This window comes from Stegastes partitus, unplaced genomic scaffold, assembly GCF_000690725.1.
Source record: "Stegastes partitus isolate 25-593 unplaced genomic scaffold, Stegastes_partitus-1.0.2 Scaffold255, whole genome shotgun sequence".
Taxonomy (NCBI): Eukaryota; Metazoa; Chordata; class Actinopteri; family Pomacentridae; genus Stegastes; species Stegastes partitus.
The window spans coordinates 12662-83585 of NW_007577986.1; the positions used below are offsets into that span (position 1 = coordinate 12662).

Genomic DNA, 70924 nt, shown 5'->3' on the forward strand with positions numbered 1-70924 from the left:
CTTTAGAGGGAGCCGCACAAAATTAGATGAATTGTCTTAAGTGAAAATGAATTAGAGTTCCTGAAATTCTTTGAGGAAGAGTACACTGGTGTGTAACAGTCTTAACCCCTTCTTACCTGGACATGCCAAGACTAAGCTGCATCTGCTATTAAAATGTACCATTGTTTTGAAGGTTGCTGTAATTTGCAGCCATCCAAACCATGAATGTTGATAGCCCCAGTAACCACCTCAACTCATATTGCACACACAAAAACACGAGAGCAACACATAGTTCATCATTTCAGACAACCCATTCCTAATCTATCTAGCCAAAGTCTATTTGTAGCGCGTGCATTTTGCAAACTTTTGCATGTTCAGGATTGTTTTAAGTTGTGCTAATCTTTTCTTTGTTTTACCAGTGCTGAGGGTATCTGGTCTTCTGCTGCTGTGGTCATGTGGCTGAATTCAGGCAAATGATGGCCTCAAGGAAGCACCAGGCTTTTATGAACAGCTGCCAATCAGACCATACCAAGTGCCTGCCACTTTGAGGGGTGGACCAGGTTTATTTGTTTTAAATATGACTTTATTTATTTGATTTCCATTGGATAATTATATATATTTTGGGTTTATCTATTATTATTCTTGGGTTAAGTAGATCAATTTCACTGTTTTGTGCTTTTTGTTGTTACTTTAGGTGTATGTGTTCTATGTTTCCCCTATTGTGTGTAACCGGTCTGATCAGCCCCCTTTGTTCAGTAGTTTTCAGGTGTGGTAAGTGTTTGTTTGATCATTTGGTTTGTGCTGTTCTTTTGATTCTTACACAGCTAAGTTTTGCTCTTTTAATCTCTTTTATGGACCTGAATTTAGTTTTGATTTTTTTTTTTTCTAACTTTGTCATTTTTTGAAGTGACAGTAAAAATTTACTTGCAAGTCCTCATGCTTTGTAGCTCGGTCCCTCACAGTTGCTTCGTGTTGCACATTCACTGAAGAGGCTGCACATTTGGGGACATTTTTTTCGAGTGGAAATATAAAGCTACAGGATGTAGGATTATAGAAAACCCCAAGGGTAAAGAAGATTTTAAAGCCATACAACCTAGGAACCTGACAAACTCCCTTTAGGTCTCCTTTCAAAGCCACTCATCCAAGGAGGTAGGTAGAGGAGTGTAAAGAACACAAAGAACACCGGAAGACGCACACATGCAAATGGGTGTGATCGTGTAGCATGTTGTCGAAACCCTGTCTCCTAAACAGTATGTGTTCCTACACAACTAAACTGTATTTTCAGTTACATTTTGAGGATTACGCTGGTTTGTAATGTATCACAAACGTTTCTAATCAACATAGCAGATTTTTTCTTTTTATCATAAGAGCACTTAATTCATTGATTGTTACTGGAATGTAAAGAGACTTTTAGCAAATATAACAAAAAATGCCTCTGGAATGTATTTCTTATTCTAGCTTCAAAAAGATAGCCTCGGGCTTAGCTTCCTGGTAGTCATTTCAATGGTCTAATTCCAAAAGGAGAAGCAATAGCAACAAGGTTTGGGTAATATTGCCAAAAAGGTTGTTGTTCAGGTTGCATGAGAACAGGACATACGGACTAATAGAGGAGCTCGAAACTAATTTGTTGCATTTGGGATGGCGAGATACACAGGTGACAACATTTCTGGGGGTCTAGAGTTAAAGATATTTATAGATTAACAGATCTTTGCAGCACATTCTTCATCTCTGCTTGATGCCATTGCACAGCACATTAGCCACTAGGACAACATAGATGAATCCAAAACCGAACCATCAGAGGTCAGATTACTTTGTGGGTAACACAGGCAACGGGCCTTGACAGGAAAGACAAATGCATTGAATAAAAAAGTCAATATTTCTGGTTCTTGCTGCTTCCATTCTGATACATTTTCCTTTATTGTCAATCATGAGTCTGACGATATTATAGAAGAGCAACGGTGAATCTGGCCAGTGTTTTTTCAAGAAACCCAAATAACAACACAGTTTAAGCAGACTGCCTTTTACATCACTCAGAACGACTGGTGTCTGTAAGAATGAACGAGAAAACCTGTTTGCACAATTGTGCATATGAAACAAACTGCTCTGCTTCAGGCTGCGAGGACTATTTTCCATCTCACTACCACCAACTAACCGAGTGCATTAAACCCGGAGTCTGAAGCACAGTGAGAGTGTGTCTGTGAGGTCAATCCCATAAAAGTGCACCAGCAGGTGCCTGCTACAGTACATCACACAGAATTACGCATTCAGTCATACACACACAGACACACACACATGCACGGATGAGCGGATACATCAAGACGCCTGACTCCAGAGCTCATGGCTTCTGAGTGCTGCTTATTTCCTCAAATCACCTACAAGGGAGAAAGACAAAGAGACAGCGAGATTTAACTCTTATTTCCCTCCTTGCTCCCTTGAGTGTGATAATTCAGACCAAATAAGGTGCCGTGTTAGTCATTAGGGCCAACATAACAGATATTTACACCATTCATAAAACCACAGAGGTAGTACAGATGCATGTTGGAGCAGATTCTCTCGTTGCAGATGTCCATCTGATTAAGATGATACACTGTTATGTTGCTTGGTTCTGCCAGGGGCGTCTGGTGAAGACTCTCCTGCAAGCCCCCTGACTGGCTGGCCTCTGGATGACCTGGAGCTGCTGTGAGTCTTGATGTGATTCTGAGGAGATCTCCACGTGGAGTACCGTGATGCTCTGAAGTTACAGGAACAGCGTTTGTACTGGTGCACTTACAAGCAAAAAAAAAAAGAAAAGTGGGTCAAGAGCCTGTGCCATTGTTGGAGGAGAGTGTGCCGTTCTGAGCATGGCCGCTTGTGTGACAAATGTGTATGTGCAGCTTTTATGTCATCATTGTGCTTCTGGGTGGATCAGCGCTGGTTTTTACACCGAATGAGTATCCCTTAGCTGCTCTAAAATGCTTCCCCTCTGCTCTTCAGTTTGCTTTCGAAGTCAGTTGGAAGTCGTGCTCACAGCAGTCCAGCGTAACCTCACCTGCATTTAAAACACGTATACCGCTGATCGAACCATTTATCAGACATCTTCAACAAACTGCAACAGCTGGTGCCCCAACGGTGTCTCTGACTGGTTTATTTCGAATGCTGACACGAAACATTCAAGCTCCTCAGAGGAGGCAGACAACAGCAGTAAATAAGACTAATATCTGACAATGCACACACAGACACACGTCAAATAAGAGGAGGGGGCAGTGAATAATGTCAATCTGTCATTACAGACAACATCATTATGACAGCAGCTGAAGAAGAGTGATGTGATGTGTGTGGGAGTGCCTGAGCGATGGCCTCCATCATGTGGCTGTCTGTCAGAACAAGGAAGAAGGACCTTCATATGCATGTAACCAGTTCAGTCCTGCAGGAAAAGAGAGCGACTAGATGTAATGATGTAACTGATCCAATATACATAAGCAATAACGGATGGTTCAGATGCAATATTTAAACCTCATTCCCAGCCCTGAGGGAATGAAACTCATTCTTAGGATCTATAAATGTAATAAATGTTAATTTTAGGTCCATAATTTACAGCGCAATTTAGTTGCGCGAATCGGGCTTTAGGGAACAAGGGAGTAACTGGGCATTTTAGAGAAAACAAATTATAATCCAATATTTTTTGTAAATACTGAGTACCTGTGGGGTACAGTCCCTGGTAACAGAATTGAAAATGGCAGGTTTGTTTTCTATTGCAGCGAGCGCATTCCTGCAGTGCTGGAAAAACATACCAGAGAAAGGAACAAATTTTAGAATATGTTCGCACCGGTCAGCCACAATAATAAAACAACAAGCAGATGGGGCGAATAGCATTAATTGTCTCATAACGCTGGCACCTTTCAAGAGGTGAGGTATATTAGGCAGCAAATGAAGAGTTAGTTGCTGAAGATGATGTGTTGGAAGCAGAAAAAATGGGCAGCATAAGGATCTTCAAGACTCTAAAAATGGTCAAATTGCGATGACTCGATTAGAGCATCTCCAAAAGGTTTGATGGGATCTTCTTGGTATGCAGCAGTTAGTTTCGACCAAAAGTGCCCCAAGGAAGGACAACCAGTGAACTTGAACAATTCCCACAGAAACGCGACTGCAGCACGCTGGCCATGTTACAAGGTTTCAAAACACACAGTGCATCACAGTTTGCTGTGTAGACCCATGTACGCCGTCTAAAATGCCTACAATGGAGCAAAAGAAGAAGGTGGCCTGGTCCAATGAATTATGTTTTTTTTTTACATCATATAGACAGCAGGGTGTGTCATTTATCTGGGGAAGAAATGGCAGCAGGATGGACTGTGGGAAAAAAGCAAGCCAGCAGAGGCAATGTTACATTGAACGTGTTGGCATTCATGTGGATGTTACTTTGCCATGTAGCACCCACCTAAACATTGTGGCAGACCACGTACACCCATTCATAGCGACTGTATTCTCTGACGACAGCAGCCACCTTCAGCAGAATGCTGAAAAAATGTTGCCAAAATTGTTCAAAAATTCTTTGAGGAGCACAACAAATAGTTGAACATGCTGACTTGGCCTCCAAATGCCCCAGATCTCTATCAGCTCGAGTATCTGTGGATGTGCTGAAAATACAAGTGTAAGCCCTTAGAAGACTTAAAGTATCTAATATTAATGCTAATGTTAATGTCTACCAGGCATGTTCAGAGACTGAGTCCATACGTCGGCTGGTCAGAGCTGCTTTGATGGTACAACAGGAACCTACAAAATACTAGACAGGTGGTTTTAATGTTGTGGTTATTTGGTGTATACAGTATCAATTTCCCAAGTTCTCTTTATTTTAAGTAATAGAATAAAGTAGAAGACATAAACATGGTATAAATAAATCCCTTTAACATGTATTTTGCATGTCGCTGTAGGAACACGGTATGTGGTTGTACAATATTTACAATGTTTTTTTTTTTCCTTCCCTTTCTTCCTCTTCACAGTAACCAAAAGGTTGCCAAAACAACTTTCCCAACTTGTACATAGCGAGTATTTTACAAAAACACTACAGAATTTATTTTCTCTTCAACATCCAGTTGATACTTCTTTGTTCGCGACAGTCTTGTTTTCTTCTACTTCTTACATTTAAGTAACAGCAGGAAACTGATGCTGCAACAAATCTACACCGGAGTCAACCTGAGCGTCATGCTGTTTGGGGCTGCTGTCCTCAAAAAGTTTGTCGAAACAACAAAAGATACGACGAGTTATTCTGTCAGAAGGAACAGCGGTTTTTCTTTCGTTTGTGTTTTTTGTTAATGAATAAAGGGTAACCTGTGAGTGTGTTTAGCACAGAAATGCAAAGAAAATCAGAAGCTAAAAGGAAATGAAATAGTTGCAGCATTGTTGATGACACAATTTATTAATTCCCTTAAAGTACACAACGTAAACTGCAAAAATCCCTCATCATTAAACAAAACATCGACTGCCACTTTCAAGCTCAGTCATGCATTTGCTTACTACTGTGCTTCTACTACTAATGCAGTAAACACTGATGCAGAAACCACAGCATCGTGCATGACGGCGATTTCGACAAAGCTGAAAATAATTCTGAGATTTCTGGCATGTTGATGAAGCATAAAATCATTCAAACTGCTCGTTTCCACCTACATACAGGTATCTCTCTATCTTTGCACCTGTCTGTCCACCTGAGCATCCGTCTGACCGTCTGAATACCATTCCTCCACGCATGCATTCACGTAAACACGCATAGAATCGGTCCATTCATCCAGGCAGTGAGCTGCTCTCCCCTGGGAGAGGCTCAGCTGCCTCCTGCAGCCTTAAGACATGTTTTAATGGTGAGCCTGAACTTTGGGCTCCCCAGGTTCTCCTGAGATGCACACACACACACATCATACACACACATCAGTGCATAAAATTGCATATAGATCAGCAGTGGTGACCTCACCAATGCCTTTGCCTCATTTCTATTCCCCTCCTGTCCCTTACTCCCCATTTATTAATAAAAAAAAAAAAACTTGCTTCTTCCACATGAAGCCTCTCATCTCACTCCCTGTAAATACCGACTATTTTCTCTCCACATCATTCTGTTGGCCTTGTTCTTTCTTTTGTCCCTTATCACTCTGCCCCCGACGCTGTCCCTTCTACTTATTTTTTAGCATTTTCTCATTTCACTTGGTAATGTCACGCTGCCCTGTGGAAAATGTCTTTTCTGTAAATGTGCGAGGACAGGATGTGTGCAGCAGAGACAGAGTGAGGGAAAAAGTTAACTGTGTTCGGCACAGATGGAAGGACACCTGCTCTGTAATGATGTTTTGCTCCCTCTGTCTCTTTCATGCCCTCATACAAGCGCTCAAACACACACACACACTTCAGAGAGGCAAACCTGGGCACAACATGAAGGGACATCCTCCTCCTCCCATGGTGCAATAGAGGCAGAGTGACTGATGGGATGAGGAGGAATGGGAGTCAGATAAAAGGACAATATGTGGCAATGGAGGCAGGTCCAAAGGGGGAGGAAGAGGGAAGAGATGGACAGAGACAAAGGGGGACAGACAGGGAGTGGTTCACACATTTGGCAAGTGAAACTAGCTGTGATAAATCCAGCACTGGCCTTATCTGTGTTCAGTTGCGTGCTTGCCTGTGGTGAGTGTCGTCCTGCGAGGCTGGGGGTGCAGATCTGTAAAGCTGCGGGGCAGACGGGATGTGAATGTAGGCCAAGAGGCACTCACTCACCGTCCACTTCAGGGGCTGGACCTGAAGCTGAGCTGGGTTCAGGTTGTTGTGATGCTGAGTCTGAGGCATATATTTAAATAATAGTCACATAAAATACTAGATGAAAGGTGTCAGGCATTGATTTGAGCCTTGGAATGAATAAAATCCCATCTGAAAAAAATGAAGAAAAAAAAAAAATCCCATTTGACAGACTTTGTAGTTGGACCCAGCACATGCTGGAGGGTGATGCTCTTCATCCAGCCCTAACACACATCCAAGTGTGTGATTAGCTGTTTTGTAGAGATAATACCCTGGGCACGGTGAGGGCTTGCACTATTTTTACCTTGAAACATCACACGTAAAACAAAGTTGATCTCTTCTAAAGGTAATTAACAGAAACAGGATTAGTTGTACTTTTTGGGAAATGAGCTTTTTCACTTTCTTGCCAAGAGTCAGATTAGAACATTTTCATATGTGTCTCTTCAATACGAAGCTGAAGTCATTAGCAAGTTAGTTTAGCTTAACCGTCATACTGGTAACAATGGCAAACCCCTAGCCTGGCTTAAATCTGCTTACCAGCAGCTCCAAAACTCACAAAGTGACACGTCATATCTTGTTTTTTAAATCCACAACTATTTATTTGAGTCACTCCTGGTTGTCTGGCAACCTCACAGCGATGGCAGGAGTCCAGCACACAACACTACTGGAGCTACAGTCTGTTGTGTATCAATTTAACAAGATATACTGTAGTAATTAGCAAACTTTGGAGGAGCTGGTAGGGAGTGGTGGAAAGTACATTAAGTTAAATACTCAAGTAGAAGTTTGTGGTACTTTACATAAGTATTTCTGTTTTGTGCGACTTCATACTTCCACTTCACTGCATTTCAGAGGGAAAAATAACACTTTCTACTCCATTACATTTTAAACGGAAGATTTTACAAGTGTTAAAGTACAACATACTGTTAAATATTAAACCAGTGGTTTCCAACATTTTTGACATCTGACATCTTTAAAAGAGTAGTCAGGGTCACATTTCTATGTCTATGAGTTGTTCTATCAAATAGTGATTTTTTCCCTTCAAATGTCTCATATGATTTAATTTCCATAAATGTTCAAATGATTAAAACATCAAAGTTTAGAAAAATATATTTAAAAAATTTAACTTTTCAGTTTTGATACAAAAGATTTTTCTTCTTCTTTCGTCTCCCATTAATCACCTGATGACCCCTTAGACATATATGTATAGTAGATCGTATAGTAGTATAGTTATATAACGTAGTTTAAATTAGCTTCACTTGCAGCAGCTACAACATGCTCACATTTCTGTATTAATGATCTAAAGATGTCCCATATAATAACATATCAGCAGTACTTTACCTTAATACTTGTGTACTTTTACTGAGGTGGGAATTTACTTGCAGGACCTTTACTTGATGTCAGGTATTTTAAGATTTTTTTGTATTGGTCCTTTAATTTAAGCAAAGGTTCTTCCACCACAGCTGGCAGTTTTTCAATAGTGACGGAGAGAGTTGGTGAGCTGTTTCCCCTTGTTTTCTGTCTCAATGCTAAGCTAAGCTAATCATCCACTGACTGTGGCTTCAGAAAAATGGGAATTTTATCAAACTCAAAGTGAGAAAGCAGTTAAACAAAATGTCAAACGACTGCTTGTAGTGTTTATTCTGAAACCGTGCAATAGACAGCAGACTCCAGGTAGCAGACGGCTGCAGCCTCACCTCAATGAACAATTTTTACATTAAACTATAGCTCAGTTTATTCAAAAGTAGACAGTCAACATGTTGATCATTTCAGTTTACATTTACTTCAAATCCACAGTGAAAATGAGAATAGTAGGTGTGGTGAATTTCAAACAATACCTTATTTCTCAGAAGAGGCAGGGCAGTGCAGCCCAGCAGGTAAATGCACAGCAAACCTCATTACCAGCAGTTCACATGAAGTTCCTGACAGTGTGCATGTCAATGAGGAGAAGCTGAAGCCCAAGTGTGTAAAAGCACAACCTGACAGAGCAAATGAACAAGGACACAAATGCCCTCACTCAGAAAATCTGGTAAGTCACGAAAATACCCACAATTACAGGCATGCATCACTATTTCAATTTATTCACTTATGAGCAGATTCACTATAACATAGCCTACAGGTGCCATTAACATTTCAAACATGGAAAATTATGCAAAGACCCTGCCACGCTGTGGGGGCAAGCAGCTCTGCTCATTTAACACACTCCTCCAGCCGCTCAGACGGAACCGTTTTCTCATCTGTCAATGTTCCGCAAAAACAAACATCTTGTCAACATCGTGCACTCTCACATTTACATTAACACACACGCAGACATCGGGGAGGGCGAGACAGACAAAAAATAGCTCAGCTAATGCTTCGAGGGAAAACCAATTTTGGAAAAAATACACACACATCGCACACATGAAAGATGGTATCAATGAACATTTTCTGCTCCCATCATCTTTCTGACTCTCTTGGATAGACTGTCCAGCCTTGTGCGCCTGGCAAAACCAATCTGCTCTTATTTCATTTCATCCCAATCAATTCTTTTGCTTGGATGAACTGACCATAGTGTGTGTGTGTGTCTGCGTGCGCATACACGTATGTGTTTGTGTCCATCACGCCGTGGAGGTCTATGTGCAGGCCCTCAGAATATGAGGTGATCAATCACATCATACGTCCTTAGATTAGAGCCACATCGATCTGGTCTCAGCTCTGACAAACAGCCTGACCTAGAATACATCCACCTGGACAGGGCGCACACACACACACACACACACACACACACACACACAGCACCTCTTCTTTCGTTGCATTTCTACCTCTGCACATAGCACCCCCTCCCAGGAGCGTACACCACCACATACACACATACCAGGAATATTTACTGAGAACCGCAGTCTCGCACAGTGCGGTCCCTGTGCAGTAAACATCCAAGGTGGGATGATTTTCCCCGTGGGTGGCTGTTCATTTGTATGCTCCTTTCACTGTCCATCACCTCCACTGGCCCCGACCAGGAAGGCAAAACACTCACTGTCACAGTTTGACGTTCACATCATAATTTTCGACAGACTTGGGAATGTCAAATATATTTCTACCTGTGAGAGTGTGTCTCTTTTTTTTTTTTTCTCTTTCTATCAGCTACATGCACTCGTTTCATTTATTAATGCTGTGTATCGTCCCAATCAATGGTCGGTGGTGTGATGAAGGTCCTTGCCTGAGGGGAGAAAGACCAAATGGAAAAAGGCTCTGAGATATGCAACGTTCACAGAATCATTAAGTCTGAGCTCATTCGTGTGTGTGCGTTTGTGTGTGTGTGTGTGCACACACATGTGTGTGTGTGTGTTGTGCTTAACAAGTAATCATTAGCACTAGATATGCAGTGAGGGTGTCAGAGTGTTATCCAGGCATTGTTTGAAGATCTCTAGCTGTCTACCCTGTAGTGCAGACTGCAGAAAATCAAAGCCCCCGACATCTAAAGTGTGAATGTATGTGTGTGTGTATGTAGGTGACTTCTCCCACCAGAGCACAGACAGAAACACACATTCCAGTGAAACCGCAGTCAAGGGGCTGAAACTTTTCCAGCACCTGTGTTTTTTTAATGCACACCATCGGGCAAAGCGTACCATTATTATTCAATATTTGACACAATCTTTGCATCCAGAGCTTCGCAGGTAGTTAAAAATGTGAAATGTATTTGAAATTTAGCACAAACTGACATCTTGCAGGAGCCAAACTGACACAATTAAAGCACAGTTTAGAATAAATCTTTTTTTTAACTGTATAAATTTGTGTTGTTGTTGTTTTGTTTGTTTACTCCTCTGATCACCGGGTGCAGCGTCCTTGTTCAGATAACTGAAGGATTTAAGGAAGTCAAGGTCGATCAGCTCCTGAGGCAATTTTTTTTTATTTTTACTGCGCTCCTCAGCATGCCCCAGTTTTTGTTTTGCACGTTTTGTTTTGCTTTGATTTTTATGGAATATTGTCCTGTTTCATGTACAGTTTTAGAAGATGCAGATCAAAGTGGTGAAGCTCAAAACTCTAGCCAAAACTGTTGTTACAATAGAAGTCCTTCAGTGGGTTTTTAAGTATAGCAACACCTCACTAATACAAAGCTAACATGCACTGTGATGCTGAAACTTACCTGCTCGTCTGCATTTTGCTGTTGCCTGCTTGGTCTAAACTGCTCAGCAGGTAACGAGTCAGACACTTTCTAAAGAGAGGATAACTATACAAAATAATTGAGCATTTCTGCCTTAAAATGGTTTAGATTTAACTCTGTACTTTTACTTCATTTACACTGTGGTAATCTGAAGTCCTCGACCCTCTTTGAACACACCCTACATGCAGCTGTAGCACATCAGCTCACCTATGACTCTGCTCAAAGTGGCAAGTTCTAATATTAGAGTAATTCAACCAAACATGTTTAAGCCAGAAGCTAATTCTGAAGACAAATTATTATTTGGAACGTGTCACCCTGCAAATTGACAGATTTGGTTCCTTATGTTTAATACAGAGCTGCAGGGTGGCGCAGTTGGTAGCACTGTTGCCTCGCAGCAAGAAGGTGTCCCGGTGGGGGCACCGGAATCTTTCTGCGTGGATTTTGCATGTTCTCCCCGTGCAGCCCGGCTTTCTCCCACAAGTCCAAAAACATGTTGAGGTTAATTGGTGATTCTAAATTGTCCATAGGTGTGAATGTAAGTGTGCTTGGTTGTCTGTCTCTAAGTGTAGCCCTGTGATAGACTGGTGACCTGTCCAGGGTGTCCCCTGCCTTCACCCTAAGTCAGCTGGGATAGGCTCCAGCCCCCTCGCGACCCTAGTGAGGATTAAGTTGTGTATAGATAATGGATGGATGGATGTTTAATACATATGGAGCCCTAGACTGCTATCACTACGCTGCAGTGTTAAGGTGGAAATGCTAAGCCATGACTGCTTGTTTTGTTCATGATGTGAATTCTAGCACACAAAAACACACCACATGGACATTTTGGCAAGAAAAAAAGCACAACTTGATTCTCACCTGAGGGGGTCTAACCCTAACTGACCAGACCAAGTATCTTGACATTGTTAAAAAAACAACTCTTGAACAACAGTCAAAAAGCCTCTTGAATTGAGATTACTGATTCCATGGCCATGAGCAAACTTGATCTATAAATAAAGTGTAACCACAGTTTCTCACCTTCCCAGGACCGATCAGCAGAAGTTTAAACATGTCAAGTTGGGAGTTGCTGTGTTTTGCCAGAAGCTGCTAGATGATCATCAGTGTCAGGGTGATGACAGGGGCCACTTCATGTTGTTGTTTTTGGAAGGAATAAAGAAATAAATCAGTAATTATTGAGCTTCACAGTTGCTTCAGACAAGCTACTTTAAAAGTCACGTTTCCTGGCTATATGCTAAGCTAAATGAACCAGCTGCTGATTGGTAAGCTACACGAGAGAGTGGTATCAATTATTTCATGTCTTTTACTATCAGCATGAAAACTGAACATTTCTCAAAGTGTAGAGAGAAACAAACTTTGTCCCTGCTGATTGATTGTGTCTAAATCCGTCTCTTCTCACACAGATCGCGTCGTGGTTGGATTTTCGTTCGGCAGCCTGGAAAAAGTCAGTCTTAGTGTGAGCAACAGCTGAACAGTGGAGACCTACAAAGACAGACGAGTGGCCAGTGGTGTTCTTCTGGAGGTGGGAGGATTGACCAATGAGAAAGCAGGACTGATTGGAGGTGATTTACGTTCCTGACATCTTTAACCAAATTACCCAGCATCCTTTGCGCTGTGATTACTGTGATGCTCAGTGTCTGCTTGTGTGTGTGAGTGTGTATGTGTGTCATTTCACTTCTCTTAGGGCAGCAGCTCATGCAGAACTGGAAGACGGGTTTGGACACAACAAGTGAGATTTAAAACAAGTAGACAAGGCAAAAAAAAAAAAAAGTCTCTTCTTCGTCTTTCTTTTTAGTGATGAGTTTGATTTCTGCTCTCGCTGGCGGCAATTATAGTTATTGTGCCCACTGACCTGCAGGCGAAGCTTAGACAACATGTTCGGGGTTTTATGTTGTAATCGCATTGATCGGGAGCCAAGACTGCTGCGAGGACATCCAGAAGATTCTCACAGCCTTTCTGTGAATTTATGAGAGCGTAACAAGCTTGTGTTTACATGTCTTACCAGTGCAAAACAATTTCACACAAAATTCTTTCCTTGTAAGCAATCCCAACTTGAACACATATTGATCTATGCCTGCTGTGAAAGAAAAATACAATGAACTATGCTGGCACACATTTGATTAGCTGACTTCCCAAAAACTAAACCAGTGGCCTCAAGATTTTTGGAATGAGCTGGAAGAAGTCTTTCTTTTGCAGTCAAAAATTTATTATTCCGCACTTCCACTTGAAAAATACCATGCGAGCAGAACGAATATAGCAGGTACAAAATGTAGTGATTTTTTTGTGGTTCACTGTGAAATGTCTCTCTACTAGCACAGCTTCTATTAGAGCTAACAGACTCATCTGCCTGCGCGATCCATCAGTTCACTTCAGCCGCTGCTCTCTCAGCCCTGCTCTTAAAGACAGATAGTGGGAGACTGTCTCATTTCACGCTTGCAGGAGCTAATGCTATTAAACGGGACACACAGATACAGTCAGATGCGCACACCTTCCAACACACAGACACATGTGTGCGCAAACACACACCGACAAGATGCAGCTGCTATCTGATGGCCGGAACAACGGCAACCTCTGACATAAATAGCAGCTCTCCTGTTCAAGTGATACACGGCCATGTTTTCAACCTCGACATGATACGGCTGCACCTTTGTGTGTGAGTATACATTTGCACCTGCACTGTGACTGATGCTGGAACGATTCCTCAGTGATCCCATTACAGGAGTCTGACAAGCAATGGTTGCGTGTGTGTGTGTGTGTGTGTGTGTGTGTGTGTGTGATGGAGAAGATCATCTCAGAACTGCTGTTAGTTAGCAGCATTCTCTATCACTGTGGCATGTTATTATCTGGCAAGAGCCCATGTTACATCACTCATACTTACACATACACACATGCATGTGCCGGTACACTCACACAAAAACAACACACATCCACAGTCATGTAGATGCACACGCTGCACCACATGAACAACCTTATAGAATCTGTTGATGCTTTCTTGTCAAGAGTTAGATGAGATGATTGAAACCATTCACATATCTCCTCATTATCTAGGCGATAGTTAGCTTAGCTTAGCATCAAACGTGCAAAGACAACTAGCCTAGCTCTGTCAAGAGTTTTAAAACAACTACACTTAGTAGTAATTGTAAAAATGTTTTTGAAAAAGAGTTGGACACTGAAACTAGTTCTTGGTCGAGCTACTTTTTAGAGTTTCCGTTGGCTGGCTGGCAGTCTTGGCCAAGATATGTCCCAGCATGAAACTCCCAATAAAATTATGATTAATAGTGTTTGGAGGGACTGAGCATGTGTCATTCATCTATTTTTTCTTCTTCTTTCGTCATTTGGTGGCAGCAGGCTAAGATGAGATGGGATTTCAGTTGTGATGAGTAATGCATGATATGAGATGTGTAATCCCTCCACCAAGTTCTGGGTCCAACCCAAGTCTCCAACCAGTTGGACGTGCCTGAAAAATCTCAAAAGAAAGTCACTCAGAAGACATCCGCATGCCCGAATCACGTCAGCTGGAGCAGCATGTCTGAGCTCCTCACTCTATCTCTAGATAGATAGATAGATAGATAGATAGATAGATAGATAGATAGATAGATAGATAGATAGATAGATAGATAGATAGATAGATATTCCCTGGGAGAATTTCAGGTATCTCATAGCTCACAGGTACAGATAACAAATAATAAAAATCTATCTCTCTAAGCCCATCCACACTACAGAGGAAACTAATTTCTACCAATTGTATCTGCATCGTCATTCTTTCAGTAACTACCCAGAATTCATGACCCTCATGAGCTCTGGATACCTACTAAAAGAAAGAAAGAGGAGAAGAGACAAAAGTTGAAATAAAGATTGACTGACATATCCAGGGCCTTACCTTCCAGCTCAGCAGCTTCTTCTCCATGGCGGCCTGCTGCAATGGTCACATTACTGCTGATGCTGCACCAATCCATCTGGCCATCTCACGCTCCATTTTCCATTTTACTCCTGAACAAGATCCCAAGATAGTTCTTCGCTTGGAGCAGCATCTCACTCCCCGAACCCAGAAGGAGCAATTCACCAGTTTCCAGAAGAGAACCACAGCCGCACACTTGAAGGTGCTAACTCTGATCGTGGCTGCTCTGATGCACCCTGAAAGTCACAGCCTGATGAATCCAACAGAACTGTGCGAGTCTTCGGTTCCCAAACCGAATATCCTCTACACCCAGCGTGTGCCTTGAAATTCTGTACATGAATAACACAAAAAGGATCAGAGACACAGGGGGGAAAACTTGGCGGAGTCCAGCACCTGCCGGAAACATGTTTGACTTTGTGTCAAGAATATGAACAGATGTATAGCTTAAAGGATGTCTAACTTGCTTCTAAGATAAAGAGAGATCAGCAAAGACCTCATATTGTGAGGATTGATGTAATTCGACGACAATAAAATGCATTAGTAAGGAACAAATGTACACATTCATAAACTTTTTAGATTCACAATAACACTGGGTGTGGCACTTTGCTGTGTACAGAATGTACTGTCACCTGGCCTTTATCTCTATGCAAACCTGTCTTCCCGCTACCTCGTTATTCCTGTGCACAGCCAAAAAGTCAGCTCAAAGTAAGACACATGCATCCACAAAAAATGCAAACACACTCAATAAATAAAGGATGATAAGTGATCAAGTGTGCACTCTGTTACATGGAGGCTGGGTTTTATGTCTGATACTATTTGCGAATTGCTACCAGTATACAAAATGTTTATTCTAATGGTGATCAAATCCTTAAAACTGCAATATAAAAGCAGTTAGGTGTAAAATTAATTCCATTCATCGTGCTACCGTATATGAGGGCCACGAAGGTTTTCTGCACAACAAAACTGTAAAATGTTTATAGAGCTCAAGGTTTCGAAAGAAGGACGTATAGACCATATAAAGCTCTAGAGGCAAATGTCCTTTCACATGTGTGTATGTGCTTGTGTATATCTCTATCTCGGTGCAGGTTACCCTTCCCCTCCTCATATTTCTCCTTAGGCCCCTCATTTACTAGCCGCTTGTGCCGGCACCTGAGAGCAGATTATTGTTTAGGAGACTGGCAGGAGAGCAGGCCAAGGAAAAAAGATCTCCTCTCCTCTCTTCTAATCTAATCAAATTTGATGTTTCCAAACACACAGCAGCTGGCTAAAGGCACAGTGATGATAACCCAGGAACAAAGCCCACGCTTGTTGGTGGAGACTTACCTAAGCTTCTCCAATTCCTGCCTCAATTTAGCATTCTCTCCCTGCAGCTTAGAACTGGAAAACAACAGGAAAGCAATTTAACAGCCTCACACTGCATGAGTGTGTGTCTATGTGTGTGAGTGTGTGTGTTACCCTCAAAATTGTTCATGTCTGTTTGTGGAGCAGACACCCTCTGTGGGCTGATGGGGGCAAGTCCTCCATGATTCGCTGTTTACTCTGTAGAAACACAGCAAGGGAAATTCAAACACCTGCAGACAGCACAAACACAAACAACCCTTTAAATATACAGGCCCCCGTGAAAATACAGCTCCATCTTTCTGCAAAGAGGCATCAACGTGTTCAAATACATGCAAAAGTAAACAATCTGATAGCATTACTTTTGCCATGAGCTTAGATTTCTTTGTTGGCTGTGTGTGCATGATTATCCTTAAATCTATAATATATATAGATCATATATGTGAGAGTGCGGATATGCTAACACCTTTAAGCTCTCATGCATTATTAAAACATCGGAAGTAATTTCTTTCTTTGCGCGAATATCATAATAGGGGGAAGGGCTGATTGCTTTGATACACTATGTGTACATCAAATGCAGAGATCACTTCACTTCAGTCAGTACTGCAGCGGCCCTTTCATCACTTTGACCTATCCAGCTCTCGCTTTCATGCTACGCTAACGAGGGGTTCATTAATTTCTAATCAAAGGATCCCGATGCGCTGCAGGTCCATGGACAATATTCAGCCCTCTAAACACAGAACATGGATCGGGTTATCACATTTTAAACAATACATCTGAAGGCCAGCAGGCACTTTGTGAGTGTTCACATGAGGTGGAGGTGAATCCGTCTCAGAATGATTTGGCCACTTCTCACTGAGATGTATTAAATTCTATACAGCTGAGGGCAGGATGAAGAAAAAAAAAAAAAGAGATGAGGGAGAAAACGACGGAATGGGAAGAAGATTGAAAAGAGAGCGGCTTTGTGTTGAAGCACGGCAGAAAGTTCCCTCGACACATCTGGAAAGAAGACACTATCTCACTGTTTGAGTGTGTGTGTGTGTGTGTGTTCGTGCACGAGCATGCAGGAATGGCTCCTTCGCCACGTTCCAGATAATTCCACACACAGGCGGGGTCACAGTCTCCCTCTATACACCCAGTCTAGCTCCACTAACACACCATTGGCCGCTCCGGTCTCTGCTTCTGTGTTAACTGGCCGGACTCAGTGAACCAAACGACTGTGTCCGTCTGTCATACGCTGCTTAACAAGACATTTTGCCTCAAGACTTGCTGAGAGGCAGAGGAGCAAATCACAAGTTTTATCAGTCAAAAACACATTCTGCCTGTCTGATCAATTAATCAAATTTCTATCTAGAGCTACAGTAGCAGCAGAGTATCAAGAAAATTCCAATGACAAACTGAGTTATGGGATGGTATCATGATCTAACATACTATAAATCACCTCTGATTGACTGGGCTGCTATCCAGTCAAATCAGAGTGTTGTCACGTGTTCCAATTTGTATGAAATGAGAGAGAAAATGGATGAACAAATAAAGATGAAATGAATAAGAAGGTTATGGTTAAAACAGACACAGAAAATGAAGTCAAAAGAATAGATTTTAGGACAAGTAGCTTGTTAAGAGCATAATGTAGCTATTTCATCACTTTTCATCTGGACATGTATCTATGATCTAAATGTAATCTATACTTTTAACAGAGTCCAGGGATGGTTCACTGAACTGCTGTCATTTATGTGAAAGATATTTCTTATATCACCATCGTGTAGGAGGGTTAACAGAAGAAATAACTCACTTCATCTCCCTTAGTAAAAGTCCTGACACCATTAGAAACACTGTGTTTATTCATATCAAAAACACACCAGAAACAACAATAGTCTATGAAACAAAAGAAAGCTGCTTGGCTGCTTCAGTGGTCTACCTGTGTCACAGTGCCATCTAGCTCAAACATGAAGAACTGACCATTCTCTGCAATTATTGAATCACAAGCATGTTTTGTTTTTAATCAGTAAAAGTTTTTTTATCTTTATTATTGGCAAAGCATGTTCTCAGCAGCGTTGTAGAGTTTTAAACTGCTCCGTGGCCAACTTTAAATGCACATTGTTGTTTATTTTTCCCTTTGCAGCATCCTGGCATAGACATCACACACTTTTAAATGGTAGACTGACAGGCAGAAATGTTAACCAAGATTCCTCTAAGGCCTAAACTGTCACTCAGGACTTATATTATTTGCCTCACTGAGCAGTCGGTGTGATGCTTTTGGAGTCATTTTAGCTGGGTGCCCACAGCCACAGAGTTTGTCTTGCTGTGGACTGATCAATATCTAAAGTCTGAGAGATTACTTTGTAACCTTTTCCAGCTTTCTGCAATAGATTTTTTTTTTTTTTGCAAGGCATGGTTCACAACAGCAGATGCTTCTTTTTAATAGCAAACTCAAAATGTTTTTTATAGGTTTAAATGGCTCTGAGCTACACCTCCAATCTTCTATCATTGATCGGGCTCCTGACTCCAGACTTGTTAACTCCTGGATCAGGCTGGATTTTGTTGTTGTCACCCGCCCAGAGGTTCGCACAGTTTCCCAGCCTACACTGTGAATGTTTTCACTGTGGACAAGAACAATGCAATAAAATGATTTGTGTTGTTGAATCGGAAAGGATAGAATATAATAGAATGTTGATATTTGTAATTTAGATTAACTTTTGAATAAAATCAGATTTTAATCCAGTTTACTTCATTTATATTGATCCCAATGTCATCTGGATTTCTCTATAAAACTATTCCACCTTTTGGAGAACAGGATGGAAAATATTCATTTGACCGTGATGTAAACTGAGGCGTTGAACCCTCATTTACAATGTAGCAGAGCAAAATAAAATATTACACAAATGATAAAGTAAAAGAACAGCAATAAAACAATATAAATAACAATGAAAGTGTGAAAAGTAAAGTTAGTAAAAACTAAATAAATAATTGATTAAAAAACATTAATCATAGCATTGAAGTTTTAGGAACAGATGAATCAACTAAAACAAGAGCAGCGAGAAGCAAAATCTGATGAAATTAAAAGCCTGGACTGATCTAAAGATAAAAATGATGAAACTTTAAAATATTCTACACCCTTTCCTAGATTGTAGGTACAACCTTGATCAAGTATGTATTGAAATATATATTGTGCAAGTAGGAAAAAAACAAGATCTCTGCATTCCATGCTGTAGTCATCTAACATGGGGATACAGTCAGCAGCACATAGAAGCATTTCAGAAATACTGAGGTATGAAACAATAGCACCAGCCAGTGTGTTTGTTGTATGTGAGGCAAGAGCAAGAAACCCAGACGAAATTGTCAAGGGAAACATCGAGGGAGCAAAGGTAAGCCACTGAGGAGCTTCTCTGAACATCCAGATCATCTCACTCCATGGCCTGGAAGTGACAGAAAGTCAGATGAGAATGACTGATCGCACTGATCCTGTCCCGCTCAAGGTTTTTACTCTGAACACAGAAACAATGGCTTCAGATACATTATCCTTCATTAAAGCTGTTGTTTTTCATTGTCTTCTCTCTTCGTGCTTCTGTCAGTGTCTGCGTTATTATAATTTAAACTGACGCTGTTGTCATCGTGTCATCCTCGTCTTCACATTTTCTGACCTTGTCATCAACAGCGGCTCTGTCTCCCCTTTTGTCTCCGTCTGTGTTTGCTGGTTCACAACACAACAAAAACAAGGCACACGAACAAAGACACAATCACTCATCTGGCATGAACCTTCATTTGTTGTATTGCTATAATTATATGATATATATTCCAATATGTTGATGGTGTTTCTGTACTTAATAAATATTAAATAAAGACCACAAACACATAAACATATACATGCAAATAAAACTACAGTGAAAGACTCAAAAACCAGACTGAAGAGGAGAGAAGCCTACACCCTAAATATCTGAAGAAAATTCCCCACAGTTCATTTCTGACATGAAGCTAGTTGCATTCTCAACATGCGTCTGGCAATTTTGCCAGAATACCTCAGAAACTCCACATATAATTGACACTGGTGGATGCTGGAGACTTCAGTTGTCTATTTAGCTGTCAGGATCTCTTCCAAAAAGCCTCTGTGCATATGTCCCCTTGGCAACTATTCACAAAGAGAGCAGAGAAACAGGTGATGAAACATCTGCCCATTCATTTTGTTTTTCCAAAAATGCTAACAAGTGCTTAGACGTGACGAATCAAGTCAGTACAGACCACTTCACCTATATTTTTTTATATTTTCTCCATTACAGCTATCTAAACATGCGGTTAGGTATAGTTGATTGAGATATTTGACTCAAAGCTTCCTGCTTGTACTCCAACACTGATTGCAGTGCAGGAGCTCCCAACATAAAAATAATCATCATGAATATCTACAGAGCCCTGGCATCCAAAACTCATCAAGGGGGAGCATATGTTACATTAGGAAGCTAATGTTGAACTAAATAAATGCATCATGCATTGTATCAGTGCCTGCAGCACATGTCGGATCTTTCTCTAGTCTTTTCTTCTGTATTTGTCTAGTACGTAATATTAAAATATATGTGATTTTTATGCTTATTAGCAGCTAGATGTGTTATTTGCATTCATTCCTTTGTTCTGTATGTTTGTTTTCTGATATAAAGACATTAGAAACTAGCGCCCAATGTGTCTGCAGGGGGTTTGGAGGGATCCCCCCTTTCTCATGATGCCCTTCATATTAGAATACATGCTGAAGCAAAAAATTCAGCAAAACAACTCCACTTCCTCTCAAAGTGATGTGGTTCAGAGTAGCTTCTGCAGTTTGAAGCATCTTGGGAGTTTTTCTACATTTTTCTAGCAGTCGTTTGGTTCTGTCCTTCACATGCTCAACTATCTAAATTTGGCTCCAAGTGGTGGAAGATTGGGATGAGTGAAGTGTGTGTGTGTGCGTGTGTGTGTGGGTGTGTGTGTGGGTGTGTGTGTTGCACTGTTTACTGTCTACCTGTCACTGGAATGTACAGAATCCAGCTGCTACAGCAACATAGAACCTGTCAGTAAATCTCCATTTGACACCCTTTCTCTCGTATGCTCACACAACATACACACACACACACACACACACACACACACACACAAACACACACACACACACACACGACCTTCACAGGGATGATGCAGTGCTTCCTGCAGCACAACTTTAGATATACTTCTTTCATTTTCCGGTACGGTGCAGTACACTTTATTGCCCTTGTGGGGAAACTTCTCTTCTCACACAGCAGCGATCTGTCCTGATTACAAGGAACAATAAAACTACACAAATGTCAACAGAGCAAGCAATCACCAAATAAAAAACATCCAACATATTGTCAAAATAAAAAACATCTACACCCTCACATATTTTTTGTCTTGTACGCTTTGACAGGTAATATGCTTTTTTTTTCAGCAGTTTGATTTGTCGTAACAGGAAAAGCACAGGCGGTAACATTAACAATGGTTTGATTCTGTGTTGCACTGCCATGACAGTGTGACGGTAAGACAGCATGCATGCACAGTTACATAGATTTCAGCTATCATTGCTGTTATGATGTTAATTGTGTTTGCTGATGTGACATGTCATGTAATATGTGGAAAAACTGACTCATGACAGAAAAGAAAAACTGCACAAACCCTGCAGGTCACAATCCAAACTTATCATTTACATTATTTTAAGTAAAAATCTGCACAAGAAGCCACACAAGTTTTGAACAAAGCCTTACTTTACATTGATTACCAACAGCAGAACATCTAAGACTGATGCAGGTAACGAAACTGTTTTATCTCTCACCAGTATGTGACTAGAAAAACCAAAGAAATGTTTTTGATTGAAAGACCTATAAAACATTTTTCAGTAAATCATGTTCATCAGGCCTCTGTTTGTTTGGATGCCAGTTCAAGCTATTCAGGGAATTACTGTACCTAATGGGCCTTTTTCAAAGAGGAAATTTTGACTTGTCACATTCAGGAAAGCACAGGCTGAATTAAAGATGATTCAGTTCGATATTAAGTGTCCCAGTAAACCGTGATAGAAACAAGCCAAAATCAGACAAAAGCAGCACCTCACCTTTGATTGACTGACTGATTGATATTCTTTGTTTAATCAGGGAAAGGAAATTGACAGCAAGGCTCTGATTCACAGTGATGCCCTGAGAATACATAACAAAAATGATTATGCAAGTTTAAAAATATAGAATCAACATTCAGTATGTATATTATCGAAAATGCAAAGCAGACACATTAAGAAAAACATTAAAAAGCTATTATAAAAACATCATAATACATCTTAGGTGAAAGCAGGTTTTCCCAATTCTGTTTTGTAAATGGGATCTCTAAGGAAATCCAATCTTATGCGCAGGCATGGTAGCCCAAAATATATATACAAGTTTCAAAAGTGATGATAGATAACATGGTAGTTCATTTCCCATTTATTTGTAAAGTAAAGAACAACAATGTTGTTCCTTTCGGATGGCCTCCTTCTCATAAAGAATAGAAAGATGGGTTCTAAAAACTGTCACCTGTAATAACTCCAAGAGAACTGTGATGCATGGGATCAAGAGATTTGAGGGTAAGAGCAGTGGCATGCTATAAATAATAACTGTGTAGTTAAGCACTGATAAAAAAATACAACCTACTGCTAAAAGAGAGGCAATATATATATATCTAAAAAGAAGCCTAATTTAAGTTAAGTTTTCTTATTCAGGTATGGTATTAATTGCAAAATGTAGAGGATTTATTCATTTGGTTATTCTGTTTCTCTTGTCACTAAAATATGTAATATGTACTAATATAATAGATGTTTGTTGTTCCACTGTAACGGGTGCAACAGGAAGAGTGAAGCAGATGTAAATCAAGAAGACTGACATGAGGTCTGGAGATATATATGTTTTAGCAATACAGCTAGAACCACGGTAAATGATTTTAAAAGACCTTTAGGCATTTTAAACTAGTTAATTTCTTTTTTCTTTTTTTTTTTAGAAAAACCTATTGTTAAATCTGTCAGTACTCCTGTAATACGTCAGTTCTAACTCACTCGGGTCAAATGATAGTAAATGGTTTATTATTGGCACTCACCTCCACTTTATTTATGACAATCTGGAGCCTCTCCAATGCTGCTTTGCTGTAGTTAATTGTGGAACTTTTAAACCCTTATTCTTCACTTCAGCCCCTCAGATCAGAGAATCAGCTTCTATAAAAAGTTCCACAGTCCAGCCTGCAGACAAAAAGGGACCACGCTTTTGCCATTTTAGCCCCAGTACTGTGATAGTTACTACCTCATACTGTCAGAACAGTTTAGACGTTGCTATGTTTAAAAAAAAAAAAAAAAGCCTTTAAAAAACAGAGGCATTTGTATAGTTGTTCATGTTTCTGTTTTATTGTCTTCTTTTAATGTTTCGTAAAGCATTTTTAGCCTCTAGTTTTGAAAGGTGTTATAGAAATTATAATAACTATCATTATTATCGATAAGTTGTTGTTGCTATTGCTATTAGTACTAATGCCATATTTCTTTAATATTATGTAATTGATATTTTATGCTGTTTAAATCTTGTGTATTGTTTTGTTATTTTTTATGAACATGTGTATAGGTGTTTAAAATCGTGTTTTTTCTTTCCTACATCATGTCAAGTCAATGTCAGTTATGTGTGTACGATGCTGCTGCAATACTGCAGTTTCTTAGTGGATCAATAAAGTATCTATCGATCCACACAGACAGCCCTAATGACAAGAAATACGTGATGACATCATTAACGTAAGCGTGGCGTACGTAAGTTACGTTACGTAACTTCCGTTCCGCGAATTTCCGCCTTGCACGTGTGTTTACTAAGAGTGTGGAGAGCCGAGCTCAAAAACTATCATTAATAACACTTTATACACACTAACTGTTTGTGTGCCGGGTGAAATATGGGGAAGCTAAATGTCGTGATATTGAGATATTTATCTCGGGATGACTTCCGAGTCCTCACAGCGGTAAGTAACGAGCAAATTGATGGGTTTTGTCCCAGTTATGTTAGCCTGTGCTAGGCTAGCTTCGGTCTAACCCAGTGTCAGCTAACGTTACTGTACATACATCAGCCAGCAGCTCATCAACGAGCTGCCAAAGAGCTGCTTAATGATATGTATTAGTGCAGTCAACATAATGTCAGTGCTGTCATATGGTTAGTTAACATAACACAAATCACTATCATCAAAGATGTGACGTGCAATGTGTGTTTACATGCCAGGTGCTCTTACGATGTTGTGTATTTAAAGTTCAGAGAGAAAAAAGAAAAATTAAAATCAGTCATTTTAATAGTAATAGTAAATAAATTATGCCAGACAGACTTATCTTGTAGATTAGTAATGTAGTAATTAACCGTGCAAGTTTTCTTTTAGTATCCAAGCAGCAGAAAAAGTTGTAGCAAGTTGTTTTTGACCTAATTCACATTATGTCTCATTGCACTTTCTACAGAATGACTATTGCACATTTTGAGATAATGATGCTGAAACAATCTATTGTGCAGTCCTTCTTATAGGCATATATATGTGTGTGTGTGTGTGTGTGTGTGTGTGTGTATTGTATGGGTCACTGTAATCAATAGTCCTCTGCCTCTAAATCAACTTCAATGTTACAAATGTGGAGAAAATTTTCCGTCCACTTTCTGTGCAAAATTGTATTCCATAGTACAGCTAAAGCTAATACTAGACTAATGTTGGCTAACACTGTCTGTATTAGTCAAATCAATTAGCTGTCTTCCAAAGGTAGTCTTTCTTTACAAAATCTTTCTTGATCCAAAAAGTCCTGTTTGTGTTCCTTTGCTAATACAAAGAGAGGAATTTGTACCAAGTAGACTGTACCTGCATTCTCGCACAGAAAGTGAAATGTGTATTCTTTCTCTCGTCACTTACATGGGAGTTGTGATCAGATGAAATCTCTTCATTACCATAAACAGACGGATTGAGAACAGCCAGAATTGTTGTTGATAGCACATAGGAATAAGTCAGTATTGTGTGAAGTCAATTCATTTTTCAGCTCGGCAGCAGTTTTAGCACTTTTGCGGCAAGCAGGTTTGAATTTCTGCAGACTAACGATCATTTTATTTCTTCTCTTAAAGGTTGAGATGGGAATGAAGAACCATGAGATTGTTCCAGTAAGTCTCCTGTCCTCCATTGCGAGCCTCAAACACGGCGGCTGCAACAAGATCCTCAGAGAGCTGGTGAAACACAAACTGGTGGTCTATGAACGCACCAAGAGTAAGAAAACACACAGAAATATCACATTTGCCTCAGAAGTCACAATAGAGCCAGTGCATGTAGGTTATTATTTTAATGTGGTATGTGTGTTGATTTCAGCTGTTCAGGGCTACAGGTTGAACTACGGAGGATATGACTACTTGGCTCTAAAGACCTTGTGCTCCAGAGAAGTGGTATTTTCTGTTGGCAACCAGATGGGTGTAGGAAAAGAGTCGGGTAAGGAGAAAATGTCATAGGATTCAAGTTTTGTACTTCCACATTTTGGTAGACTGTGGCGATTTAGTTGAAACCAATAACATAGTACGAATATATTTATTTCTATAACTAGTCTCTGCTCAAAATCTAATAAACTTTAATGTGTTACAGTGTCACAAACCTGTTGTTTCATCAAAACATGTTTCCTCAAGAAGCCTTACGTGGTTCAAACTTGAGTTGTGGCAAAACATTTATTCTGACTCTCTTAATTACAACCATGAAGTAATATTAAGAAGGCTACTGTAGATAACTCCTCCAAAAGAAATAAAAAAGACTAAGACAGCAGTTTCAGTCAGTTTTCAGTTGCTTCATTCCCAGGATCAGCCTTTCATATTCATACAATATTTCCTTGTGTTCTCCTTGTGTGTAGATATATATATTGTGGCAGGTCCCAACGGAGACCAGTACGCTCTGAAGCTGCATCGATTGGGTCGCACCTCCTTCAGGAACCTAAAGAACAAGAGAGATTATCACCAGCACAGGAAGAACATGTCCTGGCTCTACCTCTCCCGTCTCTCTGCTATGAAAGAGTTTGCCTACATGAAGGTAATGAGCCAAATCAAAAGAACTATGTGGAAGAATGAATGGGAAATTAACTGTGTAGGAAAAAATGTCACCAGTAATTCATAAGATGTGCAGTAAGCATCCAGTTTTGTATTGTGGATCTTCTGAATTCTATCTTCTCTCCACCCAGGCGTTGTATGATCGAGGATTTCCCGTTCCCAAACCTGTGGACTATAACAGACATGCTGTAGTGATGGAGCTCATCAATGGATATCCTCTGTATGTAAACCTGCTTTTGTTATTTCTTGCTTTTCCACATTCCAGCAGTAATATTACAACCATCCCTCTGTCTGTTCCTTACACAGTTTGTGCGTATTGTTCCAATCTTTCAGGTGTCAGGTTCACGAGCTGCAGGATCCATCAGCTCTGTACAGTGAGTTCATGGAGCTCATAGTCAAGCTGGCCAATAATGGCCTGATTCATGGAGACTTCAATGAGTTTAACCTTATGTTGGATGACCAGGACCACATAACTATGATCGACTTTCCTCAAATGGTGTCTACATCACATCCCAATGCTGAATGGTTGGTCTCTCCTCTATAAAGTAAAAAATTAACAGTTAAAGTTACTAAAACATATAAAAGATGTACATGTTGTTCACTTGTCCAACCTCTGTGTTTAGGTACTTTGACCGAGACGTCAAATGTATCAGAGATTTCTTTGCAAAGCGATTCAATTACGAGAGCGAACTCTTTCCAACCTTTAAAGACATCAGGTAATGTTGCAAGTATCAAGTATGTTTTTTTAGTTTGAACAAATTACATTTTGAATTGTCCAGAGTTTTCAAAGTGAAAAAATAATTCTTACATGAGCTGTCTTCACTTTAAATTTCTACAGGCGTTCTTATTCTCTGGATGTTGAAGTCTCAGCCAGCGGCTTCACCAAAGATTTGGAGAGAGATGCTGCACTGCTACACCCAGCTGGACCTGAGGAAGATGATGAAGAAGAGGAGGATGGGGAGGATGACGAAGAGGAAACAGATGATGAAGCAGAAAGAGAAGAGGAGAGTCTGGACATGGAGGAATATAAACATGCAATGCTGGAACTGGAGGGACTGAAAGTCAGTGAAACACATGCAGACATTCAAGACCAGGAGGAAGAAAAGAGTGAGAACACGACAGAGGAGACTGAGACGACATCTCCAGCGAGAGGGGATGAAGAAACAAAAGAGTTCGAGGAAGAACTGAGGGAAGCAGATGATGAGTGCCCAGAGCTGACAGACCTTTCTGCCTGCAACAAAGAGTTTAAACCTTTCAGGTGAGCACACTGTAAAGTTAACACAATAAAACCTCTGAAATGAAGCCCTTTTAATTTAATGATTTTATGCTAAAATGCTGCAAATCAAGTACAGAGCCAGAATTTTACACACAGACAGTCATATTAAGCAGAATTGGGAAAAATGTGCAAAATTATGCAGTGACACTAAACTTCTGGGCTTTGTTGTGAAGTGTGTTGTAATAACTTCAGGGTGTTTTTTGTTTTTGTCCTGCAGAGACGAGGACAGTCTTCTACACATTTCAGAACACAGGAGGAAGAGGACAGACAGTGAGGGGACAGTGGGCAGCGTGGGGAGCTGCTCCACTATACCTGCAGTAAGTAAAATATAGACACACTGCAGTAATGTATTATACAGAGGCGATCAATGGTGGGAACAGAGGCTCCATTCCAGTCTCACTACAAAATACAAGCACTGCACCTCATTTGATCACTTGAAAGTACAAGGCTGCCCACTTAATGTCATACTGCTTTATAGAATGTCCTGTTTATGATCATATAATATTGACGTCCCGAATCATTTCTTATATAACCTGTAGTAAAACAGCCCATTTATTGCTATAGAATAATGTCATAATCCCGATTTTTGTCATAGCGAAATTCCCCAAAATTAATTCCAGGAATAACTTTTGCCTGATTAAAGTCATGGTTAGCCGATCGTTACGGCTCACGGGCCGAGCATTGCTCATGCGTGGCAGATTATCTCACCCCGGCTAGCCGCAGAAGGCAACGTGTTTGTTTGTTGATCAGTTACCTGCTCACCTGAGATCAGCTTCACTGAGTTATTCACACACTGTCTGGCATGAATTAGGGCCCATCAAAGAGAATCGCATTGTTACAGAGCATGTCGTCACTCATAACTGAACTGCTCAGCTAGTTAATCATGATAAGTTAATCCTCTGTATACCCACTAATTAAAGGAAATAACTTTTTGACGGGGTGGCTTTTTATACAGACAAAGGTGAAATTTCACTGAAGCAAAACCATAGAGCATCATTTGAATAAATGTTTCTTGATCTTCGAAGTAACTGTCCCTTTTATCTTGCGAAAACATTCCCATTTTGACTTTATAAACCCACGTTTTTCATCACATAGACACAATTTTCTCAGAGCTCTATCGTTGCAGACACTTCGATATGCTAATCGTGAAGCCCACTTACTGGAATATCCCGGATATAGTCATAATTCCATCCTGGACCAAGGGTATGATAATAAACGGGCAGCATTGTATGAATATTTGGACATTTTGCGTGACACTGTAGCATTCACTAGACACAGATTTTGACAAAAACTCAAAATGTCCTGTAGGTGTTGCTGAAGAGCTTTCATGTGGTGCTGGAGTTTGTAAAAGAAAGTGACTGGTAGCAGATGCAGCTTGTCTCCAGAGTGTTGTGTCTGGTTTGCAGAGACAGACATTGGTACATTGATCTGTAGTAACCTGCTGTTGTTGTTGTGTGCGGTGCAGGAGGTAGTCCGTCAGAAGGTGCGGAGGCAGCTCACCAAACAGCAGAAGGCAGCACAGAGGAGACGTCTGCAGAAAGGAGAGGCCAACTTGGTGACCAAGTCCAGGAGGGAGAACCAAAATAACATCAAGTCTAGCCTGGACAGTGCCTCCTTCTGGGGATAAATAGGACTGTCGTGACGGACAGATGGAATTCATGTCAACATGCTTTTTGTGTGGTTGACAGGCGTGCTGCATGGTGCCTCTGCTCCTTTGTCTGGAGAGTTGTAAACATGTGATGATTGATGGGGAAAAAACAAGAGAGTGTCTGGGCAACGACTCAACTGTTTTGTACAATCAGGAGGAAATCAAAGAGGAATTGCAAAACTAAGGTCACACTGAAGTGAACAGAACCATTTGTATTTCTTGGTGTTGCCTCCCCCACTTGGTCAAACAAATTGTTTTTCTATTTGAACTGCAAAAAATATCTTGAGTCTAATGTAAATATGGACTATTTAGTGTAATAAAATGCTATGATTAAACAGTTGATTCACAAGTTACTGCTAAGGTGTGTTTTCCTTTTGTTTTTCTTTTTTTTTAATAGTGTAACTTATCTGAACATGAAACAACCAACGCTGTGCTGTATGAAACATCAAGTTGAACACATTCTTGTAAACTGATATATTTGTCATGTCAACCTCCAATATCACTGCAGCAGAGGGAAAAGTGTGGATTAACTTGTTATTACTGAGGTTCATGCTCGGCCTGTATCTCTCTACTCCTGACAGAATGACTGATGTGGAATTGGATTCAAGATTGAAACAATTCAAAGAGAGCTTTTGTGTATCCTAAACTTATTGACTTTGAGGTCTCCAACTATTATACGTACACATGTATGTGGGAACACACCAGTACATTCATCGTGAAAAGACTCAGGAAATGGACTGGCTGTATAGACACAGAGCGAGGCACACAGTAGGAAAAGATGCGAGAACCTGGGAGCTAAGAAACCTTCAGAATTTGGTTAATTTATGTGTAAGAGGCTTTTAGAAAGCGGGTGAATTCAGACTTTAACAATGGCCATTCATAGTGAAGAGGTTGAATGGAGCTCGGACCGCGGGCTCAAATTTGAGTGGGAAGTCAAAAATATCCAACCCCCCACATTTCTTAGACACTACATGTTGGGTGGAATTGTCCTATTTGACGGCGGATGCTGACACGAAGAAGCATCAACCGGACCGGAACCAATCAGAGAAACAAATATATACACTGTGCTGCCTGATTCAACTTGGCAACTTTTTGCATGTCTTAAACTGTCCGGCTCAGTTCGGGGATTAGCCAGCTGCACAGCCCGAGGGGAGGGGCTCAGCATTCCAGCTCTGCACCTCTGTGTGTGTGCATGTGCAGAGGGAGTGAGGGGCCCTCTGAGCTAATTGGCAGTGAGAGTGACAAAGGTGGTCTGCTTCAAAAGAGAAACCCTGGTGAGATGTTCACACAGGAGAGGAGGAGGAGAAGGAGGAGGAAGGGCGTTTGAGAGGTGGAGAAAGAGCAAGTGGAGGCGCCTTTAGATTTGGAGTTTTCCATGTGATGTCCCCATCCTGAGCTGTGATGGCTGCTTGTTTTTAGGGACATGTGCTGGTATTCCCCCCTAAAGTAGGACTGAATGTGCTTGAGGCAGCAGTGGGACTAAACGCTGGGTGAGGATGAGCGAGGTGAAGGTGGACGAGAGCATCATGTCATATCTGTCACAGAGTGAGACTGACGCCGGCCCCAAAGACTGTGAGTAACTGAGAAATTTAGTGAGGCAGAAAGGTTCGTTTCTGCAAGTAATAGAGGCGTGTTTATTTTAGGTATGAAAGTCAAAGCGTTTGTTGTTACAAGTTAAAAACGCCTTGAACACAAACCTGAAAGTGATGCATTAAAATATGAAAAAACAAAACAGGCAGCTGATGGTCAGAACTTCGTTTGCTATAATACCTTCAACAAGCGTCAGTCAACTTTTTCCATGTGCCAAAAACTGAACTGCACTAACACAGGATCTATTTCAGGGTCAGATTTAGCTTAAAGTGTTAGAAAATGCTGATTTGTGTAAGTTATGAGGTGTTTCCCCTTCACTTAACTATACTTAAATAAACACTGTCTGGGAATGCTGATATATACACATGTCTAGCTTGTATATTTAGATTAACATTTACTCTCACAAGTCTCCTCTGAGTCAAACTTGACCTTTATGCTAACGCAGAAGAGTTTTTAGAATGTTTTAAGGAAATTAATACCGATGAACTGAGTCTACACTGATGAATGTTTTTAGCTGTCGGTCTTCATTGTGTCATCCGTGTGTGCAGTGAATGTGGTGGCCATCCTCCATAACTTCTGGGAGCAGAAGCAGACGGGTTCGTTAAATGGTTCCTCCAGTGGATCAGAGGGTTCTGGAGGGAACGCAGCCGGTCAGACGGAGAGTCTGCTGTTGTACGAATCTGCACCTTCTCCCGGTCCTCCGTACGTCTGCTACGTCACTCTTCCCGGAGGAAGCTGCTTTGGCAACTATAAGGTGTGTTTGTCATCATCGGTGAACATTTCTGCACTTGGTAGTTACTTTGACATGTTTGTACTTCCACAATGGCCCAGAATCAATTATCGTCAGTTTGCTATTGGAAGGAAAACCAACATGCACACATAAGGAACCAAAAGTAGGAGCAGAATAAAAAGTCAGGATTGTTTTTCTATAACTTGATGCTGATGATGTTCCTATTCTCAGTATATTATAAAAGTATAGAAAGCATGGAATCTGTTATATTAGCTGTAAATGTAATTAAGACAAGTCATCAGCTGTTCACATTAAATGTTTGCTACACAACATAAATTATACTTTTAATCATACTTCAAATCTACAATTGTTCTGCAGTTGCACAAAGTATATCTTAACGAATTTATGAACTCCAACAGCATCCTCATGTTTTTATATAAATTGTTTTTCTTAACAAAAGCATTTTAATGTTTGCTAAGATGTATCGAATCGACTTTCACATTTGTTGCTGGATGCTTAGAAACTATCTTGAAGGTCACCCACACCATCACACATACACACTTTAAGGGTTGTTTGACATCGATGTTGTTCAGTTGAAATCCCATGATGCTTCTCAATGGGTTCATTGTGACCCAGACAGCAGCCCCTCCCAGCTCAGAGGAGGCATGTGATTGGTTATCTGCGAATAGCTCTAATGTCTTAATCTCAATGGTGAATTGAGTTCTGATCCCATGATTAGCTGTAGTGAAGTGTGAAATCGTCATAAATGTTAAAGTGGGTATTTACAGACAGGACTTACAGACTCAAGTCAGTCAATTCTAAACCCACACGTATTCGTTGACCCTGAAATTACTGTTTGAAGCGACCAAATTTCCCATCTCTTTAAAAAATAAAATCTTCATGTTCTCAGGTGTGTGACACTCAAGCAGAGGCTCGTAGAGACGCAGCTCGCGTGGCTCTGATGAACTCGCTCGTGAACGAGCTGCCGTGTCGACGAATCAGCCCTCAGTTCATCAGTCAGAGTTTGCAGCAGGCAGCCAGAGAGAGTGCCGTAAGTGTAACCAAACGCAAGCACACAGTGTTGCACTTTATTCCTCTCAGCGTGAATGCTGACTTGCACTGTTCTCTGTGTAAAGGTCTGTATAGAAGATGCATGTGATTCAAGCACCAGCATAGGAACCTACAGCTTGTTGCTGAACTCCTACACTGGCAGGACCATGCTGGAGTTCCAGGTAAAACATGAAATCATTTTGCAGTAAAATAAATGCTGTCGGTTGATGTAGTTATCATATGACTGATATATTTAGTTCAAAGGTTTCAGCTTTGTGAAGTGGTATATTTATTAATGTGTTATAATTGAACCTAATTAGCAATGATTGAGCCAAACACAATAAAAATCACAACCAGTGGGTGGTAAATCTACTTTTCATTGGAATCATTACGCCCCTAGTCTGCTTTTACCTTTTCATCCCCATTCCTTCTCTCTCTCAGACCCTGGCAGGGAGTCGTGGTATGAAGCACATAATATTTCTACCTTTGTGTAAATAAGCACGTCTGCAGCATGGGGGTTATTAGCAGGAGGAAATGGGTTCATTATCATTCCTGCTGCTAAAACACAATTCATAGAGATGGAGAGCTTCCAAGTAACACACACACTATACACATGCACATCCGCCGAAATGTAGGCACACACATACGAAATCCTGCACACACAGCATCGACCATGAGGTATGCAGCTGTCCGTGGTTCGTACAGTTTATACGTGCAGTCGGTGCAGGAGGTATCGAACAGTTTGGCAATCAGGCAGACTCATAAACAAGTAACATAAGAAACTTTGTAAATAGGTCAGCAGGTACAACACAGACTTCAACCCCAGACAGTTTACGTGTGATGTTTTCCATCTGTGTCTCATTAGCTCAATTCTAGTTAATGTATAGTCTCTCTCTGTTTAACGCTAATGTCACTGGCTCCTAACACACGGCAGCTGTTCTCTCAGCCGGTGTTTTAAAAATCAGGCTGAAACCTGCCCTGTGCAGAAAGATTTATAATATCTTGTCAAACCAATCAGCCACAGTTTAGGTGTGGGTTAAAGAAATATTAAAATAATATGTTATCTTTGTCAGACTTACATACACTGATCTGGATGTTTGGGTTTGTTATTCAAGTCATTCCTCATGGGGCTGCACAAGACGTTCTCTCACTCACTCTGTGTCTGCTTCTGACCCTCATCTCGCTGCAGGAGATGATGACAATTTTCCAGTTGTTGCACTGGAACGGGACGCTGAAGGCTCTGAGGGAAAGGCAGTGCTCTCGACAGGTAAAGGTTTTACCAATTACACATCTCATTCCTGGTTACGGCAAACGTTATCAAAGCATCAGCATGTGTGTCTCTATACGGTGATAATTGCCTGTTTTCCTTCCTCCACCTCAGAGTGTGATTGCCTATTACTCTCAGCGAGGACTTGATGAGTACATGCGCAGCAGCATGGCTCTGGATTGGCTCGGACGGGAGCAGAGGTCGCCGGGGATACTCGGGGTGGAGCTGCAGGCGGCACAGAGGGAGCTGGTGTTGGCTCGCCGTCAAGGCGTAGAGCTGCGCTTCAACAAGGAGAAGACAGAGATCCTCAGCTTGGCTCTGAGCCAGGCGTACATTCACCACACACCTGAAGTCTTCAGCCAGGCGCCCGCTCACTCATACAAGCAAGAACAATTTCCATTACACACACTGTACAGCCAGGACACCGACGACGAGATAACCCCAATGTTCAGTCATTCACCGACTCTCCATAAGAACACAACGCAAACAGACTTTTGTGGCTTCAAATAACCTAGAATAGATAGAATAGAGACAATGGATGAAGTTGTCATATGGCTCAGTTAATGAATCAGTCCACGAATGTCGCCACTTAATATGTGACGTCTGTTACAGAGAACAGGATTTATCAAACGTTTTCAGGGTCATCATATTCTCAGTAAGAATATTACCGAAAGTTCAGCAATAATGTCTAATCTAGGTATATTATGTATTGTTAAGTGTGTATTATTAATGCTGTAACATTAATAACACTCTAACAACACGTGTAGTTTTATAGCTACAAAACGAGATTCAGTGTCTTTAACCACAAGTGGCACAGCATTTAAATTATTTAGCTCAAATATTAGCAGAGTAGTTACATTGTTACAAGGAACTTCTATCTGATTTTTGCATAAATAGCTGTTATAGTCTCACATTTTATATAAGCAAAGTTCTATTGCGTTGTTTTAGAAGTGTGATATGATACACAAAGTACCACCCCAGTGAAAATCAAGGTTTTATTTTACCATTTGGTGCTTTTTATGTTCTGGAAGGCATGTCATGAACTGAACAGAAGAATTAATGAAAAAAATACTTTATTCATCCCAGAAGGGAAATTCAATTGAAGCAGCTAAAGCCATGGCTTCGCATTTCAAACTCCAATATTGCAACTTGCAGTGTGTAACGTGGAGTCATTTACAGTGTCTTAGTTCAACTGGTGTGCTCGAGCTGCAGCAAACACCAGGAGTGTAAGAGACAGACGCAGGACTTTGTGCTGAGTTTTACATCTAAGTGATTTTAAGTCAGGGAGGGGTTATTTTTCACAGAAACAAAACAAAACAAACAAAAAAAAAACTTCTAAATATTTTACTTTACAGAATTTAGTTTTTAGGGTGTAATTAACGTCCAGAGAGGGACTTTTGGTCAATGTACTCCTGCCAAAAATATAATGCTTCCCCCAGCCTCCTGCCTTACTGTCTAACATGCCATTGTGTCAATTTTCAGTGAGCTGCTGGGTAGAAAATACAGTCCAGTTTAAATGTGTCAGGAAGATTAGAAGATTAGCTTATCATACAGTGTAGCTGGTCAGTTCAATTGCAGCTACTATTATAACAAGCAGCACTTACTATGTTCTTTGTTATAAAATGCAAAGAGGTCAAGAGCATTTGACTCTCTTGGATTTGGTTATGGACAACAAGTGAATGCATTTTAAAGGGAAAATGGTGAGTGTATCATTGTAACATACATTTCAAAATAAATGTTTTTTCTTGCTGTTACTTTGTACCTGTACTGAAGTCACATCCCATTGTTTCTTTATTCCAGCCTGTAATCCATTCAGGAAACTATACCTCATTGAAAGATACCATTACCGTAGGCCACTGTTGAGTTTACACAGGTGCTGTTGCATGCTAACTAAGTGCGTGCAGCTTGGTAGAGCTGGTAGTTCCATAGCCTACCTGGCAAGATGAAGAGAAAGTTCACAGCACATATTTGAAAAATAAATCTTGCTCTCGTTCAAAGTGATTTTTTTTTCTTTTTTGCCGTTTCTTAGAGTGATCTAAGGTAATAGGCCAATCAGAAAGTAAAAACTGTGATAGGAGTAATAAATAACTTGAAATTCTTCAATCTTGTATGGCTCAACAATAACAAAGCATCAAAATCAATATTGTTATGAATTGCTGACATGTTCTGGACTGTGACATTGCCATAAATAAAAATAAAATAAAAAATAAAAAACTCTTAGCATTTAGTATTTGGAAAAATATATATATATATTTTCACATTTTACTAAAAAGTGGCATCATGTAAACAAACTGGCTTTTTAAGGGTTTAAATTATGAAAATCAATAAACATTTGTTAGCTATGATCAGGACCACTCAATTTAACACAAATTTAAAAAAAGCAAAAGATACATAGAATATTAATACATAGTATTTTTTAACATTTTTGACACAGTCATTTTTGTCCTCTCTGGGCATGAGTTTGAGTTTGTACTAAAAATCTGACGCTGTATAGAAAATAATAATGTATGAGAATCTATGTTATTGCTAATCACTGACATATCCAGTACTGAGCTTAAGAAAAAAAATATCCCAGTATGGGAAACCAAATGAAAACAAATATTTTCCATGCATTAAATAGTTGTGGATAGTTTTTTCATTGAAAATAATGGTGAGATCATGTAAACAAAACTGATCAGGACTGATTTTTGTTGAAAAATGTACCCAGTAAAAGTGGGAAAAGATTTTTAGGTCTGCGTTTGTCTTTAAATTGACGCCCAAGTGTTAAGCTTAGTCGCAGATGATGTGATTATACATTAAGAATATTACAATAAGAATAATGATACCTTTCATTTCTAATAATGTACTTTTAGAAAAAATTGCGTATGATGAAGTTTGAACTCTCTGGCTCTCCGTAGAGAGGTGGAGTAGTCACGTGATCAAGGCTGATAGCGGAGTTCCTGGAACAAACAAAACAAATGACAGCTGAGCAGCGGACGGGGGCTTTCGTCGCCTGTCACTCGCTTCGACGGCTTGAAATGTTATTATGAGGCCGTGAACAACAATATGGAAAACCCAGAGCCGCTGGTGAATACATTACTGAGCAGAAATGTAGCGTAGCGAGCGAGCAGCTAGTCGTTAGCGTAGCTTAGCCTTTGTACAACGTCTTCAGTTGTGTTAGTTAGCCAAGTAGAGTTTCATCAGGAAGGATTGATTTCGTTTTCGAATAATGTATTTTCTGAAAACTATATTTACGTTAGGTGACAGGCTAGTTGTTGCTTTGCCTTTCTCCGTCTGCGAATTGTCTCTACGGCTCATAGACGACTGTTTTGTTTACATCCAGTGACAGTGTTTATCTTGACAACACAGTCAGCCTCTAGCTGCTTATCGCCAGAGAGACTTGGACACTTTGCTAGCTGTTCGAGCTACTTGTTGTTGTGCATATCCAGAATACATGATGACTGATCGATTTCGGCTGATCCGCTGTTTTCAGTTGATCGGCGTCGTTTCCAGCAGCAGGCTCCGTCAGCTATCAGTGTGATCTGAGTCGTGGAAAACGCTGATGTGAGCAAACGCTAAAAATGGAGGCGGTAAGACCAAAGAAGACCAAGTCAAAAAGCAGCGGAAAATCTCAGGTGATTAAATCAAGTTCTTTACACTGATTCTTTACCTTTGTTTGCTTTCTCCTCATGTGGTCACATGGGGGATGTGACCAGATAACATGTCTCAACAAGAATAGCCATGAGATAACAACAGATCTCTGCATTCTTTACGGAGTCAATGCACAGATAAACACTCTATTTATCTCACCTTTAGACAGCTTAGAGTATCCAGTTTAACAAACTTTTAGTGCTTAGAAATTAAGAATAAACTGAAAGACCAGCAAATTATAGAAACCTCACTTAACAGCCACGGATTCAAAAACAAAAGCTCCTTGTTTTAAAATGACAGAGCTGATTACAGACACACTGCAGATGCGTGATAATCCTTTTTCCTTTTTTTTCCACATTTAACTGTTGCAGAGGCTGAGGCAAACGTATGTCTGATTGTTGATATATGTTCTAAGCAGGTCAGGAAGCAGAAGCATGGGGAGGAAGACAAAAGAGCCTCAGCTCCCTCGGCTGTCTGTGATGAGGCCTCCACTTCTGGCTTCACTGACATCCCCCTCAGTCTGCCATATCAGGAGCCGGAGGAGGAGCAGCAGGACTCTGTTCAAACCCCTGAGATCACAGCACAGTCATTGGACCTGCCCTCTGAGGAGCAACAAACCTCCTCATCACAGACTTTATCCACATCAGTGTTAACTGAGACTCTACAGTCAAGTGTGAATTTGCCAACCGTGACATCACAAGTAACGGTGCATCTGACGCAGTCGGAAAAGGAAGATGAGGAGAATGGCGGGCTGGAAGCTCAGGGGACTGAGCTTAAAGTTGTGCCACAAACCACTGAGTTGAGAAAAGATGCACAGTCATGGACTCAGCCTTGTGTTTCAACTCACTTTGAGGTCCCGAGTGCCCCTGCACTGTACCCATCCCTCCCTACTCTGGAAGAGGGTCCTGTGATACAGCTCTGTGAAGAAGCTGTGAAAACTTGTGCAAAGGAACCTGCAGTGTTGGCACTTCCCGAACAGGAGTCTTCTCCTCCGAGTTTGCAGCCTCTGGAGTCTGTAGCTGAACTTTCAAGGAGCAAACTTTACCCAGAATTACCCAAGACAGCTCCAGAGATGCAGGTGAACTCATGCACCTTGAGATAACATTCAGTGAGACTATTGTAAGGTTATAAATATTATATTATGATAATGTAGTAGAAAAAAGCATAGTCACATGATCAATAGAAATCAACGGTCAATATTTCCCAGATCTGGTTAGGTTGGAAATATTCTTGGGGTCTTTTCTGTTGCCTTATATATATACTCTATGTTACATGTATTACATAGCTCGTGTTTTTCCTCCACAGCCATTCACACTGGAACAGCTGAGTGTCTGGGAGCCAGGAGGGGGCTTGAGAACATGGTTGGAGGGTGTTGAAGTTTGTGCCGCCCAGTTCTGCGCTCTCGCCCGACAAGAGAATCATGAACTGACTGAACTCCTGCAGAACTACTGGCGCTGCCGCAGACAGCTGACACAGTCGCACACACAGCTGCACACACAGTCGTCCGACTCCAAGAGCACACAGAATCGTCTCTGGAGCTTCAGAGATGAACAACTCACACTTCAGGTGCAGTTTTTGGATCAACTACTAAAAATAGAAAGTACACAAAGCTACAATCGTCCAGAGTTGTAACGGTTCTTAAAATGTCTTTCCTACAGGGTGTGTGTGCAGACCAGTCTAAGGTATGTGGATACCATCGCTTCCAGCAGGCAGATTTTAGTCAGAGTGTGCTGGCTGAACTGAGGAGACTGTTTGAGGCTTGCAGTGAGCTGCTGCATCAGAAGGTGGTGCTGCATGCATATACTGCTCTGCTGTCACGCCTACAGGTGGAGTCATACTTGTATCGTCTATTAAAAGGTGAGACACTTTAAAATGACACACGCCTTCAAGTAGCCATAACATGCCTGTTTCGAACATGCCTCTACTCCTGCTACTAATGTGTCGTTCCGCTTTTGTTAAGTTCGTACATTACATCAGCTTTGTCTTGTTTGTTTTTTCTTCTCAGATTGCTCTGGCAACCAAACGCAGCCTTGTTCTCTCCAGCCCCTGAAAGAGGCCATCAGTGTCCTTTTTAGCTTCACACGTAGAGTCCTTGATGACACACAGTTCCAGACAGACATCCATCACTGGCTGGACAGATTGGTATACACACAGTTCTTTTCATACTTCATGTCCCACTGGCCATGGCAATTTGTTGTTGTGAGTCTTCATGTGTTCCTGGTCTGCTCTCCAGGTCGCCGTCCTGTTACATGTCGGAGGGCCCGGAGAGCATCTTTACCTGCTGTGTCATCTTCTGTGCTGTCCTGCTGGGGTGGGAAAGTGGGCTGCACCCTTCCTTCAGGTTAGTTAAGCCCCTTTTAGATATACAGTCCTTTTTGTTAATCTGACAGCATCAGATCGTGTTGACTTCATGTCTGAATGAGTACCCTGGTCAATTTTCAATAAACCTTGGGATAGTATCACTTTCACCATGACACAACTGCATGAAGTTACATTAACAAATAGGCACGCACACGCACACACTTGAAGTTGTTTGAAGCAATTTAGGGTTTATTTTTTTATTTTTTTTCACAATCAGCACATGACAGAGGGTGCAAAAGACACAGTTTGAGTTTCAAAATCCTAAAACACCTTTCTTGTTCACTCTGCTCTACGATTTCACATTTGTTACAAACTGAAATGTCCATAAATCACAACGTGACAGCACTGAAGACAGAGTGAACGGCTTAAATAAATGATAATAATAAATGTAATTTCAAGGTTGGACAAAACGGAAGCTGAAGTTCAGTTTGTTGCTTCTAGTTAGTTGTAGGAGTCTTTGGGTTTGTTATATCTGCAGCCTCAAACAACAGCAGGATCATTTATCATGTGGCACAACAGCCGTAACTTCATAAATTACTTGGAAAGGATGTCTGGCATGGAGACAGGATCGGTGAAGTTCTAACAAGTCACAGTGTGTACTTTTCTTCACTTTAGACATGTGAGCTGTCACACAGAGTCACAGTTTATAACCTGGAATTAAATTATTTCTTACAAAGCTCCCATCTCAGGTTGAGTCCTGAGCTCAATCACAGCTGTTTTACTGTTTGTACAGTAGTATTTAGATTATCATCACACATGGACAGACTTTTCACTGTTTAGGAAATAACAAATACACTAGTTATTGCTATTAGTTATTTGGTTTAATTAACAAGGCATTATTTTAGGTTCACTCTTGTGTTTTTTATTGTATTGTTATGTATTATGCGTCAGTTGTTGCGTGACCTAGTGTGGCGTGCTGTGGCTCTCTCTGTCATTGTCGTATGTCTGAATGAAACTGTGAGAAACATTAATGTCAAAGTGACCTGTGACTGAAACCATAACTTTAACAGACTGAGAAAGCACAAATGTTATGTATCCATTGTCTAAAAAAAACTTTCGGCACACATTTTATTTTAATGTCAGTGGTTGTACATACACATAACTAGACTTTTTTAAAATTGTCTGCCCCAGATTCAACTTTGGGGGAACACCTGTGGAGTGCAGCAATTTATGCAAGCTCTTGCCATCTTAATGTCACCTGCCAGGTAAATATAGCAGTCTCTGTAGTAGTTACTCCTTCATATCTGCTGACTGTGAATCATGTACTCTAGAATTATACCTTTTGTTTTTGATGACAGTCCAAGCCATCTGTAACAAAATCCCATCTCCTTACTTGTGGCTTCTCCCAGACACCGTGCAGAGTTTCTGGGCCATATGAAGCCATGTGAGAGTCAGAGCTCAACAAGTTCTGGACCTGAGTCTGGCAACTGGACCCTAGTGGATGAAGGTGGAGAGGAGGTAAGTGTTGAGAGGCAATGACTGCAATTTGAGAAAAGAAACGAAACAAATGTTTTACAGTTTTAAAACAATGATTTATCTAAAGATGGCAGCTACATTTATATGTGGGGAAATTTCACATGTAAAGGTGGCGATTATAATCCAAAACACTTCCTGTTAAATTCAGCAGATATCTCCAAACAGTAGGCTTGCTGTGTGTTTAGTGTTTGTACACAGCACTGGCTCTGTAAATGGGAAACAAACAAAGTGGCTTGGACCTTTCCACACAACACTGTTCCAGATACAGATTTGTGGTCATGGTCCATTTGTGGACAGGAGGAAAGGAAGGCAGAGGGGAATTTGGGGGGATAAGGGGGCAGTGGGAGCAAAAGGGATGGTAAATCTGGCAAGTACCATCTAAATATGCTAACTAGCCTCATATCAACAAACTCTCTCCAGAATTTCCGGCTCTACCTTTAATGGAACTGAGCAATGTACTACTTTCTACGTACTGCTCCCACTGAATAATGTTTAAGTTGCTGTCTTTCAGAACACAGTGTCTTTTTTTGTTTTTATTTTCCTTCTCTAATTTCGATGCAGTTGATAATAAATGTGCAGTGTGTTTGTCTGTTCAGAAGTAATGCTGTGTCACAGACGATTGTAAACATGTAGACGGTGATTTTTCAAACAGAATGTTCTGGTCTTTGTTCTGATCGGCTGAGTCACATTCAAAGCTGCTGAGAAAATGTGCTAACTTGTCACCTCTGACCATTTAAATATCAGTCTTGTGGCTTGAAACCACCACTGCTGTCAGTATTAATGTGTTGCCTAGGAACCGCTTTGTTTTCAAAACCTTCAAGATTCATATTAGGTTCAACTTATATTTGCCATTCACATTTTTTTTCCTTTTCTAGTACAAAGAGCTGTTGTCGCTCTTTTATATAAAAAAACAAGTTGCCTTGAGAACTGAACAAATGTTTAATAGATCCAGTCGGGACTTCTTGTACAAGTTACTCAGCGTTTAACTGCGTTGTCCTGCTGTTCTCTGTGTAGGATGAAGATCCAGAGAGTAGCTGGTTGCTGCTCTGTGAGGAGGATCTGATCTTACTGCTCACCCAGTTTCCATTCCAGCATCTCTACTCACACATGCTGGGGATGAGCAAGCAGGGTAAGACAGTGTGTCGGTCCTGTCTGCCCTTTGGTTTGTGTCACTCACAGTATGAACTGACAGACCACTCTGTTTCCAGGTGTGTATGAGCCTCAGGCCTGCTCCAGTCAGAAGATGATGCGTGTGTTTGCTTTTGCTTCCTCACTCATTGAAATTCTGGCTCTTGGCTTGCAAACCTACAACAGAGCCCGATACAGACAGTTGGTCAAACGAATAGGACACATCATACGGTCAGTGCTCTCATAATATCAGCAAAGTCTATATGCGCACACTTCTTCGGCCAAATCTTTATATTTGCATTGCATTACCTAAAATGCCATGTTTATCTCCTCTGCTTTCCCTCAGAATGACAGTGTGCTATGTCAGTGATCACTGGGCCCAGTACGTGAGTGTGACTGATGCAGATGGATCCAGCTCACATGCACACTCTTTGTCTTTGGACAAACTGCAGCTGGAATATGATCATCTCTTTCTCAGAGCTGTTTTACATGTGCTCAGAAACAAAAGGTGAGCGATTGGCCCAAAGTTTCCATCTTAACTGGAAACTGTTTATGTTACAGGCCTTTATATTTATTTGATGTGTTCCTCCCTCACAGGTTGGGCATTTGGTTGTTTATGTCTGAGATGCCATATGGGACTTTGTCCAGCTCTATGCTGTGGAAGGTCCTTTACGTTATGCAGCGCGCAGAGACAGCAGGACTAGAAACACTCAGCGTTTCTAGTGACACACACTCCTGCATCGAGGCTCTCAGAGGTACCAGTTTACACACTTAATCTGCCCATAATATTATCTTTCAAACACTTAGAACTAGCCCAAGCATTGCAATAATGTTTAGATGTGGCCATGCAGTTTCAATATATAAAATTTGATTGTTATCTTAAACGCAATTTTTAAGGCACTTTGAAAAACAGCCAAACACTTTCGATTTGAACTCTTCTCAAACGATTTAAACTCTGATGCATTTGGCAGCTTTGCTGTTTTGGGATTTTCAAACCAGACATAAACAAGTTGTATCATGTCATTCTTCTCAGTCTGGAGTTGTCATCTTGATTTTTCCTGACTGTCTCTGTTACAGACCCAAAGCACCAGGACAGGTTTGAGCAATGGCTGTGTGAGGTGAACAGCTCTGACGGCATCTCCCTCCTCACTGCACTGGCACACATGGCGACGCCCACTCAGCACTCTGACCCCGCATTCATCACCACCATCACTCTGCTGATTTACCAGGTATGGGAAGGCACAAAATGAAATACTGGAAGAGATTAATAAAATAAATGCTGTTTTTACCTATTGTATTTTATGTGAAATACACATATAAAGTACACTGGCTAACCTATGTTATTCTACATTTGACAATCTGATACATTTTTTTAAAAACTTGATTGGAGTTTTGTTTGTAACTACATTGGATTTAATCATTTCTACTAAGTGTAGCATAGAGAAGTATACATTTTAAAACTCTGGAAAAGTGCCATCATCACCCCTGGTTAGATTACATACAGTGCCTTCCTTGTCGTTTGACATCCCTTTTCTTATTTTTGCTTCAGGTCTCTTATGTGAGTGTGTCAACCAGAGAAACTTACTCCAAGGTGGGAAGGGAGTTGCTGGCTGCCATAGCAACAGCCCATCCCTATGTTATCTCTGTGCTCCTGGAGAGACTGAGAGAGACCATACAGACTGTAGGAATGGTTGGTACTGTTATTCCATTAAGATCTTAAGATTTCACCTGCAGTTAGTGTGTCATTAATATATGTGTAGTTTGCCGTATGTCAAACTCTTTGTTTGCGTGTTTTGTGCGTATTAGGTGGCGCTGTACTTGTGTAAAGAGCTGCCTCTGAACCTGTGGCAGCCACGGCCAGAGGAAATATGCGTGATTGGAGCCTGGTTGCTCCAGAATCCTCTCTCTGCTGTGGAGAACCGGTTGGCCTGTGTTATCCTGGAGGGTCTGAACTGGGGCTACCAGCAGGTAGTCACGGGCTCATTAAATATTGTGTTTCCAAAACCACCACAGTTGTGAGTTTGTCGTTAAATTCCCGTTTTGCCTTGCAGGATGGCTCTTTGGCCCTGTCTTCATTTCTTCACAGTGAGGTTGCTCTGCTGGTCGCTGAGGCCTATCAGAAGTACCTCACAGACAAACCGTACAGTGGCCTCATATCAGAGGGAATCAAACAGGTGACACTTTGCTCACAGACGTTCACTGTGAACCATCATGGCTTCATGACTTAAATTCAACCTAACTTTGCGTGTTGTTCCATCTTCCCCTCTCTTAACTTCTCCCTTCAGGTGTCTTACCTCGCCAGTGTCCTTCGTTTGGGTGTATCTCCTGAAGCATCCTTTAGCCAATGGGCATGGCAACTGTTGCTAAGGCTGAAGCTCCATGGCAATGCACAGAACAATAAAGGAGCCTGGGCGGTCCCTGCTCTGGCATCAAACCCACCTCCAGAGCTTACGCACACTCCTAGTATGCACTCTGTTCTGAGAGCTGTAAAAGCAGGCATCCCTATTGGTTGCTACCTGTCCATTGCCATGACAACAGTGGGACATAGGTTTGTACTCATACATACAAACTAAATATTTATGCCTTATTTGCCCATAAAATTTGAATTAAGTAATTCTCAAGTGGTTTTTCTCTGTTTTTCAGTCTCGAACATTTCTGTACCGACGGAGTCGGGTTGTTGAAAAGTCTGATTCAGTCTCGCCACCTGAGAGCTGCCGTGCACCTGCTGGATAACATCCTACCCCCGACCTATCCTCTCAGTTACTACCTGCTCAACAACGCTCAGTGAGCAACGTTCATCCTTCATAAAGCATGTTGAAGCTGCAGATCTTCAACACTAACTTGTATTCCTTCGTCTCTCGTGTCCTTCTGTTAATTCCAGGTTTGTAAGTTGCATCCAGTTGTTCTTGCAGTACGACAGCGTGTGTCCTCAAGGTGTGACACAGCAGGTCACACACCGAGTAGCACCCCTCCTCACTGGAACCACCTATGGAGACAATGTCCGTCTGCTGAACAGTGTCATCCAGGTACATCGTGAAAACTTTACTAATAATTTTTCATCAATAAACCATCATGAAACGGTTTTAGCATGTAGAAGAAGAGTGGTATTAAAAAGATAGAAAATTAACTGAAGAATGATTTAAGCCTTAGAAAGTGTGGAAAAATCACAGCGAGAGCCAGTAAATTATTCACCATGTTTCTGACTAAATGCCACCAGGTGTTTGTAACATTACAAGCCAGTAATCAAAAGGAAGAGGCTTGAAATTGTGTTTGGAAAATATGCAGGAACCTGGTGTACCCACTAAAATGTGAGAGATTGGGGATTATTTACACCTGTCAGCGATGTAGCTTTTACACACTCAATATTTCCTCCACGTTTTAGCAAAAATACAGAAGATCTGGTTTAGAAAACAAGAAGTAAAGTAAGTCTGAACTTTCTCTTTCAGAGTCATGTGGTGGAAAGTGCACAGCCTGGTCGGGTTGGAGCTGCAGCAGTGCTGGAGTTTTGGGTGGGAATTCTGACTCAGCAAAACTTGTGGTACCGAGACAAAACAGTCCTATTCCTCATGGATCAGATCTGCTGTGCCGCCTTCACTCACCACCAGGAGGAATGTGTGCAGAAACTCTTGTACCAGCAGCATAAGGTATTTACGCAGTTTTGTTTGGTTTGCATATTTTTGGACCCTTGTGAGTCTGACAGGTGCAGATGCTGAATCTCGCTCTTAACCGCCTTTAATAACACGATAAACACGACATTAACATTTAATTGGGCGCACATTGCAGAAACTGCAAGAGCAGGTGGTGAGAGATGCTAAACCAACAATATTTGTAATTTTTTTTTTCTATTTTCATACATCATGTAGAACGCCTTGGGTTACCATGGAGATCGGGGTCTGCTCTCGTCTCTGGTTGGATGGATTGCTGGTAATGCCACACCCTCCTTCATAGAGGGCCAATCCTTGAGTGCAGAGGTAAGGGTCCCAAAGCAACAACATTATGTGCAAGTACTATTGATCAGATCCGTGAAACGCTCAGTCCTGACAGGCCTGCTGTTTTTCTGTAGGTTTGGTTTGCCTGGTTGGTGCTGAATATGGAGGGTGTGTTTGAGGAGGATTCTCAGCTGAGACGCTGTGTTGAGCATGAGCTCCTGGCAGAACCCAACATCTCCCCAGAACAAGCCCTAAAGGTAAACAAACAAATAAGTTCTAAGTCATAAATATCTGCATCACTGATAGATAGATAGATAGATAGATAGATAGATAGATAGATAGATAGATAGAGTATGAATGAATCTAAAATCTCTATGTATAATAAAATACATACGTGGTCTATAATTTTCAGTGTTATACCATCGTCCTCAAATTTATTCATGCCCTCCCATTAAAGAAGGAAAAAAACAGCAGTCACTGAAATAAGTTGAAACTGACAAAAGTAATAATGCATAAAAAAATCATGACATTGCTTTTGAGTTGTGGTTCAACAGAGATAAATAAATACATACATACATACATACATACATACATACATAGCAAACAAGCATGATGGGACCCGTAAACTAATATTTTGTTGAACAACTCTTTAAGCCAATCACTGCAATCAAGTGTTTTCTGTAACTCTCAATCAGACTTCTGCACCTGTTGACAGGTGTTTTGATTCTGACCCACTGCTCATCAGCAAAGTGCTCTAATTTGTCCTGGATAGTTTTGTTTCTTATTTTTCAATTATTCCTTTCAACCACAATTCAGAAACAATGTCTTATTTTACTAAAATATAATGTAGCTTTTTTTTAAAAATTGATTTATTTACTTATTATTATTATTTACTTTTTTCAGTTTCTAGTTATTTGAGTGACTATTGTGAATTTTACCTTTTCTTTAATGGAAGGGTATGAATACATTTGAGGACGACCGTGTGTAGATGGTGCTAACTGTGTTTCTGTGTCTGAGCCAGAAGGTGCAGCAGAGGCTGAAGTTGCCGGTAGCTCCATCTCTGCAGCGGCTGCAAGTGTACCGCTGGGCATGTCAGGCTGTAGCCACACCTCCTGACCACCCTCTCCTTCCCCTCGTCTGGCAGAAGTTCCTACAGCTCTACCTTAGACAGCCTGGACCTGAGTATGGGTATGTTACACATTCATGTGTTTGTTATCCATAGCCAGACAAACCAGAGAGTTTGCAGAATCGGTACATTTCTGTTTCTGTATGTGTTGGCCAACAGGCTGGCTGCAGGGGGGTGTATCGGTCGAAGGTTCTTCCAGGCCTCTTCTCAGGCTGCTTTACTCAGAGATCTAAGGCAGAGAATACAAGAGGTGTCGGACTTCCACCATGCTGCCAGCCAGGCCCTCAGGGTGCCCCCGCCACATACACCCTCATCGGACACCCAGAGCGACGAAAGCCCCAGTAATCCCCAACCACCTTACCTCACCTCTCCCCAGCTACACACAGAGCTGGTCAGGTAGGTCACTGATGCTGAACTTGTGCATTTAAAAACATTCTTTACAGCTGTTTGGTAGTAGCAGCCATTAGTGTGTTTACACGGCCTCAGTTCTCTGCTAATGGGTTGTCTACAGGTTGTTTGGTGTATTTGCTGTGTGGTTAGATGACGAGACACTGCAGAAGCAGGAAGTGTACCTTCCCTCTCTTCCTCCAGAATATGAACCACACAGACTGGCACAGGTCATGCAGCGGCAACAGGTGGGCGTCTTGTTTTTTTTGTCTGTGTTTGTATCTTAAAATTTAGAAAGGTGTCATAACAGGTTAGCAGAGCATTTTGCTCCCATGTTTCAGTTTGTTTTTTTTCGTGTTTTGATGCAGGAACTGTGGCTGGAGTTTGTGGACCAGGAGCGTCTGCAGTATGATGAGAGGGAGGTTTTGTCTCTTTGGGAGAAGGTGCAGAGTGAACCAACTTTCCTGCAGAGCCAAAACCCTGGTTTCACTGACTACACCAGCCTCAACAATGGTATGTAGCCAAAATTGTCACTTTAAATCCTAAAGATTATATAGAGGGTAATTGTAGTAGATATGCGGTGATAAATCATAAAGTGGACTGTTGAAGTTATGACAGTCACTGTAAATCTGATATAATGTCACCATATTATGAGAATATTCTTCTGAAATGTGTGTAGACAGACTCTGTTTAAATACGACAACATATATTAGATCAGGCATTACAAATTCACAGCTGCAGTGCATCGATTTAATCCCTTCAGTACACACAGGAACAGTGAGACCGACTTACAGTCAGATCGACAAACTGTTTGACAGACTGAGGAACAAAAAAGTTCTACAGTCTGTTCAGTTGAGTGTGTGGGACTGTAAAGCTTTTTTTTTTGATAACAAAAGCTGATATTTTCTAAAATATGAGAAGAGCGGCATGTAATACTACCTGCCAGAGACAACATTCTTTTCGTAAATGGAGCTTGAAAACTTGACTAAAGCGTTTGAACCACAAGCTTGGAGGAGATGTGTAGCAGTCGACCTAGTGTAGCTTTGAGCCTAACAGAGAGACGTCTGTGCCGTGCCCTGATTTCTTACTGCACAACACTCTGTATTATAGATTAGAAAAACAACAACAGGATCCGTTTGTTTGCTCCAAATGATCTTAGTCTCCCAAGAAAATAAATGAGCTGTTGTGCCTTGCTACAAATTTAGTCTATATTTGCGTTCCAGGATGAAGCAGTGTCCAAACATTTACAGGGGAAAACTTGCTGAATTGGTGTTTTATGGACATTAACTACTGGAGGATACAAGTTTACTGGAGGTCCAAAAGTTGTTTCTTGTGTTTTTGGATTTATAATAAGGGAATTCTTTTCACACCCCTGTACTACACCATCTGTACATTACTGAAGAATACTACGATCATCCTCAGTGCCTTACAGAGACAACAGTTGAGTATCATCTGAAAACTGCAATATGAATGTATTTGGAATGTCAGTTTTCACCTGCGTAAAGAGCAGATCTGAACTCGTTTGTAATGACGTAGTTAAATCTGTCTAGTTAACCCTCACTACACTATTTGTAATGGAGGCTTCCACAGAGTCAAATGAAAATTACCTTCCTTTTGAATCATCTTTGCCAGTAAGATGTGGCAAAAATACATAAAAATACATAATTATGGGGGTGGTTCATGTATGTTCCAGCTTTTATAGTTATTGAGCAAACGCTATAGTCTCTGCTTTATATCCCAGTGAAGCCTGACAGTAAACCAGCATGCACAGCAGCTGGACCCCCAAAGTCTGATGCTGTCATCATTAATACACATGTGCCTTTCCTGCTATGACATGTCAAAGAGTCTGCTGTGAAACAATTTGTAACAATTTGAAGTTTATCTTAGTTTGTCATATCTATGTGTCAGGGACTGTGGACTAAAACCATGGCTGTAGGAAGAGCTGTGTTTGATGTTGCGCTCTGTGTATCTCTATATTCAGCAAGGGAGCGCATCATGTCCAACCTGCAGAAGCATCCGGTTCCTCGTCCAGCTCCTGAGCTGCAGCAGCACAAAGCTCCAGTGGCTGAGGTCCCTACTGCCTGTCTCACTGACTGCAAAGCTGCTGCTGAACTGTTGCAGCAGGACCTCAGCATTTTGCAAGACCAGGCCAGGTATATTGAGATCATATAAAGTTAAATCATATTCTTGTCATCAGTGGCATACACAGAAAATGCTTGTTTGTACACACACAAACACACATAATAAACCCACACAAAGCGACATGCTGATTCCTCAATGTTTCACGTCGGTATCAGGATTGCAGTGGCACGTGAAGCACAGCAGGTGGCGATGGAGCAGGAGCTGCTGGAGAGCCTCCCTTTGCTGTTCAAGAACCGACCAGAGCAAGTCAGCATGGCCCTGGAGTGTAAAGGGAAGGGAGGGCAGCCTTGCCAGGGACCCGCAAACATCACTGTCACAGTACGACCACTCACACTGCACCCCAGCCACATTTCAACGTGCCGCTTTGTCATGATCTGTTTAACAGTGTGCATTTGTGTGTAACTGTGTAGTGTGAGCGTGTCCAGAGGCAAGAGGCAGTGCAGACTCAGATAACATCGCTGCGCAGAGACATCAAGAAGCTTCAAACCGATGCCATGGCTCCTCCACCGCAAAACCTGGCCCAGGCTGCTGTTCACACTGAGAACTTTATCACGTCAGTACACACAGACCTTATTCTATCAAAGCAGATAATCCATGATGTATATTTTAACCAATACTACTGCATATTTGACACATTTGATAGAAACATTTTAATTGTAACGGGGATGTTTTGAGTAATGTGTGCGCTGTGTTTTATGTGCTCAGGGCTCTTGTGAATATGCACAAAGCACAAAAATCTCTGGCGGTGCAGCAAGTTGGCGTGTCAGCCTTTTACACGGTGGTCTCCTTTGTGTGTGAGGACACACTGCGACACCCCCCAACACGGCAGTATCTCTCTTCATGTGTGGAAATACTGGGACAGGTATCCAACATACACGCTGTACAAAAACCAGTCCAACTAGAGTAAAGCATCATTTTAAACTTGATATTTTGGTCATAATTGTAAATAATTTGTCGATAATATAATAAAATACATACAAGACAATACTAGACAGTAAAAGGGGCAGCTTTTTTCTCTAGTTACAGTTACTGCAACTGGTTCTTTTAATAATAAAATAACTATGTGACGTAAATGAAACTCTTTCGTACTTATTTTTTGTGTCTAGGTGTTTATCCAGGGAAACGCAGAGGAATGTGGTCGTGTTCTGAAAACCATCCTGGAGCAGAGACGCCTTTGTCCTCTCATCTCCCCCTTCTTCACTCCAAATGCAGCACCCAGTCAGCTCGTCTTCCTCTACCAAGACGTGGTGACGTCGCTGCACCTCGACAGTGCTGACGTCGTCTTCATGCTGCTCACTAAGGTTAGTCCAGATAAAACAAACTTAAGAAATATGCTGATGTATACCGTACATCCATGTCATTCCACTTAAATCATCCACTTCTGCCACATCTCTCCCTGTAGTTTGATTTGTCCCTGTGGTTGAATGAAGCCCACCCCGTGTTTTCGGAGAGAACCCGTTTGCTGGAGTTGGTCCATGGAGCTCTCTGCGTCTGTGGCCGAGACCCCGAGCCTGAACTTCTCACACCTTTTCACGTTTTCACCAAACACTGGACCTGGCTTTTACGCCACCACTTCCCCGACCATTACAGCGATTGCCTACGTCTGCTTATGACCAGTAAGTTCATTCAAATAATCTGTGATTGAGCAACAAATGTAGAATCATTTCCTGGTTAAAATCATCAAATAGCAGTTTTTCCTAAATCTAGACTGCTCGTATTGGGCTAGTAGTGCCTCTTTAAGTAAACCTGTGCCAACTATCCATCAAAGCATACCATGAATGTTTTATTTGATTGAGGAGTGGATGTTTCTTGGTATTTTTGAGTCATAAAATACAGTATACATTCCATCCAGAAACACAAACACACTTGAGAGTCTTGTGTGTCACGATAAACGGCATCTTTTCATTCCGCGAGTGCTATGTTAGACACTTCCTGGTAATGCACTTTTCAAAGCTGCCTTGAAAAGTTTTCTTGTCCCCCATTCAAGTGATTCAGAGAAAACACATTCATCCCTCTAAAGAATGCCTCCCACTCATCTTTCCACCAACAAAAGATTAAACTGATTAAGAAACGAAGCTGAAGGTAGTTGAATCATTCCATCAATCCGGAGAATCAGACCTGAGTTTAGAGTGTGCATCTGTTGAGTGATTCATGAAGACAGACTATGTTTTTTTAATAAGACGAGAAGATTCCAAATGGAGCTACAAATGCTATAAATCATTAAGGAACTAGAATATTCAGTTTAGGTGTTCAGCTTCAACAAAAGCATTTTAACTTCACCAGGCTCATCAAACCAGCTGCTGAGTCCCGAGTGCTGGAAAGTGACTCTGCGAGTGCTGGGCTGCTTACCTCCATCCCGCAGCACCAAGAGCAAAGCTGAACAACCCCTCAGCACCGCTGATGTCCCCGGCCGTGCTGTTGGATCCCCAGCACCTCCCTACAGATCCTCCATCAGCCTTTCTCCTCAGCAGGTGGTGTTATTAGATTTAGACCTCCTTGTCTGATAACAATCAATGCTTCACAGTTAAACAGGGTCAGAAGTTTAGTTCAATTCAGGTCAATTCAGTTCAACTCAGTTTTTTCAATTTATTTATTTATACAGTTGCTTGTAAAATGCTGGTCTGTCTCATTAAACTGTATGATGCTTAAACATTAGTTTTTAAGCCAGCATTCATGTGATATTTTATTGATTTCTAACAGGTGGATGAGACAGTCGAATGGCTGAGTGATTATTTCTTACGAAGTCGTCTCAGCAAGCCAGACCTCCGCAGCTTTGGCCTCTACTCTGCCTGGACTCCGTACATCAGTGAGGTTGTTTCCTTCTGGGACCATCTGATTGGATGCCTAATCAACGTGCAGCTCAGCAGCTGCGCCAGAGAGTCAGTGGGCAACAGCAAAGTAATGAAAGGTAACTGTGGATTGTCGGCGTACGTTAAGGGTAGACCTGTGGTCATTTACTAATTTAGCCTTTAGTTTTGTGAGTATTGTTAATTATCTGTAGTTATGAAAAAGAAATGTGTCTTGCACTTACAGCTCTGCAGGACCTGCACAGTAAGATAGTGAAGTTATTTAAGGCGTGGATCTTTCCTTTGGAAACTGGTGAGGGCGGGTAAGTGTGATGCAACTCCAGCTTTCAGATCGACATTGATTTTGAATAGAGGAGAGCTGTTGTCAGTGAGGCAAATGTGAAACAGATGTGATTAGAGACACAGCAGACTCCAAACAGGGCAGCAGATGAAAAAAAAAAACCTACATATTTCACAAATTAGATTTTTCTTTTTTCAGATTTTATCTTTGTTTCTTTTTGCAAGTCGATAGCAGAGGCTTTCTTCATTGCTGTTATTGTATTGATTGAACCGAGAGTGAGAATTTATGAATCTCTCAAACACACTATACATTACACCAAACAAGGCACAAACACAACACCTCTCAGAGAAAACAGTGGATTATTTAACTATTAAGCAGTGCTTGTAAGTCTGCCTTGACACAAGAAAGTCAATAAAGACTGCACTCCTGATTGATAATGGTAGAGAGCAGTTTAACACTTTACAGGGTGAAGAGAAGACAAAAGAGCAAACAAAGACATTAGAAAATGTCAATATCAGGGTCTCTTTGTTTCAGTAATGTGAAGTGTTACCCCTGGCTGGAGACAGATGCGAGTGCAGCAGGATGTCTGGTGAACCTGTACGCTCAGCTCACTGACACACTCCATCACAAATTCAGAGGTAAGTTCTCAGCTGTCCACCGTTCACACCACTAACCATTTTAGCTCTGGTAATCTCTGTATAGATTCATATTAAATCTGATAGCTTTTTGGTGCTTGTTATGTTACAGATCGTCTGCTACCTGGTCAGAGAGGTGCTCTGTGGCTGTGTTTGATGCAGTACTGTGAGAGCTGCACTTCACCCCGAACACCTGAGTACCTGCTGTACTTGTACCACACACACCTCCGCAGCCTGCCCTGGCGACACCTGCACCCTGACACTCAGCTCATGCAGCAGCTCTTCAATGTGAGATACTCGGCCTTCTGACTCTCGACCCCCACTGACCCCCAAACACACTAATCTAGACATGTGTGCCACAGGGGAGCTTGTTAATGTGAGACTTTCGTCCTTGGCCCCAGCTTCTATTATTAGCCTTAGTTCCCATAATTGTAGTTTCAACACACTGTTCCTGGAAAAAGGCTGTTTCTCAAGAACCACATCAATCTATAAGTGCTACTGTAAATAATCTGCCAAGAGTACTGAAACAGTGAACAAATATTATACTTGAATTCATAATAATATAAAATCTAATTTATAGACTGGTAATCAGATTTGCTCTCTTTTTTATATTTTGAGAAGATATCCATCATTCCCTGTTATTTCTTTATTGTTATATATGTCAGTGGGCTGGTTTTTAGGATACTGTGACTGCTTTAAAGATGATTCTTAAGCTATAACATTAGTCATAAATTTGTATCTTACAATATAATGTAATTAGTACAGTCCATTGACACCCAAGAGGTTTGATTTGTTTGTGATCTTTGACATTGTGTCTCGACGCTATAGATTTTTGTTTGTTTTCTCGCCTTTCTGTGCCCACAGGTGGAGCGAGGGAGTCCCAAGAGCTGCTTCCTCTTTATGGGAGAAGTGTTATGTGAAGTTAACTGGGTCAGCGTCCTAAGTGACCACTTACAAACACCTCCGAGCTCTACAACATACCCAACTTTACCAGACATGGGTACGCAGAAGGAATCCCACACCATGCTGGTCTATCTGCTATACATGCTAGTTTTTCTGGCAAAGGAGGAACAGCTCTTGAGTCAACAGGTGAGTCAAGGCTATTTCTGTGTCACATCAGGGTCAGACCTCGTGTCCCTTCTTCATTCCTACTTCATTATTTTTCTTCCTCAACCTCCAGGAATCCCCTCTGCTCAGTCTGCTGGTTCAGTCCACCTCTCTGCCCTGGCACCAGCTGGACCTGTCCTCGTACCAGAGCATTCTGGGATATGTTAGCACCCACTACCCTTCCTCCCTGCTGCTCAGCGCTGATTCTGCACCTCAGCTGCTGCTGAAATCACTGCGTAGTGCTGCTGGGCTCCACCCCCGCCCTAATGAAGCTCCACACCAGGTGAGTACTCAATATAGCATTGAGAGGCACTGAGTACTTTCCTACTTTTGGTTCAGTATTAAAAAGTGTTTAGACACATACAGAAAGTCAGGAGTCTTTGTAAACTAGGCAACAAATGTTTTTATAAGTGCATAAATATATAAACTGCCTTAGCAACTCATAGTTCATATTTTATGAGTCAGTCAAAATGGTGGCTGGAAATTACAGAGTATAACTGTCAGAGCAGCTGCATCATACAGAGTAGCCTTTATGTTGGAGAATATAAGAACTCGTGAATCTCTAATATCTGCATTTTTATTGCCCCAGGCAGGCACATCTTGTGAGAAAGTGGGAGGCTTGAAACAGCCATGCTATATTTAGACTTAAACAATTCAGCATCCTTCGCCAGTCCTGTATTATTTTGCCAAATTACGTTAATGTAACACTTCTAGTTGTTGTAGATTTAGAGAAGTAGTAGGACATTTTATACACCAGTTGAGATTGTTCCAAAGATCACAAATACTGGCAAGATCTGCACAATCCTCCAGACTGTACTCTACACGGTTCTGTTTCAAGATCCAACAGCGTTTTCTCTTTAAGCCTTGCTGTTAAACTTTATGTGCTAATTATAGAGAAAAATATACAAAATCTGTAGAATTTTGATGAGTTCAACATAAAATATAAAACTCAATGTCAATATCAGAAATTCATGTTGTAGGTTTAAAAAAATTAACATATAATCCCTTTTAGTTTGGTTTGGCAGTCATTTACTCTGTGGGAATTGTATTGTTGTATAAGATGAACTGCATCACCCAATAGGAAATTATAATTAATGAACTAAAAGTATTAAAATAAACCAGTTGTGTTCTATTGCTATAGTAAAAATGTATTGACATTTAGGCTTAAGTTGAATTGACATACTGAGGATATCTTTTGTCATGTGTACAACATATGAGAGATTGTTGTGTATTTATTCATGTATCTAAGTAGCATTAGCTCAGAAAAACAAACAAAAAAATGTTTCTTTCGTCCGTCAGGAGGAGACGCTGAAGGCCGGAGCCTATGTGTGCTGGTGTGTGCAGTCACTGGTGACTCTGGAACAAGGAGGCGGCATCACCCTCAACAGCCTGGAGGCTCAGCTGGAGACACTTCTGGAGAGCGTCATCACATTCAACCCACCAGGTACATTGTCCTTGCAGCTTTCCTCGTCAACATTATTAATCATCGGTAACCAATTTATTTATCATCTCGTTTGTTTCTTGTTTCTTTCTGCACAGAGGTGGGGTTGGAACAGAGGCACATGGCCTTCTGCAGTCTGTTCAGTGACTCTCTGGCTTTGCTCAATGGAGTGGGCGTCTCAACAGGCGAGGCACTTGCCGCTCATGTCATTACCTGGCTGGACAGGAAGGGGAGGGGCTTCCCTATTCTGCCTCTCCTCACGGCCTGCTCCCGTTGTCTCGCCTCAGTGCGGCACATGACGCGCATCATGGAGGCGTGCATCACAGCGTACTTCAACCATGGTAAGAAACATAGCAGTTACTGTTTTGTTTTGTTTATCGGCATTTCACTTGATTCATTGCTGCATATAAACTTCTATTGTTTTACAGGAGATAGACTTTTATGTCCAGAGTTTTTGTAAAGTTTGCCAAAAAGGTGGTTTAGTTCTGTATCTTTCTCCGTTTCAACAAGAGGTTTAAGGAGATATAAACGACTGACAAATGTTTTTTTACCCTCTCTGTGTTTGTCCTTCAGCTGAGGAGGAGTCTGTAGGTTGGGGTCCTGTGTTGGCATCGCTGCAGGTGCCTGAGCTCACAGTGGATGACTTCCTCTCTGAGAGCCAATCAGGAGGCAGCTTCCTGACGCTCTACGCCTTCATCCTGCAGCGCCTCAACACTGAATACACAGCAGCCAATGAGAGGAGGACTCTGGGCCTAATTAACACATGGACCACGCAGGTCTTCCCCAGGTTTGAACTGCTCATTACCTCATTCAGTTGCTTTTTAAAAGTCCATTTTGCATGTCAGTCTGTGTGCTATGAACTGCTGGGATATTATGCAGATTGACACGGAGGTTTTTATTTGTATCCAGCGGTCCTGGTGATGAAGCCAAGCTTTTCCTGTGGTGGCACAAAGCACTTAAACTCTCAGCAGAGCAGCTGCAGCCGCAGGCTAGCCAGACTGAAGTGTCAGGAGTCGTCATGGGTCTGATGAGGTTACAAACCAGGCTGCTTCAGCTGGGAGAAGAAAGACTAAACTCTGGGCTGCTAGGAGCTATAGGCTTCGGGAAGAGGTCTCCTGTTTCTAATAGGTAAGCCTGCCTTGCATTTTATTAGCAAATCAAAGAACCTGTAGTTCAGTAAAACCAGCTGTTGATGCATGTCTACTGCACATCCAGGTTTAGGGTGGTGGTGCGCAGCCTGGCATCATTCTTGTCCATCCAGGTGCCATCAGAGACTGAACTTCGACTCCAGCCCACCAGTGACTTGCAGCTCTCTGCAAAAGCACAGCAAGTATGCAAAAAAAATTGCAGTGTTGTCATTTTCTAGTCTGCAATTATCTCCTAAAAATAACTTGGTTTTCTTGTTTGTTTTTCCCTGTGGATGCAGACGTTGGGGATGTTGGAGGCCATGCCCAGCAATAAGCAGTACGCTGAGTTAGAGGACTCTGTGAATAAGGCTGTCCAGTTCATCCGCTACCCAGGACACTGTCTTAAAGATGGCCCTCGACTGCTGGCCCTGCTAGCCAACCTTCTGTACCCTGACCTCAGATACCTGCACGTTATCCGTTAACCATGACTTAACCTGGCAGACGCTGGAGGCTACACTTGTGTGGCTCATGTAGTGACAATACACTTCTGTTCTGCGCAGACAAAATCATGCTGGAGCACAAAGGATTCAAGTAGTGACACTGGTACTGAACTGCTTTTGTTATAGAATAATCAGCAACAGCTACATGTTTTATCAGCGAGGACTTTTTGTGACAGACACTCACATGATGCATTTGCGAAAAATAACTTTTGGCTGATGATGTGCAATGAAGGATCATAAAATCAGTCAGATGTATAAGCAATCTCATGTGCTAATCTCTGACATGTTTTAGCACTTTACTTTCTTTCATGTTTATGCCTTGTTGCTCTTTGCATACCTTGCCTGTTGGTTTTCAACACCATCCGTTCTGTTCTTGATTTGAGAGGTTGTTGCATATATTTATTGAAGCAGAATTCATGAATCAGAATTCAGCGCTGGGCTTTAGGTGCAAGTTTCACACCTGTGTGTGGAATCTAACAGAAAAAAGCTGAAGGGTCCACAGATTATTCAGAGGAAGTTCAAGGACAGATCTAATAGGCCTATAAGTTTAGCAGTACCTTCTTAAAATGGGGTGGGGATCCTACCAGGAAAGCTGGTAGACAGGGGTCGTTGCCTGCTACACTCTTGCTGTTGATGCTTGCATCTAGCTACGAGCTACAATCTAAAATCTGCCAATCCTAGGGACTGTACGCATACAGATAAATTCAATGGATGCCTGTATGAAGTGGTCATGTTTAGTAACAGAACATTTGCCAGTATTATTTTTCATGTCCAGCCAAAAGTGCTTTCCTTGTTTCTGCCAAAGAGATGTTATTTTCATCTGCTCAGCTACTTAAACCTTCTTGACCATGTACTCTAGTTGTTTCATCATTTGCTGTTACCAAAACTGCAGTCTGAAATAACACTAACAAAATACCACTCATGTGCCACAGCACTTGGCTTCCTTATAAAGTAGAAATTCAAGTTGCTTATGCTGCTGGTGTTACTCAAAGAGCGGAGATGAAATGCTGTTGAAGCCAGTATGTATCTGGACAGTGATTTAAGGATAAAGGACGGATTTTAAATTGGACTTACTGTACATTCAAAACAGTTTTCACATTTTAATTAATCTTGTCAGTTCACCACTTCTGTTGCTCTGTGCCATCTCAATAATAATGGAGCTGCACTTCAGCAGCCTGAAGCTCGCCTTATTGCTGGTGTTATGTGGTGACTGTTAATGTCAAAAGCATTTCTTTTTTATGAGTCACTGATCAGGAATGGGTCTGGAGGGCTGCTGCAGGAGAGGAGCTACAGAGCCAAGCTGCACAATAAAGGGAACTGAATGTCTCACAGCTGGTATTTATCAGTTTAACACAGTAATCTGGGACCATATGTATTACAAGCAGCCTCTGAGAGCACAGAGACTGAGCTCAGCTCCCAGGACTGGTCACTGGAGACACATCTGAGGGAGACACTGAACTGAGTGGAAAGAAATTAGTGAGGAAGTCAAAGACATTAGAGGCACAACGCATTGCAGCCTGTATAACACCACAAAATGGTGTTACATCTGAGTTTTCAGTAGTCATATTGGTGGTCAGACTGATAATACAGCTTCCTCACCTAAGATGACCAGGCTTGCTGTGCAGTAATTTGACGGGCATCCACATTCTGTTCTTAGCATCTGTGCAAAGGAACAGGACGTGTTCCACATGAAAAAAAGAAAAGAAACGATAACAAAGATTGCTCAGGAGGGCGTCTATAAATTGAGCTGTGTGCCTTTGTGTGCATGAGCGCGTGCATACACCCAGCATCCTCATCTGACACCACCACGTCTGTCTGGGAGAAAACCTCTCTTCAGGCAACAGTGGTATCTATGGTTACGGCAAGGGTAGAAGTGAGAGAGGAGGTGGTAAGGACGGGGTGTTCTGAGGCTGCGAGAGGAAGGAAAAAGGAGGGGAGGTGGGAGATGCTTACAGACACTCATCGCTGCCTCCTCTTCGCTCTCAACAACGGCCTCCGGTGTGTTCTGCGAGCCCCTGGTCTGTTGTCTCCCGCTGCTTAATCGACCTTCTGTTCTCCCCCCGTCTCTCAGCTCAGGTGACGGAGCGCACAGAAGTAGTCTGTATTTATGTTTCAGTCTGATCTCAAACACGGGCCTCGTAGGCTACCTCCTCTCAAACTCGTCCCTTGTTTCACACACATTCACTGCATACATTGTGCACGTGCTCAGAAGGCCCGTTGCTGAGACAGTATTCTTTGGCAGACACATCACTGTCTGGCAGATTCCCGTGTCACCATGGAAACCCAGCATCAGGTTAGGAATAGTTGTTCCTGGGCTGTTTCAGTGCGCACTCAGCACCAGAGCAGCACGTGGACGAGCTCCCATCAGTTGGCTGTTAGGATCCAGACATAAAACAAACAACTGCAGAAATGTGATAATGTTCTCTGAGAGTTGACCAGTTACGCAAGAACCTCTGGCAGTAATGAGTAAGAATGGTTGATTGTATAACATATGTGTTGACTTGGCACCAGCAGATGCAGATTTCACATCTCACTTTAACCGGATGTTTCCCACAGTGCATTTCAGCATGTTTCAGCGTCTGTCGCAGGCTGAGCCAAGGCCTCTGCATGAATAACACTCCCTGATAACCAGTTGCTCTTCTGGGACAGCTGCACCGGCCTCCAAGTCCCTCCCTGCTGCCAAAACACACACACTTAGCCGGACACTCAGGAATGTCCCTCTCTAGTCCCTCTACGCAGCCATACAACACAGCGACTCCTCTTTGTGATAACATTGTTTTGAATGTTAAATGTGTGTGTGAATACATGCAAGTGTGTATATTTGCGTGTGACAGACAGACTCCTCCATGGAGACACCCACCTTTTCTCGCACCTCCTCGCCAGTACGGTGGGGAGCGATGACTCAAATGAGTTTTTATTTCTCTGTCATTTTCTCTCTCTCCCTGTTGCATGGAGCAGGCAGAGCAGAAGCGCTTCACCCCACCGAGTGTACCTTCCTGTGCACTTAACGGTAAAAGTCATCAATAATGACTCAGACCTCCACCGGTGTTGTTATACATGTGATTTTTTTGAAAGCCGGGTAGGCTGCTTGTTGATCTGCTCCAGACTGAGAACGACGGAGAAGTGAGGGAAGGATGTTTGGCCTTCAGGATTTAGTGTGTTATTTTGTTGCAGGAAACAAATCTCTCGACAGCGACAGCAAATAAAAACCTCCAGTGAGAAGAAATTTAGTTGAACGGGATCATTTTTGGTTCATCTCTAGGTTGTGGGACTTATGAGGTAGGAGTTCCCGTTGAAAGTATGAGGTTGAGGGATACTATTTATTTTAAATTGCAGGCATAGCAAGGCTGGGTTACCAGGCTAAGTGGGAAACTGCCCTACGACCTCAGATCTCCAGGGGGCCCGAGAGCTCCATCTGTATGTGGCAGCTGGTCGGGAATATTTCAACTTTTAAACCCCCCTCTGGTGAAAGTCAAGGTTTGTCAATCTTTTCATGTGATGTTTTCGTACATGCTAGCAGACACATCATGAGTGAAATAACCAGTCGGCACCACGGATGAACATTTTCACCTTCAAACTGCAGTGTGCTGATGACAGCCACTGAAACACTGATTCGGACCTCCAAGGTTAACACATACGGAACCAACCTGTCGACCTGCAGGATGGGGCTTTTATTGTTATTTTTCTTCAGAATTGGTTTCTGTTTTGAACATGTATGGTTATTAATCACTCCATTATTGTGACGTAGAGTAGTTGAGCAAAGTCGTAGGTGAGCTGGTGTGCTCGAGCTGCAGTAGATGGCAGAAAAGCAGTGCAGACTACATTGATTCACTCAAGGAAGCAAGAGTGTAGTTACATCTAAACCATTTTAAGGCAGGAAAGGATTATTTCTGTGGAAAAAATAGACTTTTGAATATCTAACTTTGATACACTAGGATGAGTTTTAGGGGTTTAATCAAAGGTAAGAGAGGAACTTTAATATTTGTATGAGAATATAAGGACATCAGCTGACGCAATAAGGGTCTTAAAGTAGATACCTCTTTCGTGCATGATGAAATCCACTGTAGATTTATGACTTCTATTGTTTAAATTTTATTTGAATATTCCCAAATGATAGAACAGCAAACCCGGTGAAACTCTTTTTCATGTGAGGTCCTCCTTTGAGTGAGTGTTCTGAGTTAGTTGGGATTTGTCTGGTTCATGTTGAGGTTGAAACACAGCATCTCCAGCTTTCATCTTAGGGTGGAAATGTAGTTGAGGCTTCATGTAGCTTAAAGGTCAAAACTCTAAAGTAAAGTTAGGGTTAGGTGTCTGATAGTTTTTAATGGGACTGTTAGAGTTTAGAGTTAAGAGAAGCCTTAAAGTTGGGTTAGTTTGGATGTAGGATGTGACTGAATAGATAGTTCCATATTGACAAAGATAGACGAGGAAAATGCGTGTGTGTGTGTATGTGTGGAGTCATCACATGACTCAGCAGTGTTTATACCGACTCCATCCAGGCACGACTTCACGACACACTTTTTGTTTTTTGTGTTATCAGACTGTCAGGACTCTCTCTCTCTCTCTCTCTCTCCAAATATGACTGTGTCTCCCTGCACCTCAGCCTCACGCCGGCCTCTGCAGAAAGCACAATTCTCCACTTAAACCAGAATCCTAAATGCAACTCAGTGGGTTTGTGAACAAAGAGCCCTGCTGGCTGACTGGGAGAGGGCTGCCTTTGCGCTCCAAGCGGAGATTTTCAGACGCAGGACCAGGATCGGACTCAACAAGGCAGCAGCAGGCTCGGTAAGGAAATTTATGCTTTCTTTTCTTTCTTTCTTTTTTTTTTGGAAAATGGGGCATATTTCATCGCGTAAAGGTCGAACCAGAAAAGATCAAGATCACAGATGGGGGAGCAGACCCCTACTATACATTAATATTACCATTACGCACCAGATCAGTTAATTGACTGTGACAACCAAGCTGAAGCAGGATGATGAACTTTTTTGAGGGGGGAGATTTGTGTCTCTCAAAATTGAAATCTAACACTGATGAGAGCCTCCAACCCCCCCTTCACTTAAAATAACCAGCTGCAGTGATGTAGGTATGGATATATAGGTTTATGGTCGGCTGTGCGCGCAGTTGTCCGAGGTTTTCCAGGGAAGCGTCAGTGCACCTCAGTGTTCGGTCACCGGTTATTTCCGAGCCTGTGATCCTCCCGGCGTCCTGACGTCAATTTATAAGGACCCAGCAGAGCCGGGGCGGCAGCAGAGACGGCAGGGCTGAGGGGGAGACAGACACGGAGGAAGACCGAGAGAGCAACCGGACCATGTTGATCTGATTCCCCCGTCCATTGTACAGCTTCTTTCTTTTTTTTCTCCCTCCCCTGGTAGGATTCTCCTTTTCTTTTTCATTTCGATTCCGGTGTTTTCTGAATCTGATTTTCTGCCACTCGTGTCTGGTTTTCATTGTGTGAGCCACAATGCCTCGAGTCGGAATAACCCAGTGGTTGGTGTAAATGATGGCATGGATTGGGTTGATGTGTGTTGCCATAAGAAGAGGTGCTTCTTTGTAGCAGCAGCAGTGTGTTACAGTGTTATAAATGTAGCCAGATTTATTTTTTTTCTTTCTTCGCCTTCTGTGCGCTTCTTGGTCAAACCCGGAGATCACCGAGTCCTGCTCGGAGACACCGCAGTGTTTCTCCTGTTTTTCTCTGCCCAGCTGGTTAAACCCAGCAGAGGTGGAGGCTGATCATCTGTTTGATCTGCAGTCCTCTTATCATCTTATTCACGTAGCCTTTTATGATAAAGAGTGCTGTCCATAGGCTGATTTAATCATAGGGAGAAGCCCCCTGATAAAGCAGATGAAGGGGGATTCCTTTGCACTTAGCCTGACTACTACATCAGCAACCACAATCCCCATAGCAACAGTTGGGGAAACCAGCACTCTGTGTTCCCAAGTCAAAAGACTTCACAGTAAAAGCCTGAAGGAGAGCACTTTGCACCTTTGCCAGGTCAGATATAGTGTCCTGCTCTGGGCAGCATGAGCCCCAGAGGAGTATTCTAAGACCCTCACAGTTGCCTTGTGTCTCACCAGTGACTGACCACGGCCTGAGCTGAAGAAAAAGGGGGGTCCCAGTCCGAGGAGTGCAGCTATGGGGAAGGACTACTACAAGACCTTGGGCATCCCCAAGGGCTCCAACGAGGAGGAGATCAAGAAGGCCTACCGCCGCATGGCCCTCCGCTTCCACCCCGATAAGAACAAGGACGCCAACGCAGAGGAGAAGTTCAAGGAGATCGCAGAGGCCTATGAGGTACTGAGCGACCCCAAGAAGAGGGTCGTCTACGATCAGCTGGGAGAGGAAGGTGAGGAGGAGGGAGTTCATATGAGGGTTTGGTCCTGTCTGTGTGTCTGTCTGTCTGTGTGTGAATCACCGAGTGAAAGAGGTCAGAGAGTGCAGGCGGGCGGTGAAGCTTTGTTAAACAGGCGTTATGATGGATTAAGCTGTTATTGGAATAGCTCAGGAACAGACTCACTATCTAATATCACAGTGGAGGATCTTGGTGGGTTTCAGCCACTGAAGTAATAATGCTGTCTCCTCCATGTTTTCATGCTTATGTGCTGGAACGTGTGCAATTGTCTATTGTTATCTTTGGTGTCAACAACACTTACCAGCTCTAATACCTTATAGTCTACCTCAGCTGCTCGTGTAGTGTGTGTGTAACTGTGTGTGCCGGCTGACAGACAGATGGCTTAAGATCGTTACGTGGTTGAGATATGAATAGCAGCGACTGCTGTAGTTTGCATTTGTGGGTGTTGTGTGCATGTGTCTCTGTTGAAAAGGTGTGCGTGTATTTGTGTAAGTGTTTTGGACAGAGTGACCTGGTATTTCATAGAGTTCCTCCTCCACCATCGCTGTTGGAAGATCAGTGATGCTGTGGGATTTTTCCCGCCCACGTGGGCTCCACTCTTCTCTGTACCGTTACCCACACGCTGTCTTTTCTGAGCGAGGTCCTGCGTCTGGTATCTGACTTCATGTTGATGCGTGAGCATGTGCATGTGATGTCTCACGTTCCTCTCTCTCTTTCCTTTCTCAGGTTTGAAAACAGGAGGCAGCAGCTCTTCAGGTGCTCCCGGCAGCTCAACGTACCACTACACTTTCCACGGGGACCCTCATGCCACCTTCGCCTCCTTCTTCGGTGGCTCCAACCCCTTCGACATGTTTTTCGGCTCTAACCGCAGCCACAGCCGCTCCAACGGCTTCTCCTTCCACAACGACCACAGCAACGACGCGGAGCAGGACATGGAAATGGATGAGGATGACCCCTTCGCTCATTTTGGGAGACAGTTCGGCTTTCCTGGTGGGATGAACAATGGCTTTCCAGGGGAGGGCCGCAGGAGGAGGGCCGCGCCGTCAGAGCGCCTGGGGACCAGCCGAAAGCACCAGGACCCTCCAGTGGTCCACGAGCTGAAGGTCTCGCTGGAAGAGATCTTCCACGGCTGCACCAAGCGCATGAAGATCACCCGCCGCAGGCTGAACCCGGATGGGCGGAGCATGAGGACGGAGGACAAGATCCTCAACATTGTGATCAAGAAGGGCTGGAAGGAGGGGACCAAGATTACTTTCCCAAAGGAGGGGGACGAGACCCCTGAGAACATTCCTGCCGACATAGCCTTTGTGCTTAAAGACAAAGGGCACGTCCACTTCAAGAGAGACGGTTCCAATATCATTTATAACTGCAAGATCAGTCTAAAAGAGGTGCGCCATCCCTTTTGATCTAGCCTCTCTCTCTTCTGTCTTGCTATCTTGTTTTCTGTCCCTCCTCAGTGCTTTGTTGCAGCTCTGCATGTAGACCAGTAGGTAATGCTGCTGAGGTTGGGAGTTTGATTCCCAGTGGAGCAGACCAGGCAGAAACTTAATGCGTTCATGGAGCTGCAAAGTTTTAGATGACTATCCCAAAATGGCATCGCATTTTTCTTGCTGCTTTTGTTCATGATATTCTCGTCACTCCACCTGTGCAAGCGGTGGATGAGGGACGTGCCTGTAATTTAAGGGTAGGATTATTTCCTGGGTGTGTGGTCCCATCAAACACATGGAGACGTGAGTGTATGCGGGCGTTGCTGGAGGGCAGGATCAGTCAAAACAGAGTCTCTGTCACTGCAGTGTGAGAGAGGCAGCGGGAATGTGGTGTCCTTGTGTGACCGGGATGAAGCCATCGTCCCCACTTGTTCTGCACTGCTGTATAAAAAACACACACACACACACACACACAAAGCAGGCGCACAATCATCAAGCCACACACAGTCATAAACACACATGCAAGCTTACACACTCTTGCATCTTCAAGCATATTTGCAAAGCAGTTAAAGATGGATTGTAGTGTGACTGTGGTGACAATCCAGGCTGCTATTACTGTGACTGGCAGGACATTTAATTAGCTGCTCCTGCGAGGGCAACGAGTCCAGTGCAGCTCTGGTCCGTCTGTGAATTACACAAGCTTTAATGTTTGGTGGTGGTGGGGGGGAGTTGTTTGCACTCAACTCAAGCCAAGTCTGAACAGTTTTCCTCCAAAAGCAACCGCAGAAGTAACGCAGTGGAAAACAAAGGTGCCTGGCTGCACACAGCGACAACGTGAAGCCTAGTTAATGAGAGCACATTAGAGTTTGTTGAGTCACACTAAGCAGAAGATGGTACTTGATCAAGCCCGCACAGTGATTAAGTTTGCACTGCAGAACTCCCACAGCTAAAACCCTGCGCTCTTCCAGCAGCCAGATAAGAGACTTAAGTCTGATGCAGCTGAAGACGAGATGGGGGAGAGCAGGGGAGATGTGGCTGCGGTGGGGGGGTATCTGGGGAATATTAGGGAAGTGGGTCAGATGATTCAGTATCCAAAGCAAATAAGAGCTCATATTCCACTGCTCCACTCTGCTCTGCTTTCCTGAAGATGCGATGCTAAATGCTGCAGTGAAAACTCAGCACCACATGCGAGCTGCACACTAGACATCCTGCTACATGGCAGCTGTTACTATACAATGCACCAGAACACGATACAACCAAGTGTGATCGCTTCCATTGTTGCAAAAACCTCTGCAAGTCCTCATTGTACAGCACAGAAACAGAGGTGGAATGTGAAGACGTAAAGCAAATATCTTTATTTTCTCATATTTTGGCTGCTGTTTTGCCGCTCGGTTTTGTTTTCTGCCTGAAGCGTGCCCTGATGAGCAGCTTAGTTTAGTGCCGCCAAGCTCGTTTGACCACGCTGTACGCTCCTGGGAGGCGCCGCTCCAGGCAACTTTCAGCCCTGCAGCGTTGTCGCTGTGACAGCAATCGGAAGCAATTACAGAGCTTAGCGCGAATACAACACGCTGCTTTCTCTGGAACCAGCCTATATCTATAGGGAGGCTTTTTTTTTTTTTATGGCAATGATGATGCATCTGCAGTGTGCCGCTATCATCCGTGGCATCGGCTCTCCTCCTCCTGTCACTGCTGCAAAACCCACATCCACAGACACGTATGTGCTAACTGGGAGTGTTGGGGCTCTAAAGGCTCAGTGGATAGCTTTTTACAGCTCAGCCTCTCATAATCAGGGAAATGGAGGATGTTGGATCTCTGGAATTGAGGTAGCACGTGTATTTTTCAGCAGCTATTGTGTTGTAATCCTGTCGGTTCAGTTAAATTTAGCTTTCAGCATTCAGGACAAGCTTGGTGGCAGAGAGCCCACAGTGTTGTGAGGAGTCTGTGGATGATGAGGACACTTTTAGCATCGTCTTTACAGCAAAAATCTAAACCTGGTTTAAGCACGAAACAGTAATAACTAAGGTTAGGACGAGTTCCCAGCAAATGATTGCAAATCTAGAGAGTCTTCTTCCAAATATCACAAAAAGTGTGTGTGTGTGTGTGTGTGTGTGTGTGTGTGTGTGTGTGTGTGTGTGTGTGTGTGTCAGTTTCTATAGCCTTGTTGTCTGAGCTGAGGCTTATGCAATCAGTGGGCCCTCGGATCAGCTGGCAGTGTGTGTTGAGCGTCATGGCAACCTGTCTCTGTGTGTAAGACTTGTGTTAGTCAATGGAACTGTTCATCACAGGAGGATGAGCCACTAGTCTCCAATTACAGTCATAGGCTAAGTCACTGTAATGTATGTAGTGGGGGGGACGCTGATGTCATGGCTGGAAAACTCTGTCTGTCCTCTGAAGCAGCTGTTTGACTGAACTTTGACAGTCCACATGTACATCCCTGCTTGTGAAAAAAAAAAAAAAGCACCAGACGAGACAAGAAAATCCCCCAACACTCCTGATGCAGCATCGGCCGAGGCATAACAGGGACGGGGGTCTCTGAGGTTAATCATGTGCCAATGCAGGCAAAAGCGCTGTTACATCATGAGAGGCTGATTGAATTTAAATGAATGGTGCTGAACTGACGCTTCTCTATCTATTAAAACAGTTGCCTTGAGCAGCTAATGGCTTGATGAATTTGATCTAAGACACTGCTAAGCAGACAGGTCCTCGGCAAAAGTGGCGTCCTAAATAGAATATACATTATATCTTAATCAGCCTCTTTTGAAATCATTACATTCCAACTCTTGATATCCAACCCACTTACTCGATTTTGAGTATTTCACCACTTTAGTCCAGACTGAAAAAGCTCAACAACCAATTAATGGATTCCCCTGAAGTTTAGTGAAATTATTTACAGATGGGTGACAGATGAAAGAAAAAAACAGAATGCTTGACCCCTACAGTGAGGGGATCTGATGGCTTTGTTATGCTGTGGGAGACATTTTGCTGGCATGGTTTGGCTTTACTTGTCCCCTCAGAGGGAAGAGTCAAAGCAAATCAATACAAAATTGTTCTGGGTGATCACCTTTAAGCTGCAATGAAACATTCCTACCTTGATGGATGCCTTCACTCCCATCCGTAGGACATGAGGGAAAAAGATGTGATGAGCATTAAAATGATGATTGATCTCAACCCAATTCAACACCCATGTGAGATTTATGGCCGACATGCTAGACGGCGCTAACCACCGCTACCGCTATCAAAACGCTAAATGAGGGAAAATCCTTTAGAAGAATATTGTTCATCCCCCCAGTAGAGTCCAGAGACTTGGAGAATCATCGCCAAGAAGCTTTGAAGCTGTTCTTGTAGCACATGGTGGCCCAACACCTTAGTCACACAAATTAGGTTGGATTCTCCCTTTAATTTGTCACCTTTTTATGTGTTGCTAAGAAGATAACTGTAGTGACTCCCTGAGCGTCACTAAGATTTGAAACTTTTCATTTATCCTGTGAGATAACAACATATTGATTGTCACATATAATCTCACATATCATTGCTCCCAGATGATATTGTGACTAAAGTGATCTTCTTGCTTTTCATCTAGCGCCATCCTATAGTTTGGTTTATGACCTGTAAAGCTAAAGACAAATTCCTCTGTTTCAGCTGTCTACCTTTTATTCACTGCTAATTAGCAAATATGCCAAGCAATGACTGTTAACAATGTACTTAAACATACTAAACTTGACAATGTCAGGATTGCCATTGTACGGCGTGTTAACAGCTCAAAGCACTGGTTTATTGCGATGTCTCAAATAGCAACAAATGCTGTGACCAGTTATTAAAAAGCAGTGTTTGACAGAGTCTAGGTAGCTACAGTCTATCACTTTTTGGGTTATTTTTATTTATTAGAGAGTACAACATTACAGCAGTGCAGGACAGCATCTCAAACACTTGGATGACGTTGGTACCCCACAATCAAGTCTCCAAGTTTTTTCTGTCTTTCTTAGTCTCTTGACCGAAGCCTCTTGTAGTGAGTTATAGATCTTTTCTTTCTTTTATGTGTATTGATTGGTTTTGTAACAGTTGCCTGCAGATGCATTATAGAGAGAAAAGTTTGTTGTTCATTCACAGAAGTGCGGATTTAAATAGTTGTCCCCATTGAGAGCCAATCTGGTGAATGATGCTCACTGGAAAGCCTGTGGAGTCGTGATAACCACAGGTTTCTGTGTTTAGTTTAGCGCTTGCTACACTCTGACTGGATTCATCAGGCATTGTGATAAGGAGGTGAGGCTTAGTGTGTGTGTGTTTGTGCATGTGTGTGGGGATCTGACAAGCCCTCCAACTATTTACGAGCTCAGCCGATTCCTGCCTCACTTCATTAGCCCCGGCTATGAGACCGTTGCTAAAATTAGTCCCCAGTGCAATGTGTAGCCTTTCCAACTCTGACACAAATACACACACACACACACACACACGCACACACACACACACAGAGACAAAGACAGGAAAACTTTTCCGCTGCCAAGTCATGTTTTCCTAATGTTCTTCTTCCAAATGTTGCTCTCTAGACCCCGCAGTGCTGTATTCGATTTGTAACAAGGACACGCTTGCCGTCTCTTTTTCTCTCACAGGACGCTCATGTGAAATTGATTCTCATTCTCAGTGAGCCCTTTTCTGGCTAAATAAACACATTAACGCACACAAAGTTTGCCTTATGATGATGTACTAGGGGAAAGATAAACTGCAGCTTTTACCTCATGGAAACATTAAGTCATTGAGATATTCATGGCTTTGGCATTTCATTCCTACCAAAGATATTAACCCTCTCAATCTCCTCTCCTCTCCAGGCATTGTGTGGCTGCACAGTTAGTATTCCCACGCTGGAAAACCGTGTCATCTCGTTGCCCTGTCATGACATCATCAAACCAGGAACGGTGAAGCGACTCAGAGGGGAAGGCCTGCCTTTCCCCAAGAACCCCTCGCAGCGCGGTGACCTCATCGTGGAGTTTTCGGTCCGTTTTCCGGACAGGATCCCCCCTCAGTCCAGAGAAATTATCAGACAGCACCTCCCACAGTCGTAGGAAGACACCTGTAATCCTTCCAGCACCTCCACCACCACCACCACCACACACTCCAGACTAAACCCAGAAAAGCTACACCTAACACTCCTTCATCCAGTCCTCCATTATATCGTAGTCACTCTTCTTATGTCGTGTGTCAGTGCACACAGCGTCACACAGGCGCTGTGGCAGGATGAAGGAGGAAGGCCAACACAAGTGGCAGTATCAGGATGTAATTTATTCGTGTCTGTTTTGTCTTTTGGCCCAAGCACACACACAAGCACCCGAGTAGCGGAGCGGTGTTGAGGATGGGCTC

At 42.2% G+C, this 70924-nt stretch overlaps 4 protein-coding genes across 6 annotated transcripts in view; all 4 read left to right on the forward strand.

Annotated features, from left to right (window-relative positions):
- The first annotated feature begins 23918 nt into the window (after positions 1 to 23918).
- On the forward strand, positions 23919 to 37264 carry riok2 (RIO kinase 2 (yeast)). Of its 2 annotated transcripts, XM_008281999.1 has the most exons (10): positions 23919 to 24077; positions 25202 to 25340; positions 25440 to 25556; positions 25966 to 26141; positions 26290 to 26378; positions 26492 to 26683; positions 26782 to 26874; positions 26997 to 27416; positions 27652 to 27751; positions 28900 to 29435. In XM_008281999.1, the coding sequence occupies exons 1-10, from the start codon at positions 24012 to 24014 to the stop codon at positions 29059 to 29061; spliced, it is 1554 nt and encodes a 517-aa protein (XP_008280221.1). In that variant the 5' UTR covers positions 23919 to 24011; the 3' UTR covers positions 29062 to 29435. The 2 variants fall into 2 exon arrangements, with proteins under 2 accessions (XP_008280221.1, XP_008280222.1); XM_008282000.1 differs by lacking the exons at positions 27652 to 27751; positions 28900 to 29435 and adding an exon at positions 37095 to 37264.
- Positions 30579 to 34229, forward strand: LOC103357482 (protein limb expression 1). Its single transcript, XM_008282064.1, has 6 exons — positions 30579 to 30654; positions 31221 to 31426; positions 32313 to 32453; positions 32539 to 32634; positions 33642 to 33719; positions 33834 to 34229. The coding sequence occupies exons 1-6, from the start codon at positions 30579 to 30581 to the stop codon at positions 34227 to 34229; spliced, it is 993 nt and encodes a 330-aa protein (XP_008280286.1).
- On the forward strand, positions 37248 to 58981 carry epg5 (ectopic P-granules autophagy protein 5 homolog (C. elegans)). The gene is made up of 45 exons (XM_008281998.1): positions 37248 to 37333; positions 37768 to 38427; positions 38655 to 38915; positions 39008 to 39206; positions 39355 to 39491; positions 39583 to 39690; positions 40842 to 40915; positions 41060 to 41168; positions 42201 to 42315; positions 42395 to 42545; positions 42661 to 42822; positions 42912 to 43069; positions 43392 to 43543; positions 43864 to 44004; positions 44121 to 44282; positions 44366 to 44488; positions 44600 to 44862; positions 44958 to 45098; positions 45196 to 45340; positions 45761 to 45958; positions 46178 to 46285; positions 46378 to 46500; positions 47265 to 47431; positions 47529 to 47765; positions 47881 to 48004; positions 48125 to 48269; positions 49738 to 49909; positions 50054 to 50216; positions 50309 to 50451; positions 50604 to 50760; positions 51005 to 51199; positions 51301 to 51514; positions 52182 to 52369; positions 52599 to 52806; positions 52932 to 53007; positions 53520 to 53623; positions 53733 to 53908; positions 54485 to 54709; positions 54801 to 55010; positions 56027 to 56171; positions 56267 to 56509; positions 56742 to 56955; positions 57078 to 57296; positions 57384 to 57498; positions 57595 to 58981. The coding sequence occupies exons 1-45, from the start codon at positions 37280 to 37282 to the stop codon at positions 57775 to 57777; spliced, it is 7767 nt and encodes a 2588-aa protein (XP_008280220.1). The 5' UTR covers positions 37248 to 37279; the 3' UTR covers positions 57778 to 58981.
- A 3460-nt stretch (positions 58982 to 62441) lies between these two features.
- dnajb5 (DnaJ heat shock protein family (Hsp40) member B5) overlaps positions 62442 to 70924 on the forward strand; it is a 10076-nt gene continuing 1593 nt past the window's right edge. Inside the window, exons 1-4 of one of the 2 annotated variants that reach the window (XM_008282002.1) lie at positions 62442 to 62580; positions 63871 to 64139; positions 64872 to 65533; positions 70396 to 70924. The exon at positions 70396 to 70924 is cut by the window's right edge and continues 1593 nt beyond it. In XM_008282002.1, the coding sequence (XP_008280224.1) occupies positions 63929 to 64139; positions 64872 to 65533; positions 70396 to 70629 (1107 nt within the window). In that variant the 5' untranslated portion in view covers positions 62442 to 62580; positions 63871 to 63928 and the 3' untranslated portion in view covers positions 70630 to 70924. Of the gene's footprint in view, positions 62581 to 63050; positions 63164 to 63870; positions 64140 to 64871; positions 65534 to 70395 lie in introns of those variants that run through there. The other variant, XM_008282001.1, reaches the window with a different exon arrangement.

Coding starts and splice junctions, on each gene's coding strand:
- LOC103357482 (XM_008282064.1), top strand. CDS start 30,579: ATGAGCGAGGTGAAGGTGGACGAGAGCATCATGTCATATCTGTCACAG. Junction 32,454..32,538: donor AGGCAGCCAGAGAGAGTGCC/GTAAGTGTAACC, acceptor CTCTGTGTAAAG/GTCTGTATAGAAGATGCATG. Junction 33,720..33,833: donor AAAGGCAGTGCTCTCGACAG/GTAAAGGTTTTA, acceptor CCTCCACCTCAG/AGTGTGATTGCCTATTACTC.
- riok2 (XM_008281999.1), top strand. CDS start 24,012: ATGGGGAAGCTAAATGTCGTGATATTGAGATATTTATCTCGGGATGAC. Junction 25,557..25,965: donor GGGTGTAGGAAAAGAGTCGG/GTAAGGAGAAAA, acceptor CCTTGTGTGTAG/ATATATATATTGTGGCAGGT. Junction 26,142..26,289: donor AAGAGTTTGCCTACATGAAG/GTAATGAGCCAA, acceptor CTCTCCACCCAG/GCGTTGTATGATCGAGGATT.
- epg5 (XM_008281998.1), top strand. CDS start 37,280: ATGGAGGCGGTAAGACCAAAGAAGACCAAGTCAAAAAGCAGCGGAAAA. Junction 44,005..44,120: donor CCATACAGACTGTAGGAATG/GTTGGTACTGTT, acceptor TGTGCGTATTAG/GTGGCGCTGTACTTGTGTAA. Junction 53,909..54,484: donor TCATGCAGCAGCTCTTCAAT/GTGAGATACTCG, acceptor CTGTGCCCACAG/GTGGAGCGAGGGAGTCCCAA.